The 71,673-nt window shown below is 40.2% G+C and overlaps 4 protein-coding genes across 10 annotated transcripts in view; 3 read left to right on the top strand and 1 right to left on the bottom strand.

Moving 5' to 3' along the window:
• Positions 1-17,769, top strand: part of LOC115378795 (transmembrane protein 56-B) — an 18,952-nt gene extending 1,183 nt beyond the window's left edge. The window contains exons 1-7 of one of the 2 annotated variants that reach the window (XM_030079305.1): positions 1,949-2,055; positions 3,957-4,126; positions 7,113-7,202; positions 8,069-8,127; positions 9,007-9,101; positions 14,151-14,224; positions 16,183-17,769. In XM_030079305.1, the coding sequence (XP_029935165.1) occupies positions 3,972-4,126; positions 7,113-7,202; positions 8,069-8,127; positions 9,007-9,101; positions 14,151-14,224; positions 16,183-16,501 (792 nt within the window). In that variant the 5' untranslated portion in view covers positions 1,949-2,055; positions 3,957-3,971 and the 3' untranslated portion in view covers positions 16,502-17,769. Of the gene's footprint in view, positions 1-1,948; positions 2,056-3,956; positions 4,127-7,112; positions 7,203-8,068; positions 8,128-9,006; positions 9,102-14,150; positions 14,225-16,182 lie in introns of those variants that run through there. The other variant, XM_030079304.1, reaches the window with a different exon arrangement.
• A 7,729-nt stretch (positions 17,770-25,498) lies between these two features.
• bco1 (beta-carotene oxygenase 1) lies at positions 25,499-36,451 on the top strand. Its single transcript, XM_030079424.1, has 11 exons — positions 25,499-25,562; positions 25,719-25,847; positions 26,039-26,168; positions 27,389-27,536; positions 27,803-27,953; positions 28,964-29,190; positions 29,998-30,255; positions 30,358-30,463; positions 30,567-30,661; positions 34,980-35,091; positions 35,941-36,451. The coding sequence occupies exons 1-11, from the start codon at positions 25,499-25,501 to the stop codon at positions 36,093-36,095; spliced, it is 1,575 nt and encodes a 524-aa protein (XP_029935284.1). The 3' UTR covers positions 36,096-36,451.
• Positions 36,452-40,324: 3,873 nt separating this feature from the next.
• pkia (cAMP-dependent protein kinase inhibitor alpha) lies at positions 40,325-48,394 on the bottom strand. Of its 6 annotated transcripts, none has more exons than XM_030079044.1 (3): positions 48,298-48,394; positions 44,873-45,072; positions 40,325-42,888 (listed from the first exon to the last, which is right to left on the bottom strand). In XM_030079044.1, the coding sequence occupies exons 2-3, from the start codon at positions 45,021-45,023 to the stop codon at positions 42,812-42,814; spliced, it is 228 nt and encodes a 75-aa protein (XP_029934904.1). In that variant the 5' UTR covers positions 45,024-45,072; positions 48,298-48,394; the 3' UTR covers positions 40,325-42,811. The 6 variants fall into 6 exon arrangements, with proteins under 6 accessions (XP_029934904.1, XP_029934909.1, XP_029934907.1 ...); XM_030079049.1 differs by having other exon boundaries at positions 44,873-45,050; positions 48,298-48,371; XM_030079047.1 differs by lacking the exon at positions 48,298-48,394 and adding an exon at positions 47,820-48,256.
• Positions 48,395-51,785: 3,391 nt separating this feature from the next.
• zc2hc1a (zinc finger, C2HC-type containing 1A) lies at positions 51,786-67,437 on the top strand. The gene is made up of 10 exons (XM_030079042.1): positions 51,786-51,915; positions 52,936-53,009; positions 54,296-54,412; positions 55,040-55,066; positions 58,916-59,057; positions 59,910-60,052; positions 61,092-61,194; positions 63,079-63,154; positions 63,937-64,041; positions 65,409-67,437. The coding sequence occupies exons 1-10, from the start codon at positions 51,897-51,899 to the stop codon at positions 65,536-65,538; spliced, it is 936 nt and encodes a 311-aa protein (XP_029934902.1). The 5' UTR covers positions 51,786-51,896; the 3' UTR covers positions 65,539-67,437.
• Positions 67,438-71,673: the final 4,236 nt, after the last annotated feature.

Genomic DNA, 71,673 nt, shown 5'->3' with positions numbered 1-71,673 from the left:
CCTGTGTGGGCCATAAAAATGCTGTTTGGTGTCACCTGAACAGGAAACACCGCCTTTTCCTTGTTCGGGCAGCTTTGTTTCTTCTACCTGCACAAAGCTCGTTTTGCAATCACAGCCTTGTTGATGTAACCACAACAATTTTGCTTTCATTTTAATATCACAAATATGTATGTCAGATCGACTTCTTCACCTCCACAGAGCCTCAGCAGATGCACTGACTGTTATTCTGTGGACTTTAGAATCAATTGTTTACCATAGAGGAACACTGTAGACTCAGCAGAAACGGGCTGGTATTAAGCTGAAATTGGAAGTAAGGCCCTATACCACACCGGCAGCACTCTGTCCCCCATAGTGCCTCAGCTGTTTGCTTTCCATAGGGTTGAGTCGACCTCGGTGGCTGTTTGCCCTTGGCAACAGGCTCCTGCATGGAACATACAGGACACACACACACATTTGTGTGTAATAAAAACAATGTGTTTGAGGAATGTCTCCACTCACCCTGGCCCTTTTTTGTAAGTATGGCTGAAAGTCTTACACTCACTTGCCTCTTCAGATATCCATTCAGTCTACATCCCCCGTGTTCACTCTCTTCTTGAGGTGGCCTTCTTGTAAACAAAAGAGTCTTTTGGCCCTGCAGTCATGCTACATAAAACTACTGATGCCCACAAATGCATTATAGGTAGCGCCAAAGGATATGGCTCTGGTGAATGGCCTATTCAGTTCACTGGCATCTCTTCCTTGGCACACTCTCTGTCCTCAAGCATTTCTTTGGACTAGTGCAGGAGCCAAGACAAATATAAATTCATATCGCAAAGACCACTTTTCTCATGAAGCTTGGCCCATAAAAAGACCTGCATCCACAATATCTGAAATTATGACATTATATCAGTCTTAAGAAGGGGTGCAAGGTGTATGTGTGTGTGTGTGTGTATGTCTTTGCATCTGGGCCGGAGGATAATGCTGCATTTTTTGCTTGGGAGATGTAAATAGGTGCCTTAAAGTTAACTGTTGGCCTGACTTGCTCTTACACCAACTGCTGGCACCCTCACATCCACCCATATTTAAATAGCTCAATGCAACAAATACACACACACACACACACACACACACACACACACACACACACACTCACAGAGCAGTGCAGTGGTCTGGACTCCCACACAGGCTGCAGCAGACCGCTGCCACTGACATACATTGGCTGGCTGCAAGCAAGCGTGCATGGAGAGCTGCTAATTTTGGATCTTTGTTGTTTTATGGGGAACACTCACTTTTTGGTCCAAATATAGATAGACCTAATAGCTTTTTGCGGCTAACTGTAGCTTCCGGCCATGGATATAAAACCTGTACATGATATTATGTTGAGGCTTAGGTTAGTCTCAAGCTATTCTTGTCTCACGTCACACAGCCTCGTTTGTGACTTAGCCCACGTTACTAATCAGTAATTCTTGATCTTCCATGACCTGTAAACATGCATTCCTCATTTCAATAGTTGGGCGTACCATATGTTTTTATCAGATTAGCAGTTTTATCACCATCTCCATACAGGCGGTTGGCTGTACAGTATGCCAAATATGTAAGAAATGACAAGGCTGACACTAGAACATGCTAGCAAAATAATAATTCTCCTTCTCTTGTTTGATTGTAAACCACATTGATTGAACTAGCTCATTAAGATAGTAATTACATGTTACAGGACTATGTGTGTTAATGAATGTGTGTGCGTGAGCTTGTAGGTGTGTGCACACAGGCGCATCGCTCCCTCGCTTTTGTGTGTGCATGCTGTATGTCAGTGTGTGTGCCTTCTGCAGTGCATTGCTAAGTCCTGTCGTGAGTGGCATCATGGGTAATGTAGGTGTGGAGACAGAGGAGTTCGGGGTTGGAGCCCTAGCAAGCAGCTCTATTACTCTCCCCCAGTCCAGAGCGGGTGTACACACTTGAAAAGGATTTTGAAGGCATAACTCAGTTGTTTTTGTGTGTATTGGATTTTAAGCCCTATCGAAGACACGTGCCGTGCTTTAACCGGCAACTGACAGGAAACAAAACCAGATTCAGGAGGTGAGTGTTCACAGCATTTCTAACTGCAGCTTTCAGAAGAGTGTGCTGGTAATTTCACAGCAATACCAAAACTTTGGAGGCTCTTGTTTTGAACAATTTTAACTGTTGCTTCAGTCAACACTGTGGGTAGTTTTATTGTATTTTGCCACTGCCTTTTCAGTCTTACTTAAAAATTGTATAGCACACAAACTGCGCACACATACTATTTAAAATAGGTTTTACCATGCAAGCCCTGCTCTTAAGACCCACTGATGAGCATATATAACATGCAGTTCAATGATAAGCACGTCCCGTCCTGGTCTGACCGACTTTCTGGTTGATTCTATATCAGGCACAACCAACAATTTCCTGAAAAGTAGTTAAAGTGTGATCACATTCAAGTCTACCCATGAACCGCCTGCCTGAGGTTTCCATTGCATTGAATTTAGTAAATTTTCAGACCAGGTGCTAGTGAACAAAATCAGAAAAAACAGCTCAGCTTATTATTATAGTTTATAGCCTGAGAAAAGTTATTGCAATGCCAAAAATAAAGAAGTTAGAAAGTATGTGTATATGTGTATGTGTAGGGTTTTTCATTTTACAAAAACCAGAGGCTCTAGGCTGTCTTGGTAATGTGAGATACTCTGTGACCTACTGTGCACAAAGGGTATCCTCTAAGACCAGCAAACCAGGCCAGCTATATGTTCATTTTACAACAGACCTTTCCTGTTAGACAGTGTGATTTGGTAACATCTGGGCGGTGACTTGGATAAAGGTTGTGGTAAAGGACACTGGGACCCAATCCAGACGGCCTGTGCAGTGATGCAGTATGAAGAGTTCTCATATCGTTTGGTCATCTGCCACAGTGGAGGTATATACACAGTGCCACAAAGGCCTTTGCTTACACCTGGCATTGAAATGTGTCTTGGGTAATCAAATTACCAGTGGACAGCTCTAAGTACAGGTGTGAATGCATGAGGATGCATTGAGGATGCGCTGAGATTCGATTCCTCAGATTACATCCAGAGGTGGTTTGGACCGTGTGCACGCGACACTTGCAAATTGAAACAAGTGGAGTTCATTGTATTTGCAAAAGCATGCAGAATGTAGGTAAAATCCACTTCTGCTGTGTTTTCAGGCAGTTAGATACTGAGTACAGAATAGAGGCTGTGAACAGTGTTTGAGGTACTGACCTGTTACTGTCAAAATATGTCTGCTAGATGTTTGTAACAAGTGCAGTGGCCATTCAAAACGTGTCTGTTCAGAATGGGACAATTACTTGGCCTCTGGTATTGCTGCTTGCAGATTTATGGAGAACAGGTCATCCAAACAACTTCACACTCAACACTGCACTTCCTTGGGTCCTCAGCAATACACCCGCCAGGTGTGTAGTCGATCACATGCATGGTTGTCGAGATAATCAAAGGGCTGATGTACAAACAGAGATTCCTTCCGTTTGAGGTAGTTGGTTAGATTAGATTTGCCACCCGGTGCCTCAGCTAGTAGCAGTTTACCAGAACTTGGTTAAACATTGACGTGTCCACTATCAGCAGGTATAACCTTTTCTTGTACAGTGCTAATTATTGCCATTGGTTGCCAGATACCAGCAGTAGCTACAGTATCTGTCCGGCTTGTGCAGGAGTATTTTGTGATTCTGTGGATAAGCATGCACACTGATAACTTCTAATATTAGGTGTTTGTGGGGTAAGTAGATTTCTTAAAAGAATGTCTGTTGTGGAAGCATGGCGTTGTGTTTGGTGCTAAATGTGGACTAAGTCTGATAGTAAACCTTCTCTGGATTCTGCCTGACTTCAGTACAGGTCATTATGCACTTTTAAAATATTTGAAAGAACAGCAGAGCATGTCTGACTAGCTCCCTCTTCTGTCTTTCTCTCTCCCTCTTCACCTCTGTCCTCCCACAGTGGGGTTGGGTGGCCATGGACCCATTCAGCCAGCTGATCCTCACCATCTCAGTGACCAGTTTCCTCACCTTCCAGTGGCTCTTCCACAGAGTCAGCCCCTGGATGTCGGCACGCATCAGCCCCAGCTTCCTCAACCTCAGCGACAAGCAGAAGGTGGAGTGGAACTCAAGGTGACCTGACATTAAATAATAATGATGATGAAGTGGCAAGGAGAGGCAGTGAGTGAATGTGAGCAGGACAACAAGCTTTATTTGTATAGCCCTCTTCGAAATGCAGCTACAAAGTGCATTGTGGTCAAAATAAAAGAGAGTCTAAAGACAGCAATAATGACTAAAAGAACATGAGACGACAGTAAGATGGACAATAAAAAAGCAGAGCTAGAATTAAAAACAATACAAAGAAGAAAAGCACATCTTACAGGCTCAAAAAGATGGGAAAGAAAATGGTGACATAAAAGCAGTGCAGATTACAAAAAGTCTCGCAGCCATTTCAAAAGAAGGCACTGAATCTGCAGGTCTGAGCTCCTGAGGCAAGGCGTCCACAGCTAATGCATGATGCACATTGTATTGTATGACCCTAAACAGAATAATGATCACTCAAGAAGCCGCAGTATTCATTTTTTGTGAGTGAACAGCTGCTGAATGAGATTTCTCATGATCTCAGTCTGGACTCAGTTTTATTACTCTCTCAGTACTGCTTGTCACTACCCGGGGTGCCGCAAGCATGATCAAAATGAATCAAAATCAAAAGGGTGTTTTTTTTTTTAATATGTGCCTGAATGTCTGTGTCATCCACCATGCGTCAACAGTTCAAAAACATGAAATCAGGACTTATCAAATAAAACTCTGCTTAAATCATGAGACAGCAGACATTACAAAACAAAATTTAACTCACTTTGACTTTTTTGAAGATCACATAACTGACTGACTCGATGATGTTCATCAGGACCAAAACAATGTCCAGTCTCCAGATGCTAAGACAACATACTGCACCTGGACAGGGCCAAAATAGATCTTCACTTCATATCTTTCAGAGCCGTGGTTCTACCTGTAATTCTTCCCAAAGCCCTACCAGCTGATTCAGCAAGTAACGTCATCCCTTTAGCAGAGTTCATATGTTCATCTGGATAAAAGCCAAGATATTTACATGAACTTGTGTAGTCTAGATGCTTAAGCCCAAAACAAAAACTCACTTACTGGGCTGTGATGGACTCCTAAAATGTATAATTTCCCTGCTTAACCCCTAGTGTTGTTGGAAACCGGTCAGCAGTGAAGTTATTTACCCTAACGCAGGACTCTGAACCCTTGTAAAGTGATTATACAGCCTGATAAATGTTTGCACCTCGCATCAATTTTAAATAATTTGGACTATAAAAAGTTTCTATCAACTGGATCAAAGGCCTTTTGAGGTGTACTTTGCACTGTTGCATTAGTGTTTTTTTTTTTTTTTTTTTTTTTATATCATAATTGCACAGTTCCCAGTCTAGTTTTCCTTGGCTCCTTTGTTTTGTTTACATTCACAATGCATACTCACTGAGGGGGGATTCATTTATTCATAATTTTGCATTAAAAGCTAAGATCATAATTCCTTCTCTACTATCTATTTTATATTGCTGTGAAAACGTCAACACATTTCTCCTTTGAACAACTGTATTTATTCAGATTTCTTGCCAAAAAGCAAAATTTTACAAGATTGCATTTGAACACGTCATAACATAATAATTTGCTTTCGCGATTTTTGTCTGTCCCAAACACATTTTTTTTTCCGTCCCTGGGCCATTGGGACATGGGACACGCTTAGTCATGAGCACTGACTGTACTGTCTCCCGATGATAAATGAAGATCATTCTGCATTTCAACATGACCCCCGGGGAAATTCCCACAAATAAGTGATACATAAGTATAAATACATTTTTGATATGGCATAGCAGCGGCGCTGGAATTATAACATTTTTTTTTGTCTGGAGCAGGGATTTTTAAATCACAAAGTTGCCATGGTAGAAGATGATCTCGTCCATCAGCCCTGCCCCTGTGTCACAGTGTGCGTCATAGCCAGCCAAACGTCATCTATTAGCTGTTGGTATTTTGTCTACCAGTTTGTTATGGGAACACTGCAGATTCTGGCTTGGAACGAAAGAGGACAGTACATGCCTGTGCGAGCCCGAGTGACAGAGAGACGGGCTGCTGTGATCTGTCAGCTTCATAAACACTGAAAGCCATATCACAGAAGTTGGGTTATCATTCAGAAATTTCTGCTACGGATGTGGATACCAGTATCTTGACTTCCATACCGGATCTTAAACCTTAAATCTTAAAAAATCTCATTCTAAAATCAATTCTGTAACATCTCTGGGTGTACCATGGTGTTTTGTCAGCATGCAATGTTAGACAGCCAATCACCAGCAGTATTAGGTCTTGGTACAAGCATACTGCACACTTATTGGCTGTTCGGTGCCATAAAAGTGTCTGAGTTCGGTACCCAGCCCAAAATGTGTGGTGGAGAAATCCAGCCATACTCACTCTCTCCCATGTTCACTCATTACTCATGATCGCATTTGTGGCATTGAAACGGTCACATGGTTTATGAGTAAATACAAATGCATGTGAGTGGTTGATGGGGATGGATCCAAGCTCTGGATGGCCGCAGGACTTCGGAGATTGTATTTAAACAGGCTGCTAGTCTGACTAACAAACTGACTGCCAGTTGGACTTACTGAATGCCAAGTCCTGTCTGCGTGTCATTCTGTCTTACTGACTGACTGCCAAGAAGTGCCTGACTCAACTGTCTAACTGTTTGAATGACTGCCTGTCTTCCTGCCTGACCCTTCAGCGGTGTTTAATCTCTTAGTCTAATTGGTCTGAATCTGCGTGCAGCCCTGACAGGCAATCAGCTGATTCACTCCGGGCACTAAAAACCCAGCGCTCTGTATCTTTTATTGAAGAGGTGATGTTTATGTTCCATTAGGGGGAAAAAGCGAAGGAGCTCCAAGGCTCTCTTCATGAATAAAGATAAATATGCGCTATTCCTTTGGCATGCTCATTGAACAGAATAACACGGACAGGTTTCAGCATCTGCTCTTGCCAGAAAAGAGTAGATCATCACTGCTGTGTGTGTGTGTGTGTGTGTGTGTGTGTGTCTGTGTGTTTTTGGTTTCAGGACGGTGTCGACGTTTCACGCACTGCTGGTTGGAATCTTTTGTCTCTACATCTTGTTCTTTGACACCGCCGTCAATGAAGACCCAGTCTGGTGAGAGCTCGACTGTGAAACACATTTTTATTTTTAAAGCTTTATTTTCCGCATCTAGGCTGGCTGGAAGGTGCCTGCTTTCTTCAAAAACAGGCTCCGTCACACTCTCGCACATTACTAGCCACTCTGGGAGTTTAAGCACCGTAGCCGAGGTCTTAATGTTTTTTGGAGGTGCTATTAGTTTGATTTCCATGGTGATGTTAACCGCCTTTGCCTCAAGGAAATGGGAAATCCAGCACATATTTTGCAGTGCTTTCATTTTCCGAATTACGACACCAATAAAAAACTTAATGAATGAAATAAAATTTGATTTGGATTCGACACGAGACGCACAAATTAGTAGAGATACGAGCATCATAACATCCAGATCAGGAGGCATGTCACATTCAGTCTGTAAAAACTAAAATGCAGAGGCTGTTGGGTAACTCTCAGCTCAGTGTGTTCACTATGCAATACTTAGCACTTCAGATGGCTGCCACGGACCATCTGACAGAGCTCTCGTAATGCTGTGGTGATAATTCACAAGTGGTCTGTTATTTGTCAGTTTTAATCATTTTGTTTTCAGATGTACTCAGGGTAAGGATCACCTTCTGTTTGGTGGCTTGCAAATTACTATAGTTTAGTTAAAGTGTCTATTGAATGAACTTTAAGTTTAAGCTGGCCCAGTTCTGGATCCTTATTGGCTGAGAACAGCGGCCCCTGTAGTTTAAATGGGGTAAACCTGATGTGTTCAAAATCTGCAAACTGGTCCAACAGGAAGGATTCCAGTAACTGTTGAGTGAAGCAAGACAAATGAAAGTGAAAGAACTTCAAACATGTCACCGTTCAAAAAAAAATCAAACATTAATGTGCCTTTATGTCAACAGGGGAGATCCTACACTGGTGAAGATCAATGTTGCCATCACAACAGGCTACCTCATATCTGGTGAGAAACCTAAAGTTTACCCATGTTCTCCTGCCAAGGTGAGACAAGAAAAAAAATAGCCACAAGTCATTAGTAAGAAGTATGATTAGAACAAGAGGAAGACTGGGGGAAATAAAATGCTGAGTGAACCCAGACACAGAAGTGCTTACCGAAGGGAATCAGCGAGCGTGGCATGCTGAAGTCACTTTGTCTCTTTGTCAGATTAGCCTTGAAGGCAGTCAAGGCTGCTTCAACGTTGTATGTCATACAGCGTTTCTTAGCAACAAAATGTGCGGCATTGACCAGCAGCTCCAAATGTTAAATCACAATCAGTGTAAGTGTTTTGTACCAAAGTTGCTATGCAGTGCAGAAACATGAACAGTGATGGAAACCATGTTTGGACTGTAATTATGGCAAAAACACAGTTAAATCATTAACCTTGATTGAAATTGCCTTTCATTTCTTTCAAAAATATATGTAAAAAAAAAAAATCACTACTATACCCTGTGAAGATGTACATTTTTCCCCTTTTGTTAACATTTTATATGGTTTTTCTGCTTTTTACTTCACTTTTTTTTACTCTTCTAATTTTCTAATTCTATTTTTTTTTCACTCTCCCACAAAAATGTTGCATCTACAAAGGCTAAAGCAGCCAGTTTTTTAGATTTTTTTGAAAGAAATAAAGTTGTGCAGTGTGTTTAGGTTTTAGAGGGTTAAATAAAACACGTCTCAAAAAAAAAAAAAAAAGATTCAGTTTTGCACTCAGTTGTACTCAGTTTTGGAGGATTGAATTCATCTACAAATCGTATGTGTAAATTTGTATTTTGTGAATTCACAGAGAAGTCCGCCTTTTAACATAGTGTCTCTCTCTCTTTCTCTTTCCCTGTTTTTTTCTTCCAGATCTGCTGCTAATATTTTACTATTGGAAGGCGATAGGCGACAAGTTTTTTGTAGTTCACCATCTGGCAGCGTTGTATGCTTACTACTATGTACTGGTGAGTTCCCTATTGTCCAATAGCAGAACGTGCAGGCAAGATGGGAAAGAGACAACCAAGGGTGAACAGCTGTGTCCTGTGAAGCTCGGTGTTTCATCAGCCGTTACGAAGGTGTCCTCAGTGTCCCCGCCACCCACTGTTGCTGCTATGACACCCCAATGATAAAAAGGCTCACAGGTGCTCAGAGAGGTCACTTTAATCTGCAGCTGCACACAGTACATAACAGGAGAGGTCTGAGGGGGAAACCATATGGATGGGAAAAGTGTCATCCATGTAGATTTTTTTTTTTTTTTAATATAACTTAGTTTTCCTGGACATTTTCATAGCATATAGTTTGCTGCACATTTGGTTGTGTGTGTAGATGATAGTGTTATTTGGATTGCTGGTGCAGAATTGATGAGTCTCAGCAGGGACGGTTTTGAGTTGGGTTGGGTTTTTCAGTATGGCAGATATGATCCAAGCAGGTCATTTACCTGGCTCTTGGTGCTGATCCGGGTTGTTTTGTGGAGTTGAGCCCTCTCACGCCAGATGGTGGACCCAGGTTATTCCCCAGGTCAGTAGTCTGGTGTAAAAGCAGTACACTGTCACTGGATGTCATTAGTATAAGGCCAGAATCAAGACCTATCGCACTAGTGGCTATCCAACCAGCTATTAACATGTAGCAGGAGCCTGATGCTGATTTGCCAGTAGTGAATAGCGACTCACTTGCTGTTGCTGCACTGCTAGTGCATTGTTGGCTCCCATCTGCGTATGGAAATAGATGCATAAACCCAGCATTAAAGGGCAGTGCTGTTCACTCTTGGTTTGAAGCATCTGAAACCCTCTAGGTCGTCAGGTTCTGTCGCAGAATCATTATGAAAATGAATGACTATGGTATTTTTTGCATGGAATGCTCAATGATGGTAATGGCCGATACCCCATCCCTCCCCTTCCTCCCCCCTTAATCTTTCCCTTACAATTTTTGTGCTTTTCGTTTGTTTTACTGACCCCCTTCAGTGTTGTGTGAATCTGAACTAAGCTGAACTTCTCTGAGCTTAGCCGAGCTGAATGCGAAGCTGTAACCACTTGTGTGCATGCTTACATTTCTGAAATTTCTGACAAGCTCTAGAGTTGGTATGGAGAGGAGGAGGGGTCTGTCTCTCTTGTTACTGTGCATGCCAACAAACAACTTCTAACCCTCCTAACTGCCTACCTGTCTATCTACCTTCCGCCTATCTGTTTTGTGCCAGAGCCTAGTTCTGCCTCCTCTCTCTATTTTATGTCTTACACTTTCTCTGCTGTGGGAACACAGTTAGGGCCCCGTGGGCTCAGACAGAGCCATTCAAATACTGTCATCCACATGATCCCGAGATGCTTAAGTGCATTACAAAATGGATAGGCCCTCATTCTAATGCTGCATCAAGTGCACTGTGTCTAGTGTATCTTCAGACGTTATCACTTCAAGACAAGTAAAGAATGACTCACTACTTTTCTTAAAAGCCAGACTCCTACACTCCATAATCATTTTATTTTAGTTAGGCTTTCCTGAGAAGAACTGACTTTGCCCCTCTACTATAAATACTTGAGTATCTATTTTCTATGTAGAAAACATAACAAGGCATACAGTGTGCATTGCTTAACTCTCCATTTGAGCTCTAGCATACTTCCTAAACTATTTTTGGATAAAATAAAAACATTCATTGCACCCCACGCAGCTCTTTAGTAAAATGGCAAACGAATAAAAATCTGTGTTTAAAAAGCACTGTGGATGTTTGTTCAGAGCAGGCTCAACCACATGCTTAGTGTATTTAAGATAATCCCTGTGATGCAGTCCAGATTCACATCTCTTCCCTGTCTTACCACCACCTTCTCTCCAGTCACAGGCTGGATTTACATATCTTTTTTTCCTCCCTAATGTGACATACATCATTTCATCTTTATTGTCTGTCTTCATTGGAGTCTTAAGAAAGAAAATCACATCCCACAGGTTTTTCTTATTTTCTGTTTGCACAGTAATCATAAGATCAAATCAGTGTCACTTAGGTGGAATCAAAATGGGATTTGAACTGACAGTGTAAATCCAGCCTTTCAATTGGAGAAACAGAGCAAGCACCTGTATCTAAAACCCTCAAAGTCAAAGTAGGCCATACTGTTACTGGACACTCATGACTGTTTCTTCAGACCAGGCCTGAAATAGGCCTGTGGGTTAACAGACCTAATGTTCCACATTAGTCAAATACCACAGGGAAACCATCTGGCTCGCCATGTTGCCCATTTGCTCTCAAAGAAACTAAATTGGCTAACTTTCTGAATGATGATTTGGTACTGCTTAAAGATGGCATTTGTATTTTATTTGATTATGTATCCAGTCAATTTGTCATATGTTGTCAAAGTCTTATTAGTTAATGTGTTGAGCGTGTTCATGTGGAAGTGTTCATGGCCAAACAGGCCATCAACTGCACCAACTTCTCGAGACTGTGAGTATGTTTTAGACTGTGAGAAGAGCATGAGCCAGCAGCAAGAGCAAGAGGAAGGCCTAGTTATCTCCCTTTATTTACATCAGCTTTACTTTTTGAGCCTCTTGGCATGTTTAGTATTGAAGTTTACGTCAGTGCAGCAGTGTCTTGGTCACTGCAGTCTTCAAGTCATTTTATGGATGTGCTTTGCACCAACATTATACATTTTATAGCTATTTAATTTTAACGATCAAATACGGGCTAGTCAAAGGGAAGAAGACATAATATTTGACTGCTGTGTGAATATGGGATGCATGCTCTACTGTCAGTGTTGTCAGTGTTGCTTCTTATTTGCTTCCAACTGGGGTGGCATCTTTTTTTGTTTCTTCTAATATTATCTGTCTGTGTGTCTCTGTGTCGTCCGCTAATACGACTTTAACATAAATAGTCCCTCTTAAATTCCCTCATGCAAAAATTACCAAAACCAAGTTGGGTTGTGTCATCCCCGTTCATGCAAAAACTACCAAAAAAAGGTTGTGTCATTTAAAAAAACAGCGCAGGTCTTGATCTAGATGGGGACTCCGTTCATTCCTGTCTTGTCTGCTGTTATTGCTGTTGCGCTGCACTGAGCAGATATGATGCCCAGTCACAGTATGGACTTACCAGTTCCTAGAGGTACTAGCATGCTCATGCTAGGTGGAAAGTTCATATCAAATGGTAAATAAACTCCAATCCAGATGTATCCTGTCTGTATCGCATAGTAAGTATGTTTCAATGACCAGCTTTCGTTTCAGCTCAGAAGGGTAAGTCTCCTTTTTGTGTGTGTGTGAGTGTGTGATGTTTCAGAAATGTTAAAATGGTTTTTGGCAAGGTAAGCCATGTCAACACTGTGATCGTGGCTGTTTAGTGCAAGGCTGCGTTTCCCAGAAGCATCCTGGGGTTATAATCATCTTAATTCTGGAGAACAATGGTTCCTAACCTTTAAGCCACAATTGACACCACAGATATTGTCCATCCACATCAGTCACATTTACTGTGCAAAAAGCAAAAGTCTAACTTTGCAAGGGGTGATGGACTATAAACCTGCTGCCAATAGCCTCTTCATTTTAGGATAGTGATCAGATATCACTGTAGAGTCTTCTCCAGAAATTCATGATACAAAGATGATTTCTTACCTATGAAACTGGAGAAACCGGGCCTTGCTCTTCTAAGCGATGACATGTATGTAAGTTGTACTCAAAGCTTTTTTTACTCTGCATGGCTATTAATCGCTCCCTCAGCTAGTGGCTGGCTGGTTGTATGTGTATCAGGCTGTGCTATGTTGATATCTGCTCAATAACCCTAACTATGAAGCACTCCGATGTATTGCCTTGCCATGTGATATTGATGTATTACTGCTGTCTTGGTGAGAATATAAAAATTTGAGGTGTCATAAAATTCCTTTCTAGAAAATAAGTAGCTCTTTATTAAAGCACAAAAGCTTCAGTGTTTATGAACAATGTAGCTTTGTTGTCACATGTTTGGGAGTGTCTTTAGGACAGAGGGGGCAAATTGGGTCCCTCTGCCACTATAGCTGGAGCCTTTAAACTTACTGCTAGACTTAAATAATTAACCAATATTACAATTTCTTTTCTGAGAAATCTTTTTGGGTAAATTTGACCTTTTTTTAAATCCATGTTTAAATTTTGTGTGCAGCAACTATATATAATATATGCATAAAAATGTCTAAATCAATAGAGAAAGCCGGCCTTCCAAAAATGGATGATACCCTCGAGTGTCCATTCTGCAGGTTTTTTATTGCAATACAACTTTAAACCTTGTCGTAGCCAACACATGCTGATCCGTTTGGACTATCAGCCTTCAGAGAGCAGATTTAGACTGTTTAGCACTTTAGGATGACCACCTGCCCCTAAAAACACTGAGAAAAGCACTTGCCTCCTGTTTGTTTGATATACATAAATGCGCTGGTGTCTACAAGCCTTTAATGCAAACACAAGGGTAATCTGAAACTCTGCAGCTGTGTCACTGCTATTTTGTACACAAGAATAATCCGAAAATCTAAATGTCACCAAATCTTTTTATACTCTCTCAGTGATTTCAGTATGTCTGATCTCAATAAATGACATATGAGTGGATCATTAGGAAATGAAATAAGAGGGTGCAGTCTAAATTTGGCCTGCCAAACTTGAAGGAATAATTTTATGCCCTGAAGGAGAAGGCTCTTTTGGTAGATCTACAAAATAGCCGGCCTATATTCGGTGAGGGCTTCATCTAATTTTAGTCTCGAGTCCCCCCCGCACCCCAAAAGTCTCCTTAATCTTTTGAACTGCATGATAAAATATGAAATAGCAGAAGGTTACGTCCCCAGCAGCACTGGAATTGCAGACAAATCTCCATCGCCTGTGATGATTTTCAAATTTCATACATGGGCTGATGTGCGAAACTGTTCTTCCTGAGATATTGATTTGGTATTTGTGTTCATGTTTCTCCCCGGGGCAGAGACGCTACAACAACGTCATGCTCATCCTACCCACTTCTGACCCAAGTGACTCAGTGCTTTGTTCTTGTCCCTTTCCCGTTTTGTTGTCTTCCTGTTCTCACCTTGTTCTTCCAGGGCCAAGGAATGTTGCCTTATTTTGCTAACTTCCGCCTGCTCGCTGAGTTTTCCACCCCATGTGTGAATCAGCGGTAGGTATCTCCACGGCACAACCTGGGCACTGGGCTCCTCATGTGCAGGGTTGGGGTCAGATCACACAGTTTCAAGAAGTCATATTATTATATGATTATAGGAGTACCATTAATAGTCATTAAATATTAAGTATTTTAAATGTGTCTAATTTGAATGTTGTCTCTTTTAAGTTCAAGTAAATAATTACAGTATAGAAGACTGTAACAAATGTTAAGTGAACAACAGTTGCATGGTTTGAAAGACTTGAGTTACAGTGACATGTATGGCCAAAAAACATAAGCTTCTGATCCAAAGATACCTTTTATTTTAGAGCAGCAAACAGCCTTTGTCAGTGTCTGTAGACTCAATACCGAATACAGACTTTGAATCAATGAATAATACTGATATAAAGAAGGCAGCAGCTGACCGTTGACAATACAACAATGTAGAAGGGATATATGTTAAGCCTAGTCAGCTGATTGACTTATGATAGCATGTGATTGACATCTTAAATTACTTGGTGGTGAACATAAGAATATAATCTGTAGAACGTACAATTTGTAGAAAAATGCATTATGTGGTTAAAATCCTACATATCCTGCCAAAAAAGTTCATGTTTAGCCATAAAAAATACAATGCAATCCAACATTAATAGTATATAAGCAAATGTTATACCACTTTACAGATAGAATGCATTCAAAACATAACCCGTCTATGTCATGATTTTTTTTTAATGAAATCAAATGAAAATGAAATAAGTTGAAATGATTTTTTTTGTTTGTTTTACAACAGATAGGTATTTTCTAAATTCATTTGAATAATACAGTATTAACCCTTAATAACAGAATTCATCAACTCATAGTATTATAGAAAGTGGTGTATACTATAATGATTTACTAACTTAAGTATGGCTGCAGAACATACCATTTTTTGAAGGTGACACGTAATGATTATACAATGGACAAATGACAGCAAGGTCAGGTCAGTGTGAGTATTTAATCCAGTTGATATCAGAAGTCTCATTTCTGAGATCCACCAACCCTCTCCAAGGTCTCCGCTTCTCCTTAGTAGAAATATTTTCTCTCCTGCCTGAGCGATGCAATGGGGGTGATTTTATGTTCACATGTCCCTTGTTGGAGAAGACCGGTGGTTCCGCAACATTTGTTTTTGAACACATCACTGGAACAGATATTCGTCTCGTGTTGTGCTATTGGAGATGATGCCTGGAGGCTTTTTCCCTCCATCGTCCCCTGTATGGCAAAATGTGTTTACTATAACGTAACATATCTTTCTACAAATTATTTTTGTATTCCAATATTGTTGGTCACCATTTGCATGAATGAATGACTTTTACATTTTTTCAAAACCTTTTACAATTCTTAGATGTGACAGTTAAAGAACAAGTTACTTGAGGTTGTGGATATGTAGGAGTATTTACATTGAATGGGTAGAATATAAGAGAAAACAATCCGAGCAGGCAAACAGAAAATTATGGGTTTCCTTGGCTACAGGATATTTTAAAGCCAGTTCTTACAAATGATTGGCTTCTACCAAGTTTAAAGAGTAACTAAACCCCAAACCCTAATCTTTGTGAAGCCTGACTTTTAGTGGTGGAAAGTAGGGTGCCTGGTCTTTTCTACTAGGTGATGTCAGTGTTCTTAGAGTACAACAGGTGGAGGCATCGCTTGCCATCAAAGATCAGGCACCCAACCTTCCACCACTAGATGTCAGGCTTCACAAAAATTTGAATTTGGGGTTTAGCTGCTCTCAAGTCAACTGCCATGCATCTGAGGCAGCATTTGTCCAAAGGAATCTCAGTTGCTATAATGGCTTGTTGGCATTCATATTTACTGCTTTCTATGTCAGTGCAACTCTGGCTGATTTTGTGTAAATTTATTAGGAAAAGAAAAAGGGCAACCAAAGAAAAAAACATTTGGCTTTGTCCTGAACTCAACTTGACTCTTGTGTTGTATTTCAGCTGGTTCTTTGAGGTACTCGGTTACCCCAAGTCCTCCAAGCCCAACATGGCCAATGGTGTTGCTATGGCGGCAGTCTTTTTCCTGGTTCGCATCGCCGTCATGCCGGTCTACTACAGTCGTATGTATGCTGTGTATGGCACTGAGGCCTTCTACCTGGTCCCCTGGGGTGGCCGTGTAGCCTGGATCTGCTCCAGTATCTGCTTGGACATCATGAACGTTATGTGGATGCACAAGATTGCCCGCGGCTGCTACAAGGTGCTGCGCTCGGGACGACAGAGCAAATCCGATACACCTCAGGAGAATGGCAAGACGGATTAAGAGAGCCAGGGAGCCAAGTGGTGAGGAAACCCCTCAAACAGAGCCAAGAAGACGTCACTCTCAGTGCACCAGTCAGCATCAGTTTGGACCCTTGCCTGCCAGGCTGTGTTCCTGGTCAGCAAACTTGGGAAATGCTACCTTACAGGACAGAGGACAACAAGGGAAAATGTGTTGTTTCTGAAAAGCAGGAGCAGTGCACTGGGATGTGAACCGATGGACCGTCCACCCGGCCATCTCTAAGCCATGAAACGGCCTCTTAGCAATACTCTGTGTGCATGGCCAATTTTTTTTTTTCTCTTTAACAGTGTACCACTCAAAATAAGAGTCCGGCCCGGGACAGTGGACTGTTATCCCAAACACAAATTGTCAAGAAGTTTACTGTTCTTTATGATATTTTAGACAGCATATTGTTCCTTGAGAAACATCATGGACCGCTCGCGTTTAAGTTTTCTTTTAGTGTCATTGCTGCCTGTGTCCCAGCGTTTTAAATGATGAAACACAAGTTCACGTTGATGACAATGCAAAGATTTGAGGGGACCTCAAACGTAGAGTGAGTCCTCACTATCGGTCAGTGCCATAAAATTCTTGTCAAATGCCTATAGATGGAGAAGGCTCCAGCACCCCATTTTCCTCAGTAATCATGAGCTAATTGCCAGGGACTGGAGAGGATTGGATTTCGACACAGCGACGAGCAAGTATGACTGAAATAAATCAGTTCATCACCCACCCACTGTCATTCACTGAAGGGGTTCGTACAGACAGCCATTTTAAAGAAGTTCGTCGAACAAAACATGTCCCAGCCTTTGTTTGTTGCGTTTAAATGGTAAACTTGAATGACGTAGGGCTGAACGGGCATTGACACACTGTATGTACAGGTTATTTTGGTTTCCTTTTCCTTTGTCTTGCTGGGGTCCAGGGAAATGGGTTTTTAAAGATTCAAGCAATTAAAGGTATGTTTTTAGTTGATCAAAAGTAAACCAGTGGCTAGCATGCTGAGGCTGGCCCAGCGGTCTGCCCGTGTGTTAGAGAGAATGCTCGAAGGGAAAGTGAATGTCACCGCTTTGTTTGTACACCAAGAAAAGCAATGCAAAGACAAGCACTCGTTTTACTAAGAGAAACAGTTTACATCAGTTTTGTAAAATCCACATGATATAACACATACACAATCTGATATTTCATGTGACAACCTTAAAACCTTAAAAAAAAAAAAAAAAAAATACCACACTGCATACAAAAGATTAATTGTTGACTCAATGTTTTAATGGGAGCTGACATTACATTTTTTTTCACATTGTGCAATGCATGTTCTGGGATGAAACTGATCTGCAGCACCATATACCCCAAATTGTAATGATTTGTGGGAAAACAGCAAAAAAAATTGAACATGGATCAGCAACTGGTTTACATCCTACATCCATGCCAAGAGATTATAGTGGGAGGAGTTAGCAAGACTCTTCTATTCTATCAGTAGCTGTTATTAGGTCCGAATGAGAGCGTGTATTAACTTGAGGTTTATATCAAATACATACATACTATTTATGATACCTTTTGGGCACACAATGATAATTTTGCCCCCTGCGTGACACTTGCCAACATGCTGCATGCTGCTATTTTCTTCAGACATTTGCATTTTCCGTGAAGGGATTGGAAATGTTAGCCAGCAATTAAACTCACTACTTGCTAGAAATCTATTTGATATCAAAGAGTCTTTCATATTCTCAGTCTTTGAAGAACATGTTTTGTAGCAGAGTAATGCAAAGAGACCCTGCATCCTGTAATATATTCTTATCCCTCTACTTTTCAATCAAGACATGATGTGTTATTCCATGTTTATTCATTTGATTGATTCATAAAACACGACTTGTGGGGCGTGTGCAGATTTCAGTGGCTGAATATAAATATGTAGAAAGGTTTCAAGATGACATTGATTTTTATGCGTCATTTTGTGTGAGCAGTTTTACATTGTAACATAACTGAGCACAGGAACAATTCATTTTGTTAGTTTTTAAGACAAAAATAAACTTCAAATGTCAAAGTTAAATTTTCATAATTTAATTCCAAAACATGTACTTGAATTTTCATTGAAGTTTTACCTACTTCTTTCGAATGGTTTGTGAAACAGAAGCAGGGAACTCCAGCCTTTACGGTAGACCTTGCTATGCTAAGCATTTCATTTTGTGCTATGTTGCCTTTTTAAAATGAGTTTTGATTGCACAGTAAATATTTTTGTTACGTCAAACTCCTCACCGTACTGAAACAATGTGCCGTTTTCGGTGTGTTTTTGTTGTGTTTTTTCCATTTTCTTAATGCCTGTCAAATGTGATAGTGAGGCCTTTGTAACAGACAAGTCTCCAAAGGATGTAATTACTAAAATGGACGGGTGTTTTAGCACTTCCTGTTTTCTTAGGGATATCGTTTTAACATTTCAAAGGTCAATGTGCATAAAAGTTGTGCCATTATCTAGGCTATTACTACACAGTGATGTTTGACATGTCAGCTCGGTGTCATCATGGGATGACACTGCCCTGATGCTTTTCTTTGTCAAGGTCATAATTTTTCATCCAGCAGGGCCAACCTGCAGCCATGATCAGGCCTTTCCGTTCAGTTCTGTTTCAACAAGCTGTGGCCAACTAAACATGCACAGTATGACTCCTATTAGTTCAGTTTGGCTTGGTACAACAGTGTGAAAGGCTCTTAAGTTATGCTCACTGATTACAATGTGTTTGGAACAGGATGGACATGACAACAGATTACGGGTGGATGTTATCTCCAAGTGCATATCACTTACAGTTCTGTATCTTAGATAAAAGGGTCAGGACATGATGTCTGCCAGTTGGATGTGATGTCCGTCAATATATCATAGAAACCAAAAGCAAATCATTAAAGGCTTTCAGGACAGCAGCAGGACACTTCTGGTAGAAATAGATGTGGCTCTGTATGCAAGGTCATGCATGGAATATGGTCTTCATGCACCCTCTATAACTGCATGTGGTATTGCATGGGGATTGCACTGTAAACAAACTAGCATATACATTTTTGCAAGATGTATTTTGTTTGTTGTTTTTATTTCCTTTTTTCTGGATACATGTACATAATGTTTACTTAAGCGTATTCTTGTACTGTGCCACCTAATGTAATCCACAGATGACAACTGATATTCTGGGAACGAGGTGAAGCGGAGATCTGTAGTGGAATGCCCTGCACAGAAATGTCCAGTTAAGGGAATACTTGAATACTAATCAGCACAGTTTATAACAATCTGGGCAGTGCAAATAAACATTAATATCTTATGTGCATCTTGCATTATATGCGTACCATTGTCTTTGATTTATTAAGCCAGGAGAACTACACAGAATACAAAGGAGGTGCCTTGGTCATAGAAGTTGGTTCAAATTATTTGCCAGTCATTCTTTCGTACATGGAGGAGAGAAAATGGCCCTGCCATTTTATGAATCTATCCGGAAAATTATGGTCATTTACAGTTTCTTCTGTTCTTTACAATAAATGCCAAAATAAATGAGGCGTATCACCATTTTGATATGATATGATATTTTTTGGCACACACGCAGAGAAGTCAGAACCGTGGGGTTAAAGCAGAAAAAGATGCCATTTTTTCCCCCCTAATTTTTACTAATGATACCATTTGCCTCAGTAAAGCAATAATCAGACTATTTTCAACATGAATAAACATTTAGAGTGAAATTTGCTTCAATACTTGAGCTGAATTTTGCTACTTGCGTCCACTGAAGTCTGCAGATTGATAAAAACAAGAAACAAAAAACAAGTTAAGATCTGGCTTTCTGGTGATCTAAGAACAAGTTTGCATCCAAATTGTGTGTTTTCCACCTATTCTATATCACAAATTCTGCATTCACTCCAGAACCTGCCTGATTCAGATTTATGCTTAAAATATTAAAGAAAAACATGATGCATTCTTGATTTTCTTTACCTAACTTGCTTTTTGTTTTTACTGTGATCTTGCCGGTACAAAATGAAATGAAAACACACTTAATAGGCTGCTATTTGTAAGTGAGAAAAACACAAAGGGTGGATTGGCAGCTCTATCAAAGCCATACTATTTATTTTTAGTCGTTATTCCTCATTGTCATTTACAACACCACAATAACAACATTTTATCGCAGGTTAATTAAATCCAGGACGGTCAGTGTCTCTTGCCTGGTGCTCAGAGGTAGAAGTCACTAATCACATTTAATCATGTCACTGTAACTGAGTGGTTTTTTGTGAGTGTATTTTTCAGTAATTTTAATTTTACTTAAGCACATTTTGCTTGCGTATCGTCCTTCACTACATTTTAAATCATATCCATTACAGAGAACAAATGATCAATGGCACATTGCAGAAGCTTTCAGAGGAATCTGCGTCTGCTTTGTTGGTCCTACTTTTTGTCTTGTCATAATTTCCAGTAAAAGGTGCAGATGAAAAACTACAGATGGTTGATAGAGTTGAGGACCATTGAGAGTGGTGAAAAAAGAGGAAAAATATCGATGAGCTGGTCTGACGATAAAAACCACTTCTTATCCACACCTTCTATCCACTGCTTTTCTTAAGCAAATTTTTACTGCAGTACTTCTTCTTGAGTAAAATCTCAGCACAGTAGCAGTACTTCCACTTGATTTGTACTGCTCCTTCCACCACTGCCTGTACTTAAACTGGCTGAAGTTTTCCTTTGTTTCAAAGGAAAACAGCAGTATCATTTTATTGTTTTTCCTATCTATTTTCCACAGTCTAATCTCCTCCTACTGCCTAAAACTCAGCTTTTCACCTGACTTAAGTACAGTATGTTTTCCTCTGTTAAGCTCTTTGCATGTTTTTTGTCCACTACCACGTTCACAGAACTGATAGCAGTAAAGACTTTGGCTCCACCACCAAGGTCACAGAGACACAAACATAGGCTAAAAAAAAAAAAAAAAAATCACCTTTGACTTATTTTAGCAAACTGTTGTCTAATGGTTTTGATGAATGGCTTTAATTAACAATTAAATAATTAAATAATTAATGGCTAACTAATGGCTCTCATTTAGGCTGATTTTAGTCACTTTCTCATATATTATCTTTGAAAATATAGGCCAGTCAGTTAGTTTGACTTTAGTTTTGTTTGCACAAGTAAAATGTGACAGCTTCAGTTTTTAAAATCCAACCAACATGTGCAGCAGGAAGGAAGCCCAGCAAGAGGGCTTGTTCAAAGGGCACTAATAAACAGATGCATTTTTACACAAACAGCAAGCGGGATTCAAAAGGAGAGAACTTTTACCTTTTGCATGTAAAGTAAAAAAAAAGTAAAGTAAAATTTTTATTTATATAGCACCCTTCGCAGTACGAATACACAGAGTGCTGTACAGTAAAAAACAGATAAAACAAAAAACAGTCAGTTGACCGTCGCATCATTATTACATAGACATCACCAACAACAAAAACATCATCAACAATAATGCCATAGCTATGCATAAGAGGCAGTGCAACATAAAGTGCAAGTGCATTATCTCACCAGCAAACGAAGCAGACCATACACTGTACAAATGAAATAAAAGAACCCGGAGAAGGCGTAACCTCAGGCCTATGTTAAGAAGGCTAACCGGAAAATATGTGTTTTAAGCTGCTTTCTAAAGCTATCCACCGTCTGGGCAGCTCTCAGAGCCTGAGGAAGCGAGTTCCAGAGGCGTGGTGCCATTGCTGCAAAGGCCCGATCACCTTTAGTTTTTAATTTGGTGCGGGGCACTACCAGGAGCCCCTGGTCAGCTGACCGCAGAGAGCGACTGGGGGTGTGATGGTGGATGAGGTCACAGATGTAGCTGGGAGCAGAGCCGTGGATAGCTTTAAAAGTAAACAGAAGTACCTTGTATTGGATTCTGAAGTGAACCGGTAACCAGTGTAGGGCGGCAAGTATTGGTGTAATATGACATGATTTCTTTGACCTGGTGAGTAGTCTGGCAGCTGCATTTTGGACCAGTTGGAGACGGTTTACAGATGCTTGGTTTAAACAAGTGAAAAGTGCGTTACAATAATCGAGCCTGGAGGAGATAAAAGCATGTATGGCCATCTCCAGCTCTGAGTGCGAGATGACAAGACGCAGTTTGGCAATGTTTCTTAAATGAAAGAAAAATGTGATTTTAAAAAAACGACATCGCCTGATTGTAATTGTGTGTGAAGTCCAGTCAATTTTACCTGCAGGCTATGGCCCTGAAGGGCCTTTACAACAGCACAGCATCCTCTGCCCTTAAGAGTGCGCTAGAGGGCGCTGCTTTCACATTCATCCAGTCTGTGCCTGAAACAGATCACACAAACATGCTGAGGCAGAAAAGAATGTAGATGTCACACAAGAGAACGTGCTGGATGTTAAGATATCCCTGAGGCAGGATGGAGGTTTCTGAAGACTGCTGGTATTTATACCCACACAGCAGGCTCCACCACTGCTGCTGGACTCTCTTGTCTAGCAGGAGGCCTGGGTAGCGCCTCCGCCCTGGACCAGTTCCGTTACATTAGTTTCACTTCATACTTACAGTTGGCAGCTTTATTGCCTTCATTGCCTTGCCTACATGTGCTCATTCAAATTAAAATAATATAAAACAAAATTAAATATTGCCCTTTCCACTTAGTCCATGTTCCTTATCTGGAAAGCAACAGTCTTCTCCTCTGTATTCTGCTTCATGTTATTTGTTAAAAGAGCTAAGATCAAGTTGATTTTATTTGTACAGCCCAATATCACAAATTACAAATTTGCTTCAGGGGGCTTTTTAGCTATACAACATCCTCTGTCCTTAGAGAGAAACTACTCCCTTTAAAAATACGGTTAACAGGGAGAAAAGATATTTGTGCAAGTTTGTTGTCTGTGGTATGTTCTTCTATATCTGTATCTATCTGGGTAGGAAGTTGTGTGTGCACACTGGTGTTCTTATCTGTGTATCCAGATGAAATCAGGTGAGTGGTTTTCAGTGGACATTTCTGAAGGCTCATTGGGCAAGGCTCGCCATCAAATTTAAGTCTGACACTGCAGATTTGTGTGGACGCATCAAAAAGCCAATGTGCACACAGAGCAGAACACTGAGTCATGGGGAAGGAGTGTTATCACTGTTTTCCCCACTTTTCACACTGAGAGACCATGAAACCATGAACCCCAAACCAATAAACTTATGTCAGCAGGTGCATATTCCTGGAAAGAAATTAAACCGTTGTCATAAAAAAAAATCAAGATACTGTCCCTTCAATGTAATATGGATTTGGCCTTTATTGCATTAGATTTGATGCAATATAACACTGAGGTCAATCAGATAAATATCTTTCCTGTTGACACAATTTTAAAGGACAGCACTGGGCACTGTAATGGTGTACTCTAGGCTGCGACAATAGATTTATATGGACAGATTCCAAATCAAGCAGATAACACTTGACACTTTATTGTCCAAGTGAATTCAAGTGGGTAATAAAGTAATGTTAGACATAAGTAACACTACTTGCAGGTCTCTCTTCTCACCACAAATAGATCACCAAAAATAGGCACTTTCTCTGAGCAGATTTATAACCTCAGTGACCCCCAACCTCTCCTTCTGGATTGAAATGAAGCAAATGCAGACATCTTTTCTGTATGTCACATGTAAAAACACTGTAAGGGGCATCTTGATTTAGGATGCACGGCTCCCACACTGCAAAACATTTAGTGTGACTCTGGGTATCATCTTTGTTGTCATGTACAGGTCAAATGTGGAATTTTTACAACTGGCCCCGTGGAGAGGTTACTAGGGTAGAGTACCTTACATCAAGCCACAGGCAGATCACTGGAGATAAACGGGGCACCTTGAATGTTTTCCTAGGAAGTGCAGTTCTGGGAGCCAAAACGGAGGAACTGTTGGTCCTTCCAGGAAAAATTATGCCACAGCTTGAAGGAAAAAAAAAAAAAAAAAAAAAAAACATGCCTCACGCCCTACAACAAAGGAGATAACACATACAGATAAAGTTACCATGCAAGGTCGAGCTCAGTGATATGAAAGAAGATGAGAAAAAAAGAAAAAAAATACCAAGAAGGGCATGAAGTTCATTCTAATCTAAAAGAAACTAAAGAAGGTATTCAAGCGACTTTTCGCGAAGTCTGTTTTTTTTTTTTTTTACTTAACCCTATAAAGCCTGAACTATGAAAGAATTGGCAGAAAATTCCATTTTTTTTTATGACAAAATATATAAAAATAAATAAATAAATAAATATGTTATTACACGACCTTTCTGGTGTTTGATATATGATATGTACTTGAAGTGCCAACGGTATGGTCCAGGGTGAACAGGGGAAGTGTTCAAAGGTATACAACAGTATTTTGGTCAAGTATTGAATAAACTGAAAACAAAAAACGAAATTGAAAATGTGTATCATATATGATACGAATAGCTTTATAGGGTTAATTCTAGGCTTACAAGGAAATATGAAATGCCCAGTGTCTAAAGGATAAATCGCAGGCGTAAACAAAGGAGCGCCCTGACTGATCCTGCGCACCAGATGAACAAAAAAAGAAAGAAAAAACCCAAAAACAAAACACAGGCCACCATAACGTCTGTTTCTAATATGGATTAAGACATCAGTCCAGTCCAGTGCAGCTGTATTTGGGACAGTGTGAGAAAAATCACACAATTTGCTTTTCTATCAGACTAATAAAAGTCTTATTCTTGGTTTAAAATAAAAACCTTATCTTAAGTATCATATCATAAAGATCACTTAACACAATTAAAACGTAGATACTGGTGTTTATGCAGCAAATGGTCACTTTAACCATTGTGGTATGGAGTGTCGGGCAGTTTGCTCGAACAGAGTTTAATTGTCCTGGAAGATTTCCACACCCACACGTAATAGATAAGATAGGGGGGTGGGGGGGGGGGGGGGGGATGGGGTTGGCCAACCAAAAGACAATTATATAAATAGGAGTGGTCTGCTCACCCCCGGGGCTCGCAGCACTATAAAGGCAGAGCCACACCTGAGTACGTTACAGCGTTGTAAACATGGCCCCAGACTACAGCAAGAACGTGCCGGAGAGACCGGAGCCTCACAAAGCAGATGTGAAAGGTAGGATCATGGAAACAAATTAAAGGCTTGCAGGAGGTTTAAAGAAAATGGAGATCTGTGAGTGTCTAACGGGACTATTTGTGCGGCAATGAGAGGGAAAAGATTGGTGCGCTCCTGTTTTGAAATGATGTTTTGTGTCATTTGTCGGTTCCTCAGGGAGCCTCCCCAGCTGGCTGCAGGGCACCCTGCTGCGCAATGGCCCCGGCATTTTCTCTGTGGGGGAAACCACCTACAGCCACTGGTTTGACGGAATGGCAATCATGCACAGCTTCACTTTTAAAGATGGTTAGTGTGCATGGTGAATTCCATTCTAATCCAGAATGAAAAAAGCTTAATATAGCCTAAGTATTTTCCTCTATAGAGCAGCGTATCTCTTTTTGTCTCTCTCGTGTAATTTTGATGATTAAAGGAGAGCACCACCTAAAGGCCTGAGGTGTAGAGTATCTTTGTAAATCAGCAGGCTCTTTCTGTTGCAGGTGAGGTGACCTACAGGAGCAAATACCTGAGAGGTGACACCTATCAAGCTAACATAGCTGCAAAACGAATCGTAGTGTCTGAGATGGGGACAATGGCATATCCAGATCCAAGCAAGAACTTCATTGTCAAGCAAGTATATTCTCAGTTTTACACTCTTTTTTGATCTTCTCAGCGTGAATTAAATCTTAGGGTGCTTCACAGCACCCTAAAATGCCATTTCATTTAATCTTATATTAGTAGGCTATTATATTATAGCCTAGCTTTAATAAATCACTTCTTCGTTTTATGCCCATGTTAATGAAATCATATACACCTTAAATCCTTTATAATTGACAAGATAGGTGCATTTAGGAGTTAACAGGCTCGTTTCCCCCTTTCAAAGCAAACAGATGCAGGCTAGCCTTTCATATTAGATTCAATGTTATCAGCACAATTGTCGGAGCAACGCGAACATGATAAGCACTATCAAAACCATGCTTGCTATTGAAATGTTTCTTTACTTATTATCAAAAGAGAGCTCAGTTAACAATCAGCAATCACGCTCGTTAACCACACCAGGATTAATCTCATTCATTCTCATTTATTATTTACGCCAAGGATCTTTTTGTCGCAGCTGACCGCACAATGTTTTGGTGATCACGGCGGAAACCGTGAGCGTGTTAGAAACGCCAAGGAGCGCCTCCATACGGCTCAAAGGTGTACTGCAGATTTAAATCTGATGACACTGTTCAAGAGACTTTTTTTTTTTTTTTTTTTAAATGTCCTGCCACCCACGTGTCTTTGGGAACGACTGGTGTGTAGGATCACGACCGTTATTTTATCTTAATGGTGCAGACATTTAGTTGTGTGATTCTTTGGTGCTTCGAAAAACATTAAATGAATGACTGAATTTTATTTATTTTTTGTGTCTTGTCTTGCGACCCATCCCTTATGGGATTATAATACACCAAAAACATAATTTATCGACAAATCATTACAATCACTTCCAATAACTGCTATCTGCCAGGTAAACACAGTTTACACATGAGCCTAAAACAAAGGAAGCATTTAAGCAACATTTGTATCACTTAAGCCAGGAGAAATATTTCATGTAAATGTTCTTGTTGTTCGCAGATCCCATATATTGAATTCAAAGAGCCATTTAAGTCACTTAACCCACAGTAGATTTGAGTTCTGACACATATTAAATAACTTTTATAACGTTTTATTTTTGTTCATATTGAATTATAATTTAGATGCAACCCCAAATATGAGTGAGATCTATGATATGGGTATAATCAGCACTTTGTGTTGGATAGTCCTTCCTGTTTCCAATCGTGATTTTAACAAAATGTCCCCGTAATTTTCAGGGCAATCACCTTTCTTAACCACACGGTGCCTGACTTTACTGACAACGGTGCAAGCAACATCATCAAATATGGGAACGACTACTACGCCACCTCTGAAACAAACTACATCCGCAAGATTGACCCTGTGACCCTGGAAACTCAGGAGAAGGTAACAGTCTTCCGGTCTCTGCTGTTACACCACACATCCAAATCGCACAGATGTTTGGATAACACTTTACAAGACTGCTGCACTAATATGCATTCATTAGTGCTTAATGAATGCATAAAGCATCATGAGTTCACATATGACTCGTGAAGAACTAAGACATGCATTAATGTTTACCACATCAGCAATGAGGAGCTGTTCATCAGCTCATTGTTATGTGATACTGATGTTTGTTTGGAGCTGATGAGCTCACGTTCTGTTTGAACTAGGTGGATTACCTGAAGTACCTGGCGGTGAACGTGGTGACGTCCCATCCACACTACGACAAGGAGGGCAATGCCTTCAATATAGGGACTTCCATAGCTGAGAAGGGCAAGACCAAATACACACTGTTCAAAGTCCCTGCTCACTCAAAGAAAGGTATGCTGTCCTGACACCCCAGGGTTTACCCTTCCAATCAGCATTATTACTTTATGTGAAAGTCAAAACACAACACTCAGGGCAGGAGCACCGGATGACACTGATGGACAGAGCGAACAATGTCTGCCATTCTTTGTTCCTTCCTTCCTTTGTTTGTTTGCTCCTTCCTTCCTTGGATTTGAGGGCAATGCAGGACAGTGTCAAGTATCGCTCTTTATTTATCCAAAGAGTGACACATGGTGGACACACCTATTTTGTACTATGTGCACATTCCAGCATTTTTCTTTTTACTGTTAATTATTACAAAATAACATAAGTTTACTTACACACGATAATACCAAAGGCTTGAAATTTGTATTAATACTCCAGCATCTGATTAATACATCATTCATTCATCATATATCATCAGGATTAATACCTAAAGATTCCCTATAGTGCTTAATCAAAGAAAGCAACAATGCTACTGTTGCATTACTAGATGACAAGTTGTCTTTTAATTGCATGTGTATAACAGTTGGAATTCAGATACATGCTTGTCTCTCAGAGACCGAGGACTTGGTGAGATTTGATGGTTGCTGTCAAAGTCAAACCCTTCAAAGGTCTTTGCTGTGAAAAAGCAGTATTTTCCATACAACCATTAACCAAACAGCTGACATTTATACCAGAGGTCTTGCACAAAGTTCATAGAAGCTTGCATGTCCAAACAATAAATACAAGGTGTTGGACAGATAAACGTGATAAATAGAAAACTAGACAAAACGTCACCCGGCGGCACATAAGTAAGTGGTGTTGGGAGCATGTCATCTGGTGTCTGTTACTGTCAGATGTGCCACTAGAATACATTCCCAGGTGTGTCAGTGTATTGCAGGATAGCCCATGCAATATGTGTCTTTGCCAAATATATTCCTACTATTAGTTAAGAGATTTGCTTTATTTACCACTCACACATCAACAAGTGATAATGAACATCTTTAAAAACCTAGTTTAAACTTTATTTTGCTCATTCCCAGGATCAGACAAAGACAAAAAGACTTCAGCACTGAAGAATGTGGAGGTCATTTGCACGGTGCCCTGCCGTTCGCTCCTGACCCCCAGCTACTACCACAGCTTCGGCATGACAGAAAACTATTTCATCTTCATCGAGCAGCCTTTCAAACTGGACATCGTAAAGATGGCCACAGCCTACATGAGGGGGGTCAACTGGGCAAGTTGCCTGAAATACCATCCTGAGGACAACGTAAGAAAGACACTGATACTCACTCTTGTATTCTTGCTTTTCTGATGTTTCATTCACTCTTCATTCATAGGGCTACAAAAGCCACATAATGCTACTTATAGATGTTTTTTTTTTTTTTAACTTTAGTTCCTGGATCTGTTTTTTCTCCTGTTTTCCTTCCTTCTCTCTTTTCTTTAGTGATAACACCAAGCTTGTGCTCACATGTGATTACATTATAAGTGGATCCATATAAGTAAAGTAATGTTCACATTTAGCAAGTTAAATGACAAGGCAGAGTGCAAATGTACTCCAATTCTGAACTGTTCTCCAACTTGCAAAGCTGCAACCTGAACTTAAAAATCTACTGCCATAATGGTTTATACTTATCATCAGGGTTTGATTGAAAATAGCAACTGAACGCAACACTGTTCAGCAACCGACTTGGAAGTCTTAGATGTCACACTTTGCCACCTTTCCAGTACTTCCAGGGAGACTTTGAGCTGTGGCAAAAGTGCCAGATATGTGAAACACTTCCTCTTGTCTTAAGGTGAAGTGCTTGGTGTTTCCAGTGTGTCTTTGCATCTGTGAAACTCCATACATTGCATCTAATTAGCATATCTTCTTGTTAATTGCTGTCTCACTCCTGTGAAGGGTGACTGGTCTTTGTATCAGTCACCCTTCACTGATACACTGATACATTTGTATGTGATTGGCCCAGATACAAATGGAAAAAAAGCCACTTATGAGCATGTGAGTGTTATAGTAGTAGAAAGGGAGCACAATGCCAAACACATGATGTGTTTCTATCTGTTTCTACTTTTTGAACAGACTCTGATTCACCTGATAGACAGGAAGACGGGCAAAGAGATTGAGACAAAATACTACACAGGGGCAATGATCGTCTACCATCACGTGAACGCTTTCGAGGATGATGGCCATGTGGTCTTTGATGCCATCGCCTACGATGATAATAGCCTTTATGAAATGTTCTACCTGAACAAGCTGAAAGAAGGTGCTGACTTAAAAGATGATAGCTACTCTATACCAACCTACAGAAGATTTGCTCTGCCGTTGCACCCTGACAAGGTAGGTTTCAAGCATTGCAAATGACAGCCAGCCTAAATCAAAACAAAGTAATTCCTCTAACAGTTGTGTTTAACCTTGTGTTTAATCTGCCTTGGTCTGCAGGGCACCAAGGCAGGAGACAACCTGGTGAAGCTCAAGTACACGACAGCCAGTGCTGTGAAAGAGAAGGATGACAAGCTCATCTGCCAGGCAGAGGTGCTCTGTCAAGGTAAAACTGAAGCTTGTCCAGTAGATGTTTGCAGCGATCAGAGTTATGCTCAACTTGTGTCTTGATGAGATTACGATTTGATATGTTGCATTATTTCCAACAGGTCTTGAATTACCCAGAATTAATTATGACGTCAATGGCAAGAGGCACCGTTTTGTCTATGGGTGCTGTGTGGAGAGATCTGCACTGGCCACAGAGGTAAAATTCAACATTTTTGTAAAGCTATTGCTGCAGAATATTGGTGGGAACATCCGGGTGTGTGATCCCTGGCAGTCTCATAACTGTTATGTGCCAGAGGAGACCCGACACTGGCAGACTCGTAAAGATTATTCCCTCTAAATATAGGACAAAATGGGAAACAGATTGTTCCTGTCAGCATTGTTTTTGCAGAGGTAGGAAGCAATTTGCAGAACCAAGACTCGCCAGTTGACGTAACTGAGGATAGGAAGCAATTTACTGAAGTGTAAATTACCAATTGTTGCAACAGAGACAAATACGCAGAATGAGTGGCTGCAATGCCCAGGCGTCCTGTCCTTAAAGTTCCTGTCCATTTGCACGTGACCTCGCCAGACACGCAGGAAACTGTTGATTAGCTTCAAAGCGTTGAATTACTTTTCTTCTCACAGAAAGTAAGGGGAAAAGAAAAAGTCTTGGAGTGTGTCTCGCTCATTTGAAATGCAGAGTTCAGAGGCTAATCTTCTGCAAAGAGGAAGGCACCGGAGGAAACATCTTGGCATTACTCAGACTAATAGATATTTTTATTCTTTGCCACATGACACACACGGGATGGGCTGCAAAAAAATGCAGACCCCACAGTTTTCTTCTCTTGAATTCCAGAAGTATTTGGAAAATTTAAAATATATAAAGGCAATGTGCAAGGCAAAATTTCACAGTACCATGGCACAGTGGGCTCCCTGAATTGAAGCATTTCAATCAGTCTGTTATTAGTTTTCATATCATTATAACGTTTACTGAAATTAGAAACCCCACACAGCAAGTGTGGGGTGAGCTAAGGGAACTATTTCATAAATGAAATGTGACAAATTGATTATTAACATTATTACACATGCTGTATATTGTAATCCATATTGTTGGATTTTCTTTACATTTTGTATCAGGTGCCTATGAAAAACACACACACACACACACACACACACACACACACACATAAAAAAAACAATATATATACTTAATTTCCCAGCGATCCCAGCGATGAAATAAATCTTTGACTTCTACTCAACCTAACCTACCGTGACCTAATTCTACCCCCAATCCCAGGAAAGTCCATGTACTTTCTCTGATGTAGTGTGCAGACAGTACTGAGAAATTCTTTTTACAATTTATTTTACAGCTCAATTCCAAGTTTATGATGTATTAGAAAGGCAAAGTAGCTGGTACAAAGTACTGCACGGGCGCAACACTTGGCATGATCTTTGGTGTCAAGATACCACACTTTATAACTCTGTGACTGGAAGATAAACTAGAGAAACATTCATGGAAATGAAAAGGGAAGAACTGGACTAAGAGGCTTTGGGCCCTGTTATTGTGAATGAGGGTGCAAACCCACAGCACCCACCCATTTGGGCATGACCCACAGATTTTTGCTCAAACCATGACTAGGATCCTGGCACAGCTGTGGCACAATGGAAAAAGGCTTGTGTTACAAATTGTTAATCATGGCTAATCAAATCAGTCCCTCTTACACCCTTTAAATGCAGTGCTCTCCCTGCTGTGGCATAAGGACAGTTTCTCAATGGAGGTGAGAGTCCAGACCAGCTTTCCTCAAGAGGAAATTGCCTGTTTAAGCCCTTTACATGGTGACTTCCACTGACATCCTGTTTACATGACCGAGGCACTTATTTTGATAACCTGTGTGAGTTGTGTAAATATTATGAGGTTTTTTTGCATACAAACAAAAAAACTGTCATGCCACAGTTATGGTTTACTCAAAAATTACAGCCATTATTGTGTTTTATTACAGTATTTCACAGCCATACGCCTGATCTCCACTTAAAATAACTGATAGGTGATAAATGGAGCTAGTTGCACTTGGTAATTGGAAGGAGCTTTGATAATATGCTTGATATTCCTCAAATTATAGGCTGCAGATAGAATGCAAATAATGATCCTGTTGCCTTCAGAGGACTGTAGGGATGTAATCAACCTAGTGAAGGCCCTCACACAGATGACAAACAGCTACAGTTGACTGGGATCCAGTACCAGAGGAGAGCTCACACCCGTTTACACTTGGCATCAGAATGCGTCTCCACAGGGTCTCCGGCCCACTTTATATGCAAATAAACCCAAACATAATTTCCATTTGCAAAGACCAAATCCGTTGTTGTTGTAACCGGTGGGAGGCAGCAATGCATTTGCTGTGCCTAGTTTGCTTGTTGTTACTTCTTCTTGTTTCACGCTTGAATGTGACGCAGTTGGCACATGACTGAGTATATACTTCCACTAATGAGGAAGACAAGTTGAGTGAAGCGGCGTTTCAGTGTGGCCCAGGACACATTTGTGTACGCACTGCTAAAAGACCGAAGCCGTATGCGGCAAAGACCACGTCCAAATGTGATGTGCGCGACTGGATCTCAGGCACTGTCCCCACCAAAATGCGTCTTTGGTGGTCTGAACACTAGTGGACAGCTGTGAGTTTGTGCGTACACACTTGGCATTAACATGAGTCTCCAAATGTGTCTCGGCTGCCTACCTGCGTTCGGAACTCACTTTCCCGCTCCATATGCAAATACACATGTAGCCTATGATTTCTACCACGCAAAAATAAATATAAAACGGCATTTAACAGGCAGCAGGTACTGAACAAAAGGAGACATCTTTGCTCACTCCAGCTTCATTTTAATGCGCTGTCAATCACTGAAGACACATTTCACATGTTACAGGCTCACATTATTTCGTCGTCTTCTCCGCTTAAGTGGATAGATAAATCCGCCTGTAGTATTTCTGTGGTATTCCTGCAGTAACTGCAACGCGCAATGCTCAGCTGCCCATAATCTTTGGGTATAGTAACTCTATCGCGTCTAGTAAAAATGTGTCTAATTGCGCCAGGGCATGAAATTTAAGAAAGGCTGTCGCCTCTGAAGTTTATATGTAACAGAATCCCCGCATATTGTAAATACATACTTTAGAGACTCCCAGAATTTCTTGCGTCATATTTTAGGGGAACTTATGTCTTGTCAACTGTGTTAAATTAAACCAAGTTCTGCTGTGCTGGCCAGAGTCAAACAAGATATTTTCTCTATTATAAAAGTGACGGTCTGGCTGATGTCGGGGTGTTGAGCTGGACAAGACAGAGCACGTCAAGTTATAGTAGGTGGTCCTTCAGTGCGTCCTGGGACATACGTCTGTTTACACCTCTAATGCGCTGGGGACACAAGCGTCCCAGACTGCCTCCAAATGCGTCCTGAAATCCGATCACTCAGGACGCATTGCAGCTGTTTACACCTGTACTTAGAGGTGTCAGCCTGTATTTGGCTTTCTCGGGACAGATGTTAATACCAGGTGGGAACAAGGTCTCAGTGCATCCTCAGTGCTTCTTGGAGGCATTTACAACTGTACTTAGAGCTGTCCACCTGTTATCAGATCAGCCAAGACACATTTTAAGGTCAGGCTTGAACAGAGCCTATATAGAGTCCAGACCTGCTAATTTCCCCATCCCCAACGCCTTAAAGTAATGTTGTTGTCATAGATCACACTTCATGCAGCCAGTCTGCTGGGAAGGTTGGTCAGTGACATCTTGATCCATGACTAACCTCTCCAGTGGGATTGTTGCGTCATTGTGAAATTATGGCCTGTTTGTGCCAATCTCAGGCCATTGTCATGCCCCCTGGAGGGACGACAATGGCCTGAGATTGAGCCTCAAAAAGTTAATCACTTCTTCGTTGGCCTATGACCAACCTAAGCACCAAGTTTTGTGCACATCTGTCAGTTATGCAGCTGGACAGTCATACAGGGGTGATCACACAACCCCGGCCAGAGATTCCACCTCCATGACAGAGGTAGTTTATACAAACATGCTAGCATAACAATACATCGGAGGTGTTTATGTGACACTGGGGTATATCTGATTGTGCTTTTGCCAGTTAAAACTATGAAAACGGCACAAATGGGTGGGCTGCTCTAAGATGTGATGTGAGCAGCTGTAGGAGTAAGTGGAAATATTTACACCAGAATTGTACTGTGCACGCAAGTTTGCAGTTTGTATGAACTCATTCCTCTAGTGTACCGCCATGCCCATTTCTGAGGAAGCAAGGCTATGGCAAGCCACAAATTATGTAATTATATGAAAAACCCACTAGCACACAATGAAACTACCACCTCATCAGCTCACCAGCTCTGCCTGCTCTGGCCTGTTAATAGGGCCCTTGTTGTTCAGTTGATCCATGCCTCTCAGGCAACCATTGCAACTTATTGTAGGACTCTGCTTCTCCTGCTTGGCTATAAAATCCTGTGCTAAATCCAGTGTTGTTTTACACTGGCTCTTCATCTGTTTCTTTAGATCGGGAAGTTTGACACAGAAACCAAGACAATGGTTAGGTGGAGTGAGGAGAACTGCTTGCCTTCAGAGCCTTTGTTCATCCCCAGGCCCAACGGAGAGGCAGAGGATGATGGTGAGAACCCTGCATGCTGTTCACACATCATGTGTAATTTGACATAAGAATAACACATCAGAATTTCTTGAATTATACAACGAAAGTACAAAACAGCAAAGGATGCCTGGTCTTTTAATGAAGTCAGATGACCAGGTAAATCCACCTAAAATCAGAATCTGTTTTTGAATTTGTTCACCAAAAGGAAAGGTTTGTTATTCTTCAACCCATGCCATATTAAATTATTCATTCCTATCTTTTATATCAGTACATACATGACTTCACCTTTAGCTTTGGTAAAGAGGTACATGCCACTGTGCTGCAGCTTCTTCTTATTTTTCAGCACAATCCAACACGCCATTTGTTCTTGTCCTCAAAAAACTTTAAAATGACAGGAAACAGGAAAGCAGGAAACTCACAGGACCATCAAATATGTCCATGAATGTATCCAGGCAAAAAACGGTGCAAACGGTGCTTTCTAGTAAGTTTTCAGTGAGCATTTATGATAATAAACAGCCTTGTGTACATTCACGCGTTACGCTGCATTCACTAGAACCCTGAGTTTTATGTAACTTTAAATGACGATTATTGATATTTTTGACATGGCCTGGGTCGAAGAACACCAAACCTATCCTTTTAATCCACTTCAGCCATGATAAAGCAATGTAAATGAAGGAGAGGACACAGATTACTGATTGAACTTTAGACCTCCATAGATTGAGACATGAAGTGGACTAAGGACTGATGATTTTTTTGTGTCTCTTGGTATATGTTTTAGAAATTGTGTCTTGCAGAGAGATGATGTTTACAGTATTTGGGACTTTATCAGTTCATGAATTCTCACAAAAGCTTATCTCCTTCCATTTGCAGGGGTGGTTTTGACATCGGTTATCAACTCCAACCAAGGACAGAGTGGTTTCATCCTTGTGCTTGATGCCAAGACATTCAAGGAAGTCGCTCGAGCATATGTGAACAATGAGCTCCACAAGGACATGCATGGATTTTTCATCCCACATGGAAATTAGTCAGAGATTTAAAAAAAAAAAAAAAAAAAAAAAAAAAAGCCTTTGCAGACTTGCAGCTTCAGTTCCCAAATAGTATTTCATGGAACCTGAGTTGTATATTCTTAATTACTTTCTGAATAGAAAAGTCCTGATGGGATCCTGTGTGGATCCACTTACTACAGTATTAGATGGTGCCCTGTCTGCGGGAAATATCAAGAATTGTCTTTGAAAAATTCTTTTTATGTGTTTTTATTAATTAGAAGAGCAACGCCACTGATTTTGTATGTCTTTACATGTAGCTTAAGCACGTTAACTCATTACTGTTTGTTATTTAGTCTACATTACACTACTGTACTGCGACTGTTATTTTACTTGTATTCAACCTTTTCATTCAAAAAATAAAAGATTTAAGACAAAGACCTTTTTTTGGTATTCTTCAGTTTTAAACAATTATGGGGATAAGTTCAGATCACATACTGTAGTTAGGGTGTGGACAGATGAGGCTGCAGCAGCTCTGCAGGACTGTTTTGAATGCACAGACTGGCAGATGTTCAATAATGCTGCTACCCAGGAGAACCATACTGACCTTGAAGAATACACTTCATCAGTGACATCAGAAAATGTGCTGATGATGTGAGAAATGCCATGTTTAATAAATCAATCAAGAGGGAACCACATTTTAATTTCATTATACAACCTGCTGTATAATGACCAATAAACTTCCTTGTATCCTTGTATCCTCAGTGCACAATAGTAACAAAAGGTGAGCAATTATATTTGTGTTTTATTTCCGTGGGGAAGTACATTGAGACATCTGATGACAAAGCTCCCCAAGCATGTCTCGAATTTAATATTGAAGAGTTCAGATTGCACAGCAGTGAGATCCTTTTTACAACTTAATAGCTGTGTGACTGCACGAGGGGACTGATTGTGTTTCAACATAAGTTGTATACCATAGATTAAAAAGTTGCCATTTTGCCTTGAGGTCATCGAGTTCAAAGCTGAGTGAGAAAGTTTGACTTCTTCCCAGCTAATTTTAAATCATATCATACTGAAGACTTTGAATTAAACCACCTTCTTTTATTGGGGAACTGACTGTTTTTGTGTGCTGTTAAAGCCAAAACTATTCCAGTGTTTTATCGCAATGAAATAAATGTAAAATACAGGTTACATCTTGTGTGTCTTCTGTTAAAAATGGCACTTTGTGGTTAAGTTTATGCAGCAAACTATTATGACATCATTTGGTAGCTGTCAATGGAAAAGGAATGGGTTTTTTTGGCATTGATAAAACACAACCATTAAACAGCTGATTTTAGTTCCTGCAGGGGTCACGAGACAAACTGACTGCATTAATCAGGTGTGATTGACGTTTGACCAAGGATATGTATCCATATCCAAGTCATCAGGCCTCCATATCGTCGTGTTTTGTCTTGTTGTAATTTAACACAACCTTTGTCTTAGTCAAACATGCCGTGCCGTCTGTGGCCCGAGCAATATCCAACAGCAAGACGAAAAGAGACTACCTGAGACGTTACTGTCTTCTGTTCAAGCTTTACATCACAATTCAAACGTTATCAGGTTATAATCAACAGCCTTAAATCACCAGTCGAGAAGTTATGAACAAATTCTAGTATGAACAATCAAACAAACACACATAATGTAACATTTTCAGCTGTGGCTCCTGGACTGTGCCTGACAACATCATAAAATTTAGTTTACAAATGCTTTACAGCAATGTATAGAACACAGGAACAAATATATATATTGGAGAAATAAAATAAGAACCAAGATAGAACAGTATGAATTAAATTAAATTAGTATGTAAAATAAAATGAAAAAAAAAAAAATGCAAACATCACAAGTCTGTGACAAAAGCAATTAACATAACACTAACTCTTGTAATTGAAAAGTTGATGGTGAATTTGCTACCCTGGGTTCCTCAAGCAGCATTTTAAATGTGGTGCTGAAAAAAGAAAACACTGAAAGAAGTGAGTCAGTTCCTGCCCAGGAACTCTGTGTAAATGACTCTGTGCATTTGCATAATTGTAAAAAAAAAAAAAAAAAAAAAAAAATCCAGATGCTCCTCAAGACAATATGATGTGAAAACGTATGTTTCCAAATATGGAACAAAATCTTGCCAACTCCATAAATGTTTCCTTAAGAAAAATGTGGGCAAGATAAAAGCTGACTAATGGAACAAGGGACACATTACACATGACAGGCCGCAAACTGATCTAACCCTTATTGTTTGATGATCTTTATGATGAGGTTGGATTTTCCTGACTGGCGGCAGCAGTCTGTCCAAGTTACAGCAGCTCCCTCTAGCAGACATGAGTGGGATAGCAAGATCACTTCACAGCAGGGGAGATAAATGGTGAAGATGATGATGATACATACAGAGCCAATCAGTATACATGCACTTTGAGAGAAAGGCTGTTGTTTAAAAATCTAAGTTCATGTCTGTTGGCATTGCTATATGAATGTTTTCTGTATCTAGCATAAATCCACGCTCTTGTTAGAATGTAAACAAAAAAAGACCAGGATCATGAGGATAGAATAGCAAAAATACTGTTAATCCTTGTTGTGGACATTTGATTTTGATGCTGTTTGAGATTCTTCAATGGCAGTTGTTGAATCACAGATATAAGTTTGTGTTATATGGTATGATTTTTTTTCCATGGGAACTGGCCACGATAAATCTTCCTCCTTGTGTAGTGCTGGGTATCAACTCTAGTGGAAAAGGGCTGATGAGTTATGTATCACAGTCGTGGAAAATTAAAGATCAGTGGGCACAGTTTCATTTTCAGTGTCATTTTGTTGTTGAAAGCTGTTGTGAAATCAAACAGTCTCAGCTTTTCCAGGAGCCTTAACTGACCAGAGCAGAGTTCATGGTGTTGTTGCAGCGTCTTGTGAGGTTACTGGGTCGGGTCAGGGTCGTCTGTCAGGCATTCACAGCAGGTACCTTGTGAGGAATGTCAGTAATACTCTGGACGGGGCTGACTTCACACTTGACCTGCGCTATTCACTGCATGAGCAACCGCAAGATGGTTAGTCTGAAAGATGCAGAGTTTTCCCACATGTCAGCTGCTTTACCAATTCACTGAACGTTGAACTGTGTCTGTTTGTTTTTGCTTTTTTTTTTTTTTTAAACCCTGGCTTTCACCAAAGTTTACCTTGTCGGGACAATAAAAATTAATGGGAGGCAATCTGGACACCCAGCATGTTGGTTATCCATCAAGGGTGACAGGTTGACCTAAATTTAAAAACCAGCTGCAGTTACGGGTTTGACCTTCAGCATGGTCCTAAAGTAAGGCAATTCAACTCCCAACTATCCCATGAGTGCTGTGACCTTTCTGGTGAAAATGGGTGCACGTAAAACATTATGCATGTATTTTAAAGGGAATTTGTCAACTACATAATCCTCATTTGCTTGCAGCTGTTGTTTCTTTATGCCACTCTTGGGTTAATGTGGCACTGTGGCAATATTGTGAATGATGTAGCAATTAAGACACAGAATGTGTTTAATTGGCCAGATTTTGATTTCACAAGATTGCATGAATCTGTCTAGTAATATTGTGGAAGTACTGTTCATGTCCATACAGTTGATTGTATAGTAAATTAATTTCAACATGCAGTGATTTTATGACTCTGCTATGCAGGTGCGCCTGCTGCATCACATAGGCATATAATCACAGAGCCTATTGCATCATTTAGGCCATTAGTCAGAGCACCGATTATATCACATAGGCCTGTAATTACAATACCTATTGCATTACAAAAGCCAATAGTTACAGCATGTATTGCATCACATATAATCACAAAAAAATAAATGCCCTCTGGGGTGATATAAATAAACTATTAATAAACAACTAAAATTGGTGCATTATTATGTTATTTTGCATTGTTACATTATTATCATTGATTTTTAATTTTCCTGGGGCTGAGTGCAGGATCTCAGTTTCCCCACTAGAGGGACTTAAAGACTCTCTTTATTCCTCAGTCACTATAGTGGCTCTAAACCCTTTTCTCAGACAGACAGACCCTGTGATAGGTCACTATCACACTAACAAACATGCACACACACCAAGTAAAAGTCAGTGATTAAGTAACATGATGGCTGGGTCCCTGCACTACCTTTACAGGAATGTGTGCTTTGTCTCACACTCTTTTGTGTGATTTATCGCACACCCTCTGCCTCACTTGCCTATGGTGGGAAACACTAACAGTGCCAATATCACTTGATGTGGTCATTTCATTTGTCAGTGGTGAAGTTTAATTGCACATCAAAATTAACAATGTCAACAACAAAGTCAACTATAAGGTCAATAACAAATTGTCATGGAAGACACAGTGAAGGGACTTGTGAAGCAGTGGCAGAAATATGCAGGAAATAAAAATATAGAACACATAAAACTATTATGGGTGTTCTAGGTCATCCACAGAGCAATAGGACTGGTCATCAAATCACACAACGGCCAGAAAAATGTATAAGTTATTCTTGACCCATAAATACACTGCAAAAAAATGCCCACCTTAACAAATGATTTAATTATATTCAGTCTTAAGATCTGATGTTTATTTAAAACAAATGAGGTGAAACAAGGGGAGTGATCAGATAATGTCACTGGACTGTTTTAAGCAAAAGAACATTTCAAAACTGCATACGACATGAAAGATTGATGCTTTTGGAGTTTGTGTACCACATATTTAACTGGTGCAATAAGTTTGTAGGAATTTTGGAGTAGAGTTCAGCACGAGGCAGTGTACTGTAGCTAACATGGAGAAGTTTGAGGGTGTTCTTCTTTTCTCTGAGGTTGACAACAGGTTGAAAAATGGGAAAATGCAAAATTCAAAGGTAGTCTTTACAATAACAACTGCAATCAGCAAATCATTCCAACAGAAAGCTAACACAGGTGTGTATTATGGGATATGGCAGTATGATGATTTGGCTAACTAGAATTCGACAACAGTAAAGACCCTGTTTTTAACCTGCAAAATCTTTCACCGTTCTACTTCAGTAGCAAATGGCAAACTCCATCCATAACCTGCATGTTACACAGTACAAGACACAAGACATTCTCCACAGATAATGAATTGAAATTTTGAATATGATGAACTGCACGCATTAACTAAACAGGGTTGAGCTTGAAATGTGAAACCAATAAAACTAGAATTGATTTGATTTTCATTTCAAAATGATACAATGACCTTTTGTACAACTGCTGGCATAAAAGTAAGACTCACAATATCAGGTAGTATTTTTCCCCAAATGGATACATTGAAATTTGGAACGAAACCCTTGATATTTTCCTTTGTTCCAACATGTAAAATAACTTTTTCAGTCAAAAATGACTTACAACCTTTGAACTTGAACATAGAACTTGATGCAGGATCATTTGTATTTTTAAAAAAAATGTAATCATGAAGATCAGAAAACAGGTTTGTCTCAAACTGAATATATTGTGATTGGAGATGAAACTCCTCAAATGCTAGGACATTAACTAAAAAAATCATTCAGCAGAAACTAGACTACAGCTAACAAATCACCTATTTTGGCAAAAAAAAAAAAAAAAAAAAAAAAAAAAAAAACAATATATAAAAGATAATTTAAAAAAAATATTGCACTCAGGAAGGAAATGTGTGCATCATACGTAATGACCAAGCCCTGGCCATGTCTGTGAGACCCTACAATTGACACCAGGCTAGTGTATACTTTCTTTCACCCAGATTATGTGCCAGTAAGTGAGAGTAAACCTGGGATTAAAGCCCATCATTTAAACAGAGTAACTGCATCAGATGGACAAAGGGCGCACCAACACAGTTCCACAGCCCCAGCAATAAAAACAAGGCAACAGTAAACATGACATACCCCTCAAATGATGCAGCCCCACTCTGGGCCAATTATTACCAAATTTGACACGTTGTTATGACTTGTAATTTTATCACCGCTCCTGGGCCAATCACCACCATGCTGAAAATGCTGGGGTGCATAAATCCTCCTAAACTCTGATGTTTGAGATGGATGGGCAGACAAAAAAAGGGGTGGATGGGTGGATGGATGGATAGATGGCATCCATTGTGAGGGGGCAGGGCGCAAAAACAGTCCATCCTGGGCAGTGGTTAACAGTGAGCACTTATAGGGCAAGTACATCTGAAGAACAGAGCAGCTGTTAGTGTTCAATCACTGTCCTCGGTTCCCTAGATATGTTCCCTAGGAGTGTAGCTGTATCCATGATGATGAGATCTTAAGGCGTTGGGGTGTGTGTGGGTGAGGGGGCAGGGTTCATTTGTTCTGTGGAAGCACTTAAGCTCGCCCCAAAACAGCCTGCTTTCCAGTCTGTCCTTTCCTCTGCGGCCCCCTGATGGGTGAACAGGGCTGGTACTGGCCGTTGACACCCCGCTGCCTCCACCTAGCACACCTTCACATTCAGTCTGACTATCAGTAGCCGTGAGGGAAAGGCGGTGAAGAGAGGAGGCTTTTTATGGAAACGGGAACACACCCAAGTACACAGGGCAGACAGCACTGTGGGTGCAAGAGTGATGCTGTGGGCTTCCTGTCTTTGGGCTGATGACTGTAGAGGATCCTGCCGAGTCAGCTCCTGTCATTGGCTTGGAGTACAGATGTGGGATGGGATAAGGAGATGCTATCAGCCAATTAGAGGCCGAGCATTCAAAGATCAGGTAGACAAGTAGGATCGGCTCCCTTTAGTCCATAAATGACTGCTGCCCTTAACCAGTTAGCTGCCCCCAGCTTGACTCTCCTGCTCTTTAGATGGAGAATCCTGGCTTTTCTCAGAGTCGTCACCCTCATCACCTAACAGAGGGAGAGGGAGAGAGTGAGAGAGAGAGAGAGAAAGAGAGAGAGAGGGGGAGAGAGAGAGAGAGAGAGAGAGAGAGAGAGAGAGAGGAAGGGCAGGAAGTCAAGTTTAATGCATGAGCCTGCTGGTAAAGTCATTTGACTTTTATATAATGAGCGATGTAAATGAGGTCAGTTGAATCATCTGTCCAAGTGGCCAAGAAAAGACCAGGAACAAAAGTCAGCAATGATTCAACTCATCAGCTGCAGAGAGCACTTTCTATTCACATCAACACAAACCCTTTTCCATTGTATGGAGCTTTAGGAACATGAATACTGAACGCAGTTACTGATGACATTAGTCTCATTAACATGTGATTTGTGACATTCACTCAGGAATTTGATTTGTTTTTTTGTTTGTTTGTTTTTTTTTTGGAATCTACAGTGAATAATAAATTAAATTGCATGCAGCCTATGCTTACTGAGTACTATCATGACAGGACTATCTAGGTGGTTCAACGGTGTAAGCCACATACCCTATACATCACTATAACATCAGAGGGTTCAACCTGACCTGTCTCTCTCTGTTATCAAGAGCAAAAATAAGTTATCACTGTAGTGAATTTGTTACAGTAATTATACAACAGCAGAACACTCCACTGATCATATCCCTGTGGTGAATTCCAATCAGTCATTTTTACACTTTTGTACACTCTAACTGGCAAATGGTAAAAGTGGGCTGCATCTCTAAAGTGCTTTTCTAGTCTACCGACCACTCAGAGCGCTTAACGGTGTCTGCTACACATTAACGCACACACACACTCACACACTAATGGCAGAGGTGCCAAGCTGCCCATCAGGAACAATTAGGGGCCCTATGTCTTGCTCAAGGACTAGGAACCTTCTGATTACCAGACAACCACTGCACCTTCCTGAGTACCCTTGGGAAGCTGGTGCCACAAAGCTTGACTAGATAAAATTCTGTATCAGGAACACCTTTATTTTCACCTCCGCAGTCCCCTGCATAGCTCAATGTTAGTCACACTGAGTTCTTTCACACAGGATAAACATGTTAAATCATCAGTATTAGAGCTCATATACATGACTAAGGTCTAAGACAATCCAATTAGACGATGAATAACAGAAGGCAATGGATTAGGAAAGATGATAAAGAACAGCACTCATGGGGAATTCTTTGGGGACAGACAAGTATTTCTATTTTAGATCTGACATCACATAAAACTCATTTAGATTTAAAAACAATCTCTCCAAGAATTCACAAAATCAGTCTCCTTTTCAACAGTGTTCCCCTCTCTAACATGTCCTCACACATGATATAGGGACCACTATACAGTAGATGGCAACGTTGCCACCTATTAGGATCATCAACTGTCATTATACTTATAGCGCAAGCTGGATAATGTGACTAGGTTTTGTACTCGTACCCTATCAGTTCTTCCTTTAATCACCAATGGAATGAAAAAATAGTAAAAAATAAAATGGATCCAGTGGGATGTCATTTCTTGCACTGTTATTTTACTGAAGATGGTATTTTTTAAACAACTATGCATAGCCTGTTTATAGTAAAGTAACAAAAGAGGAAGTTTCCCTATCACACAGTGAGACATCTGCCTTTCTACAAAAGAAAAGGCACAAAAGCACAAAATGTTCTGGAAACGGTGCTAAATTTGAAGTACTGAGAGCTTGTATCCACCCATCCATCCATCCATCCATCCATCCATCCATCCATTTACTGTATTTGCTTAATTTAATCAGGGTCACCAGCAGGCTGGGGCCTATCCCAGCATGCATTGGGTAGAAGGCAGGGATGCACCCTGGGCATGTCGCCAGTCTGAAAGCTTGTATGAGTATTAAAATGTTTCAAATGATACCCAGCTGTAGTAAGCACCCCAGTTAATTACAGTGAATTTCTCCTCTGTTTTCTCATGTGTTGTAGCTACAGGGAAAATAGTGTGTCCTTGTGATAATTTTTGTTTCTCACCTGACTTGTTGATGTTGAGCTGAGCCAAACCCTGCGACAGATCAGTGGGTCCCTGCACCCCGGGGGCTGCTGCGATGTCATGGATAGCGTTCCTGCGGCCGGACCGTCGGGAGGCGATGAAGTCCTCATAGGTCGCCTCCACATCCGTCATAGCTGACACACCTCACCATATCAGGGCCTGGCACACACAGCAACACACACTTAACATACACACACATGCGTACATGGACACAGACATGCAAGTGAGCGTATGCTATGCCTTTCATTAACCTGACTGAGACACGGAGAGTTTGTGCAACTCGCAGCTCCGAGCAGGTTCACCCACTGAATACACAGCCAGTTTGTGTTGGCATGAAGAAAATGGCACAATGGTTTCCCCATCCGTCTCTCCGTCCTTTTATCTTATGACATAATCCCTGACTAATCCATTTTAATCTCAGCCTAGGGTATGGGCTACACCAGTGACACAGGGAAGACAAATCCTTGACAAAGAATATTGGGGGAACAAAGAGGGCAGTGTAGATGAATTGAGGCACAGCAGTAAACCAACCAAAAACAAAAACAGGACAAATGGGGAACCTAGTAGGGTGGCACTGTTTTCAAATTCCAACCCACTTCTAACTGCAAAGCATGATGGGAGCTCTGTTTCCATGGAGATATAGGTTAAGCCTTTCTGTTATGTTAAAGCTTTATATCATTGTGCATGGGTGAGGCTGACCTTGTGCACCAATCTTAGCTTTGCTGCCCTGTTTTTGGAGAATTAAGGTTGAGTCTGAGGTTTCTTTGATTTTGGTTATCGATACACACACATAAACTGTCTTGGCCTTTGGTTGTCAGGAGAAGAACAAGAAACTTCCTGTAACCATCCGAACCCACAATATAGGTTAGTTAAACTTCACTCCAAAGTTTACACATAGTCACAGCTTCGAAATACAATGGACACTCAATATTGTGATGTATCAAAGGTGTATCCAAAACTTTTTCACTTTTCTTCTTCTTGAAGATTTTTTTTTAAAAATCCAGTATTTTGATTATCTGTGGCAGGCCAACCGTTTTGTATACTTTTGGATTAAGGATTGAGCTTTTAACTGATGAGGAAATTGCAAAAAGAGACTTCAGCCCCCACCTCCATTTGTGACTATATCCAGTGCTGAGCAAGCTGTGATAGGCTGTGGCTATTTTTGGACCACCCCTCTGTCATCATCTGAGCACGATCCCACTCAGCTGTCACTCTCAAAATGGTGTCAGGATGGGTGAGACCCGACAGATGTTACTCCATGTACAATTATCAGGCTCAACTTAGGGAAGCGAGACAGGCATAAAAAAGAGGCAATCTCCATGAAGATTAAGGCTTACTGTGTCTACTCAGACTTATACTCTGATGTAGAGTCAGGGATGATAATGCATGTTTTGATTTTTCGAAAGGTTGAAGATTTGATCAGAAAATGAAGAAGTATTCAAAAATGTTCAAGGCCAAACCAAGATCCAAATGGAAAAACTAAATGCAGCCCTGGCACAGTATGGCAAAGCACTGGGTTCTCCATTGTCTAAATGATAAATAGATTCACTTGGAGAAAATAATGCATTTTTGCAATTTCATTTGCATTTGTAAACATCTCAGTAAATCATGCCTTAATCCTGAGTTGCAGTCAAATGAGACAGCAACGAAATGCATCTGGCTATGGGTCCTACTCTTTAAGCATCTCTACTGTACCAGTAATAAATTGGCCTACATTAAAAAAAAAATATGTCTAAGAGAGAATTTCATAGTAGGTAAGTATATGTTAACAGACAAACACTGTAAATCTTTCAGCTAGCTGGTGAAAAATCACATTCTATTTATGATAGATTATTTATCATTGTAATTAATTCATTCAGCATCATTTGTCTTTGCACGTGAATGCAGATATTTTACACTGTGGAGGTGGTTTCACTGAGAGCCAAATGTGATGGAACAGGCTTTGCAAACGTGTCATATCCTCCTATTCTATGAAATATTAATTGGCAGTTTTACATAATTTAATCACACTGTTACACCCATAGCGTCCCCATCGTGTCCTGCTCTTTCAGAAACGACTCTTGTTTTAACCAGCCAGCGGAGGCACGCTGCAGCTTGTCCTTATGCCATTGCTCCCAAGTGCCCGCTAGAGCTCAGCTGGTCAGGACAACAATATTCCTAAAATAGACTCCAAACAAATGATGATCACTGAATAATACAACAGGCCAACATGGTATGCCCTCTCTGTCACCGACTTTAAACTGAGAAAAAGTTGGGAGCTGCTCTGCGACCATTTGTTGTGCTGTCAAACAGAAGATGCGTACTGACACTGGTGAAAGTGTCAATGATCAGGACAGTGATGAAGGAATGGAGTCTCCTTTAGGCAGCAGCAGTGTATCTTGGTGTTACATGAGGTAGCCTAGGTTATAACTGAGACTGATCACCATCTCACACAAGCACACACACATTATTGTTGGATAGGCCATCTGAAAAGGCTGTAAAAAGGTCCAGTTTTAAAGAACACGCAAGAAGTTAGATTAGACATGAACTTTCAGCCAAACTGCTGATTTTCTGCACAGGTCTCTGGGTGAACCCCGAACTGCAGGTTCAAATATAGGCAGCAAAACCTATTTTTGCCATTTAAACAGATTTCACTAGTTTCTAGCTATGCAAATAAACAATACTGAAATGCTAAATCAGAATTATGACAGACAAAAACCCACACTACCCTTAAAAACAAACAATAAAAAGCACAGATACTCAACAGTAAGTTCATAATGCCCTTTTTGAACATTCTTGTATTTATCTCAAATGTCATTATTAATATGTCCATACAACAGGAGTTCATTATAACCTTACAAAACAAAAGGTGATGTTTTTTTATTATTATGTCCAGTAGTATCACTATATTATTCCTCGAATTTTCTCAAATTGTAGTTTTTCTGTTACCTTTGTGCAGCATCCCTCCTCGGTTTGTTCAACTGATGGCGTTTACACAAAAGGGTGTGCCTACCCACGAGTATGTTTCTCATACCAAGCAGGCGGTTCAAAAGATTGGGATAGGTTATGGCCTAAATAATTGGTGTCTTCAAGCGTTTATCCTCCTGTTAGTAATGAACGGAGGCGCTGCGGTGCACCTCATCTGAATAGGCGTGCGTAATGCCGTCCTAATAATCACAGTTTCAGTGTTATCACAGACAAAGCGCTATGCCTGGTATACAGACATGCCAGCTATGATCCAGGGTTTGTTTGAGTCGATTTCAATAATAAATCAAAAGCCAGCCTGGGTCTTTTTCTGTTCACAAAGACCCCCATGAAGCTCAGTCTATGTCAACAGCCTAAACGCAGCCCTGCTTATTACAGGGGGTAAGCCGGATGAAAGAAATGTATTCTGTTAAATATTTTTCTGTAATCATCATTAGGGTACCTGTTTGGTGAGAGCTTCTCGTTATTCCGCGGGTCAATCACATCAGCACGAAAGCCACCTCGGTTTTCCCGTTGCGCTCATGGAGGGTTCACCACGAGTGTGAAGCTCGTCGGAATGAAGACACTTCCGCTTATTATTTTCAAAATTAAATCGCTATGGGTAACCATTCTACAACATGTAAGGTGCCAAAGTAAAAGAAATAATGTTTTTACGGAGAATTTGTCGTAAGTGTAAACGCAATTGGCATTTTCCCCAAAAATGTTGCATCAAAACTCATTTTTATTTCTAAAATGGACCAAATTTACGTTTTTATTCCGAAGGCAGAATAGTCCGGCTATGTCTACTCTTGCTGTCTCTGGTTAACTTGACACAGATGGCAGCCAACTAACGGGACGCAAAAAACGCAAGGTGCGTAAAATGCGTCGCGCTCCTATCCATGACGAGACCTCATGTTTTGCACCCCAGGGCGCACCGAGGCTACTGTAACTAGTGAGGACTCTTGTAAGGACTTACGGTGTCTGTAGTGGACTATAGGACCCACTTTACGGTGCTTCTTAATCTCCATGTTTATCACCACAATATTCATATACTGTAAGTCACTGGATTTGATTAGCCTTTAATTTATTGAAATGAAACAGCAGCAATAGCAGTTGACATCAAAGTGGACATCAAAGCAAGAGGTACAAAAATGTGGAATCAGGTAAAATAAAAATAAACACAATAGATCTGTGTGTGTGTGTGTGTGTGTGTGTGTGTGTGTGTGTGTGTGTGTGTGTGTGTGTGTGTGTGTGTGCGTGTGTACATATGTGCAGTGTCTGTACTGGAAACACACCCCTGTCACCTTTGTCCTTTGCGTGGCGCCTCAGACAGGGACACTGATGCTGCTTCTAAAAATATGCATACAGGACATACACCCATACATAATCTTTATGTATGTATGTGTAAAAGCTGTGCTGGAGGCAGTTTGGCCAGTGTATGATTGTGGGTCTCAGTCAGTGGAGGCAGGACTTACTGCTGCAAAAGAGCCCCTCAGGTGCTCTGAGGCACCTGGCTGGATGAGTCTGTGGCTGGTTGCCTCTGTACAGCATAGAGAGGATGAAACTGGTTGTCTATGACAGTTTTCAGCTTCATCCTCCTCTCCATCACTGCCTCCACACTGTCCAGCTCCATCCTCACCACAGAGCTGGCCTTCAGCCTGCCCATTTTGTTGGCACCACAAGTCCCCATGCCACCTCCTCAGCACGCCAGCAAAGAAGATAACACTGGTAGGTGTAGGTGCCTTTTAGTTAACAGAGTCATACAAAAACAATACACAGAGGAACTACACACTTGCACCACAGCTTCACACAGAAGAGTGATGATTTGATTGCATTTTGGAGCAGCTACATACACTAAATTTGCATATTAATAAGGAAAACCTAATTTCTGAAAAACCACTCTCAGATGTGTAAAATCATACTAATATCACCCATGTATCACATGGAGACAGGTACATAGAAAAATTAGATAATTACTGCACAAATTAGTGTAATCTTATTAGCATAACTGGTTATGTTATGGTGATTATAACAGGACATTAGGCGACTAAAGCACCTCTTGATTAAGCTGGTAAGACTCTAGTATAAATCAGGATACACTATAACATGATGTGGTACATACTTACATGGTACAAACAAAACATGTTTGAGCACTAGGCAATTTTCAGTGCCAAGTGATTTCTAAGTGAAAGCACTAAGGAACACGCTTTGCAAGTATGAGCACATAAAAAGGTTAACTACACAACTGTCCACTTGTGTGTGTGTGTGTGTGTGTGTGTGTGTGTGTGTGTGTGTAAGTATCCATCACTAATTGAGACCTTGCATCCTTGAAATAAACCTATAAAATCTAAACAATCTTCAGGGGATCCTGATATCGGTTTGCAATGCTAAATGGTCAGAAGAGAGAGAGAGAGAGAGAGAGAGAGGGATATCCGAGTTCTGAGCTGTCTGTGGGTCAGTCTGAACAGTGATCTTGTTGTGGCGTTGGCTGAGGGCCATTCAGCAACACGTTTTTTGTCATCTCATGGGATCCGGCTGTGAATTGCCTCATTCAGCTGACACATGTGCTCAATATTGCCAGCCTTGCCAGCTTCAGTGTCTGTCTTTGAGCTAACAAAGGCAGGGGCATTCAGTCGTTTCAGTGTTTGCCATCTTTAGACCTCTCATTTAAGGGAGATACATATCAAATAAGGGACATACTCACTGTTTCCCCCATATTTCGTAATTTATATACATCATTCCGGCAGCATCATGGGCTATGTAGTGTCAGTCTACCATGTGGATATGTGGAGAGGAAAAACATAAATCAACCTTCTCCTAATAATTGATTTCAGTGCATAACTGTGGTTGTTTGTCCTCACTTACAAGATGACATTGATTTCTCATGTTTCTGCTGTATCACTGCATTATTATTAGGCCCTTGAAACACTTAAATGAAACAAGCCACATGTCTAATGTCTAACTGATATCTAAACTGCTGCGAAATGGTCAGAGCTAATTCCTGCATTTTATTCCCATATTTGGGAATAATATTGGACTCTACGGAGGGCGCAGGGTTGCCTCCCACGCCCCACCTGCTGTTCAAAATGAACAATGCACTCACTCCCTCCGTGCAAGCGGCGCAATAACAGCCAATGAAATATTCGCATGTTGGTGTGTGAGGTGGCTTCCAAATACAGCCAGTTGCTATTGGAAGCCAAAGATCGTGTATGTCAAGATCATTCACGACCAATGTTAACATAATCTACAGAAACCGGAAATTGCCCCACACACGGAGCCAAGGCAGCTAATGCGCTCGGTCAGTTTACGCAATAACCTTTGTGGGAAAATCATAACTAAAGCAGGACACCTGTGGAACAACATCCAACGTTAGGTCTTATGCCTTGACTACCTTTCAGCGTGCAGTACTCACAAGGAATTCAGCGTACGAACATTATGTGAACATTGATTTCATGGTAAACGTATTGATCCTATACGGTAAATTTTATATTGATAAAAGCAGAATTACAAAGCGTATCCCCAGTTTAATCGCTTCTTATGTGAATTTAAAGAATATATAAAGACTACCAAACTTATAAACACTAAAAAGGTAATAAAACTGTCGATCTGTGCTGTGAACTCTAAGGAATAAATAATTTGTTGTATTGTTCTCTAATTATTTGATATTAATGATCTATTTTTTCTATTTTTAACAGAAGTTTCATTTTTTTAAATTCATACTCCAGTTTCTTTGTGCAACATTATTTCGAGCACATATTTAAAATGTTTAGAATGTATTTTCAATAAAGACTGAAAAAGAAAACACTAAACATGTATTTGGCAAATAAGAGTACGCCTCCTACAGAGGAAAGAGAAAGAGAGATAATAGGTTGAACTGAGCATGTAAATTAAAAAAAAAAAAAAAAATCATATCTTGTCAAAAATGAAAAACTAACCTACTTTTAACTTAAGTACGTTTACTAACGGCCGGACTACTTAAACGATGGGCGGAAGTACACAGACGTGACACCTCTCTTGTCGCGAGGCTATTTTGTGGTTGCTAGTGGCAGCAGACAAGAGCGGATGATGGAAGAATTCGCAGGTGAGATATGTTGTGGATTCACGGGCATATTCTGACTATTTTTTTTGTAAAGCCAAGCTCTCAAATGATTCGTTTTTTATCCGCCATTCGTTTCGGGAGCTGTATTTGTGCTTGAAGCGACCTTCTTTGTTGTTTGGTGCCCAGCCTTAGTGAGCAGTGAGGTACGTTAGGGCCGAGGATGAAGCTAGCTCCGGTGTCTCTGACTGGGTGTGATCCCTACATCAGTGCTAGCCGCTGTTAGCCCGCTGCTAACGACTCGGCTCGTAGCTGGGTTGGTAATTGGCACCAGTAGAGAATTGTGGCTAGCTACAGACACAGTTTTATGTCCTTGAATTTAGCTAACTACCAAACCTTATGTTACTGCATGAGCCCACTCCCATTTCTCTCATGACATGCACTGTGTTGAGGCACTCTGGCTGGGTCATTGTGTCAAAACCTGTGACCAAAACGGCAGCCTTGAAGACAAAACTAACCATTGACTTTCTCTTAAAATATTGCCTGTGTCGTGCCCCCTCTCTTCCCTTTCCACCCTTATCATTAGTAACCTTATCTGTGGGTTCAGTTTGACTCCATTCAGTGTTAACGCTTTTAAATACATGATTAACATCGTTTTTTTTTTTGTTGTTTTTTTTTTGCCTCATATTTAGTTATTTTCCCCTTAGTGCCCTCACCTAATATAACCACACCTGTAGTGGTGCGAGAACCAGTCCAGTTCATATGACATTTGAGAGGGGCAAACATGATTCCTCTGTGTATTTTTTTTTTTTTTTTTTTTTTGAGGTAGACAACAAGAAACCTAATGTACCTGACACATAAACTTTAATAGTTATTATTGTTGTAATATTTTTTCTGGAAGTTTAAATTGCTGGGATAAAATGGACCCAAATTGATTAAAAGTGTTATTAAATTTGGAGATAACAGGAGGGTTAAAGACTGTTATTGACCATCATTATTTATCATTACATTTACTCTGGCCCCTGCATTGACTATATTCTCTGCCCCTCACTGCGGTTGTTACAGATGGTGAAGCTCCTCCTGCTGAGGACCTGATACCATGCAAAATCTGTGGAAGAAGATTTTTCCCCAAAGTTCTGGTAAAAAAGAAGAACCTCTTGGTTTGGGGTCATTTTCTGATATGCCTTGTTTTCCATTCATAAACAGCACTCTCATCAACAACAAAGAAGAGAATAAGATACAATATGATACAGATCAGAGTAAAATGGACAGGATTGGTAAAGAGGAGATGAATCATATGATGCACTGGATTTAGCTCAAATGGGGAAAAAAGCAGCTTTTATGGTTGTTATATTGTAATGCGAGGATAAATTTGGCATGTGGAAGAAGCTGCTGGTCATGTTAAAAGGCCTGTGTGTTGGTGGTATTTTCCACAGTGATCATCAGCTGACAGCATATCAGCTCTTTGGATAATATTGTGTCTCTGGCTGCGCTCCAGTCAGCCAGTAGGGACTTGTAAAGTTCATTTTGTAAGGAAGGTTAGAAATCTTACCAAGTTTGAATCAGAGTGTATATGATTAAAAATACCGACAACTGAAGACTGTGTGCTGAAAGTTGTTTTGCCAAGTTGTGGCTTAGGGGTGATTGCTGTCGTGTTATGTATTTCATATGTTTGGCAGGGCATCCAGTCACAGAACCCAGGCCATATTGATATGCTTGTAGGCTTTATATGTGCAGCTTTTCACTAGGAGATTAACTTACTCCAGAGAGGGTTTTACAGTGCCCATTATAGCAGTGTTACAATATTTAGTAAAAACTGTATAAATAGATATCAATATAATTGCTTTTACTCCACTGTCATTGTTATCACTGTCACTGTTACTTCATCTTGTAATACATGGTGATATTTTTGTGATGATGCTGCTTATCTGCTCATGCTAGATGTGCTCATCTGTTCAGAGGAATACAGCCTCAGGGTTGGAGCTCACCAGAGCTAATGTAACACAGCAGTGAAGTTAGAGGAACATTTTTCCTTGTAATACACACATACCTACAAATACATAAAGAATTAATGCATCAAGCATTAGCATTAACGACTAATGTGTATGGGTGTGTCTTGGGATATGCGCATGATAATGTGTCTATACAGGGGAGTTAGAGGCTTCGATGAATTTAGATGCATCATGTATTGGTACTGAAGCCACTTACTGAATGAGTAACTTACTGAATGAGTTGTATTCACAAATAATGCCTGGTTAGCTTTACAAGGAAATTGTCTCCTGTACACAGACACAGAGATTTTGAACATGTGTTTCAAGCTTGTAGATAGCTAGCGTAATAGAAAGCCACTAAACTGTGCCTCAAATGTATGTGTATGTGGAAACTGATGAATTTTCACTGTATTTAACTTCTTTTCCACCTGCAGAAGAAGCATATTCCCATCTGCCAGAAGGCATCAACCAAAAAGAGGAAGGTTTTTGACTCCAGTAGACAGAGAGCCGAGGGCACAGACATCCCTGCTGTCAAACCCATCAAACCAAAGGTAAGGCTACATCTAATGAAGGCATGCCATGACGAATTAGAAAGGAGAAAGGAGTGAGTCAAACAGTCGTGAAACATGAAGAATTTCAGTAATATTGTACAAGCTGTCCTCAGTATGTGTGTGTTTTGTGACACTTGTATTCTGTAACCTACAAATTACAGTGATATAGTTGTCTGTATTTCACTTAAAATACTGTAGTCTATGTTAGGCAAATGTTTTTGACAGTTTTAGTTGAAGTAATTGCTGCTAGGTAAGATGTGCTCTACAGCTTCCAGGCGAGATCATGAGTCAAGAGGCTTTAGATTTTTTTAGCTTCGTTCGCTAAGCATAACACAGGCCAAAGGGCTCAAAACAGCGGAGCTATTGTCATGCATTAACTTTGTGTGTTTTGGTCTGTCTGAGAGGAAGAATTCTTATTTTGTTCAACTGTTGTCCTGGAAGCCAGAAGAGGCGTAACTGATAAAATGTTTCAAACTGCAATGTACAACCTGTTGTTCAAAGGGAACATAGTATGATCCCTGTGATTAACAACCCACATTTTGCAGCTTTGCCATTCTAATCATGACATTCAGAAATTTGTGTTGCCAAATTATTATAAAGTTTAAACCACTTTCAATTGTATTTCAGTCTCAAAGTTCATCCTTCACTGAGAAAGTAAGTTTTTTCATTTATCTTTATTTTCTGTATCCATGCAGTCTAGTGGCACAGCTCTTCTGTATGCCTTGGCCTGATAGTGAATCTGTTGAAGGCCAAAAGGCATTCACCCACACTGTTTCTTTCTTTCTTTCTCAATACTGCTTTCCTTCATTTCCTCTGACTTGAGTAGTCTTGAACTACTTGTGGACTTACACCGCTGTTCTTAATGAAAAATAAATCACTTGATTATACTGCTCTTTGCCAAATGGCTGTAGAGAATTTTAAAGTGTATACAGTTGTTGTTATTGTTGTATTTTCTTAACACTCTGTTGACAATATTTCTTTCAATTTGCGTATTTAGGCTAATTCGTACCCATGTCTCAGATTACTTTCTAACAACCCACTATTAAACTACAGAGTGTAGTGTATTACACTACCTCTGGAGTTGCCATGTAGTTCCAATGTAGGTCACCTAGGCTGAGTCACATAGCGTCTCAGTCCTTCTCTGCCCAGTTTAAACTTCACTACCTGACAGGTGTTTGGATGGCAGGTCAAACAATGAAATGATGCTTTCTGTTGTCTTGGTTGCAACTGGCAGCTGTCAACTCACTCATCACTTCACTGCTAGAATAACAATAGCTTCAGATTGGTAGCCTGAGTAGGTCAGGTCAGCTTTACGTCACATAGGACTGTCTCACTATCAGATTGCTTGGCAGAATGGTTAATAATTTTCTGTAAGTGATCATTTTTAATCAAAAGTGATGACATATCATACAATCAGACTCTTGGATATAATCGCTTCAGTTCTTTTGATATCATGTTGCAGTTGTGTTTGGCAGGCAGACAGGCTTACTGAACTTGAGGACTGTAACCAAATAGGAGGAAGCAGGAAGTCAGTGCGGCTATCGTGTTGCCACAGAAGCATTTCTGATGACAGTGGACTACTTCTGTCAGGAGTCATCAGCTTTAGATACGATTCAGACTGGGAAGACAATGGGAAGACAGAGCTATATGCCGTTACTGTAATTTTTACATTTAAATGTTGGGAAGAAACAAAGTGCGCGTGTGTGTGTGAGAGAGAGAGATTGTAAGAAGTTGACCTCTAATCCATGAAAACAAAAATACAGCACTGATAAAAAAAATAATAGACTGCAGTTATCACAATATCCTGGCCAAAATAGTGTAGAGCATCGACAGATTTTAATCAGATATGGGATGGCAGCTATGATAATGTGCTGTCCTGTCTATGTTAATGTTGTCTGGTGGCTCAGACAGCAACTGTCTTTTGATTGACCAAAGCACAGTTAAGTCAGTAGCTGTATCAGTATCAGTAACAGTCATTGAATCAATACAGCAGAAGTTGGCAAAGGCTTTTTTTTTGCTACTGTTGTTTTTCTTTAAGATTATGCTTTCAGTATTTTTGCCTTTTATTAGACTACTTTGTGTAGAGAGAGACAGGAAAGAAGAGAGAAGTCATACAACAAAGATCTTAAGCCATATTTAAACCCTAACCCATTGCAACAACGTGGTATGTACCCCAGCTAGCTGTCTGTCAGGACACCATATACAGTACAGGCCAAAAGTTTGGACACACCTTCTCATTCAATGTGCTTTCTTTATTTTCATGACTATTTACATTGCAGATTCTCACTGAAGGAATCAAAACTATGAATGAACACATGTGGAGTTATGTACTTAACAAAAAAAGGTGAAATAACTGAAAACATGTTTTATATTCTAGTTTCTTCAAAATAGCCACCCTTTGCTCTGATTACTGCTTTGCACACTCTTGGCATTCTCTCTCTCTCTCTCTCTCTTGAGCTTCAAGAGGTAGTCACCTGAAATGGTTTTCACTTCACAGGTGTGCCTTATCAGGGTTAATTAGTGGAATTTCTTGCTTTATCAATGGGGTTGGGACCATCAGTTGTGTTGTGCAGAAGTCAGGTTACTACACAGCCGACAGCCCTGTTGGACAACTGTTAAAATTCATATTATGGCAAGAACCAATCAGCTAACTAAAGAAAAACGAGTGGCCATCATTACTTTAAGAAATGAAGGTCAGTCAGTCCGGAAAATTGCAAAAACTTTAAATGTGTCCCCAAGTGGAGTCGCAACAACCATCAAGCGCTACAACGAAACTGGCACACATGAGGACCGACCCAGGAAAGGAAGACCAAGAGTCACCTCTGCTTCTGAGGACAAGTTCATCCGAGTCACCAGCCTCAGAAATCGCAAGTTAACAGCAGCTCAGATCAGAGACCAGATAAATGCCACACAGAGTTCTAGCAGCAGACCCATCTCTAGTACAACTGTTAAGAGGAGACTGTGCGAATCAGGCATTCATGGTCAAATAGCTGCTAGGAAACCACTGCTAAGGAGAGGCAACAAGCAGAAGAGATTTGTTTGGGCCAAGAAACACAAGGAATGGACATTAGACCAGTGGAAATCTGTGCTTTGGTCTGATGAGTCCAAATTTGAGATCTTTGGTTCCAACCGCCGTGTCTTTGTGAGGCGCAGAAAAGGTGAACGGATGGATTCCACATGCCTGGTTCCCACTGTGAAGCATGGAGGAGGAGGTGTGATGGTGTGGGGGTGTTTTGCTGGTGACACTGTTGGGGATTTATTCAAAATTGAAGGCACACTGAACCAGCATGGCTACCACAGCATCCTGCAGCGACATGCCATCCCATCTGGTTTGCGTTTAGTTGGACGATCATTTATTTTTCAACAGGACAATGACCCCAAACACACCTCCAGGCTGTGTAAGGGCTATTTGACCAAGAAGGAGAGTGATGGAGTGCTGCGGCAGATGACCTGGCCGGTCACCGGACCTGAACCCAATCGAGATGGTTTGGGGTGAGCTGGACCGCAGAGTGAAGGCAAAGGGGCCAACAAGTGCTAAACACCTCTGGGAATTCCTTCAAGACTGTTGGAAAACCATTTCAGGTGACTACCTCTTGAAGCTCATGGAGAGAATGCCAAGAGTGTGCAAAGCAGTAATCAGAGCAAAGGGTGGCTATTTTGAAGAATCTAGAATATAAAACATGTTTTCAGTTATTTCACCTTTTTTTGTTAAGTATATAACTCCACATGTATTCATTCATAGTTTTGATTCCTTCAGTGAGAATCTACAATGTAAATAGTCATGAAAATAAAGAAAGCGCATTGAATGAGAAGGTGTGTCCAAACTTTTGGCCTGTACTGTAATTTCATGACTTCAGTCATTTTCAGATTTAACTGGGGTAGATGCTAATCTACCCCAATTACTTAAACTGAATCTGAAATAAATGGTGGACGTTGACACAAACAAGTAAATGTTCAGAGACTTAAATACACATATTTCTGGAAAAAAGTAAAATTAAAGTAACAGTATCTTACATTTACGCACACTCTGCAGGTGTATGACAGTTTGGGTTTAATCATCTGTGGAACATGAAATATTTGGGGATATCCTGTCTAAAGTAGGATACATCCATGCTGCCTTCAGAAACCAGCCAAATGGAGGCAGCTCAGCAGGCAGCATTTTATGTAAAAACTTGATTGGGACAGGACATTGATTGGTTGCATCGCTTTCTGGCAAACTTTTCCCGGAAGAGATTTGAAATTAGTAAACAGTGAAAACATTTTAATCAGCCAGATCCCTGAGTTATAGAATACAGTAATGATGTTAGATAGAAAACACTTCAGATTGTCTCAAGTGTTCAGTGGTCACTCAACATGGATGTAAACCTTTAATTCAAGTAAAGAAAAAATGTCACAATTGCAGTCAAAAGGTTCACCATGTCAGCAATAGCAGCTTTCTGATGTAGATTGCAGGCCAAGAAGGTTGCCTGGTGTAACAGTGCATCTCCTGTTGCCTCTTCCCAGGCAGAGCCGCCCAAGAAGCCATCCAGCTGGCGCAGAAAACATGAGGAGTTCATTGCCACTATCAGGGCTGCCAAGGGCCTCACCCAGACCATGAAGGAGGGAGGGCCCTTACCCCCACCGCCCCCTCCCTCTTATGACCCAGGTATCACTTCATCAAAAAACTAACTTTACTTAAAAAACAAACAAACAAACAAACTCAAAACTGTGAGGGGAAAAATAATCACTGAAATTACTGTAATGTTTTAGAATTACTAAAAGTACAGTCTGTTTGTTTTGTTTACCAAAGGCTGACTACTGTCCTGACTATTCATATGGCACCATGTGTATTGTCGATTTAGCACACCGCAGCCAGGTTGACTGCTTTTAGATGGCAATTGTGCTTCCAGGGGCAGGAGACTTAAACATTTAATTAAATTTTTGATTTTACTAATTTGCCACATTTTCAATTAAGAAGGAAATATGGAACAGGAAATGACTTTGCCTAAATTTGTGGGGGCAATCCCTTAACTGGCACAAGCATAGATAGATAGATAGATAGATAGATAGATCTTTATTGTCATTGCACAATCATATACGGTATAATAATGCAACAAAATTAGGGCTCAGTACTTTCGGTGCAGGGCAGAATAGAAAGCATCGTGCAACCTGCTAGTTGAATAGCCGAGTCTGGTGTAGATGGCTGCAGCCATGTCTCTGATATCAGAAAAATGCAGCAGTCACGGCAAAACTTGTTGGATGTGATGTGCAGGCACAGTTTGTCGATTTTGTTAGTTATGGACCTGGCATTGGAAAATGCTGGGAGGCTAAAAGGGTTGTCTTTTCAGCTGTGCTTTTGTTTTGTTACAAGGAAGTGGAAAAAAAGATCTGTTTAAATTAAATGTCTCACATTACAGGTGTTGTAATTGTTTGGTCAGTAAAACACAGGATTTATGGCATTGTAGAACATTAATATCAAGTTTCAAGTGTAGTTTCTCTTTACCTTTTCTGTGTTTAGACTATATCCAGTGTCCATATTGTCAGAGGAGGTTCAACGAGAATGCAGCAGACAGACACATTAAGTTCTGCAAGGAGCAGGCCGCCCGCATGCCCAACAAGGGCAAGTTGGGAGATGCTAAGAAAACTCCTGCACGTACACAGGTAGGAAGTGGCATGCACAGACTGCACTGGTGACCACACACACACACAGGGAGGACCTGAGTTTTGTTGTAAAAAATATTCTGCATGTTATGCAAGTGCAAAGCCACTATTATATCCATACTCTCTAGGTTGGGAGGATACTTTTTTAAAACATACAGCCTCATAACACAGCAAAATCCACTTGCATGAAAACAACACATTATAACATTTAAACACATAACTATACCCTGCTAAATTCTGTATTGTGCAACACGTAGACCACAAGTGTTCAAGCTGTATTCTTGCACTCTAGAGGGAGTGCTTGGTCAGGCTATTCTCAGTGCAAATGTTGTTACTCCTGCTGTATAATTTCAGAAATGCTGTTTAATAAACCTGCAACAATTTCTTCAGTATTGTTGTCATGGTGAGATGCCCACTGTGTAGCAGGCATAAAAATTAATAGTTACTTAGCAACAGCTATGGAGTAGAACTGGGGAGTTAAAATGGCCACCAGTAAAAATGGCGGGGTCCAAATGATTTTGGTTAAGAGCTCTGAATATGCCTGCCTTCACATTAAACTGATGAAACCTTGGGCAGTCATCATTTTAGTTAGGTTTTCCCATTTTTACCATAATGGTATAAAATTACAACTTGATGTTTGCTACACTATCTCCTCAAATCAGTAAATTTTTCACTTATTCTGTTTGTTGTAGCCCTGTGGCTGGGACAGTTTACAGTATTTACTTTTGACTTTGGGATTTTGAATGTATTTTTATTTTTATTGGTTTCATCACTTTGTTTTATTGATATATTAGTTCAGTGTTTTATTTTTGTCTTGATTGTGCAGCAGATTTTAATTGTTTTTTCTGTTTTTTCCCCTTTTTATTAATTTGTTATGTAATCTTAAAACATCATTTATTTCCTATCATCCAATCACTTTCTGTCTTCCTTTGAGCCAGTGACGGTGAATAAAGGCTCTAAATATACTGCTTCCTGTTTGTGTTTCGTCCTCCTGGCACCTGTAATTCATCTGACAGTGGTTGTTGCTCTCATTGTCCAGTATAAGCCTCCTGCCGCGAAGAAGGCCAACTCCCCTGCTGTGTCCTCCATCCCCTCAGCCTCCTCTCGTTTACCCCAGAGGTCAAGCCCTGGACAGTCCACTGGTGAGATCACAGCTGGATCAGAACAAATGACTGCTCCAAAGCCTTCTAGAAAAATGGGTTTGAAATGGTTTTGATTTTGCAGTGATTCATCTGCTTGCTATTAAGAATTTTGTCATGGCAACATGAACCTGTTGTAAAATTTAGCACAGGTAGAAACTAATACTACTGCTGAGCTCAGTGACACAATTTTAACATTGATTGCACTTATCCTCAAGCGCACTCATACTCAAACAAACATGTGCCATTGAGATATATTGGTCACCCCTGCTGTGGGATCAGCTCCTATGCTGTCGGTGCTCTTTTTTCATTTTGCTGTCGGATTTTACCAGGACAGTATGATTTCCAGTATTAGCACGAGTCCACATTTTGGATACTAAAGCATCCTCAAAATTGTATACATCACCAGCAAACTAAAAACAGTCAAGTAATTTTTATAGTCAACTGGCAGTCCAACATGTTGACATGTCTGTTCAGTTTTTGGACAACTCAATCAGACACACTCATCCACTCAACCATGGTGACAGTCTCTCCCTGTCTCTCTCTCATTCTCATTCTCACACACGTACACACTCAAACTCAGTCCCATTCTCTCCCTCTCATTCTTCATTAAAGTCAGCTGACAATGAAGCTAGCTTAGGTGAGCCTGGCCTGAGGGCTACGTGTGTGTGTGTGTGTGTGTGTGTGTGTGTGTGTGTGTGTGTTTTGTTTGCTTGTGTTTTTTTTTTTTTTTTTACATGGTCTATTTTTCAGATTCTGCTGTTTGTGTGAAGCAACTTCAGACAGACTGTGAAAGAGCAGAAGTTGTTCTCCATCGTATTATTTACTTTCCCAGTTACTTTATTTTAAAAACGTCTTACATTTTTTAAGATATAGTACACACCATGTCTTTATCAGATAGCTGTTTTAGGGAAACAGTCCAATCCCACCATGCCAATAATTCCCATCAGTAAAAGTATACTACAATAGTGGAATATGTTGTACAGATACAAGTAACAGGTATGGGAGTCATGAATTTGAGTCGGGGTTAGGATTAGTGCATTAACCACAACTGATTTACAATTCAGCAAGATTTTAGCTAATTTACAGTATTAGTCAATTTTTCTATTATATTGTTTATAAGAAATCAAACATACAGACATTAATAAATAAACAAAGACACTGAGAGATAATGGCGATATGCTTTTTTTCCCCCCAATTCACTTATCCTAATTAGGTTGCTGGGGTGGTGGAGCCTACCCCAGCGTTCACTGAGCAGAAAGTGGGGACAGGTCGTCAGTCGATGACAGGGCAGGGAAGACACTGATGGAAAAATAAATACATATAAATTTAAACAGGTGTTTTTCCTGTGCTGTACCTCCTTTTAATTAGTTTTTTGAAATTGCACTTTGGCCTTTACCTCTAAGTAGGTGTTCTAAACAAAAGTCATTATTACACAGCAACATGCCTCCATTGTGGGTTAATTTTATTCATTTATGTATTTTTACCCAAAAAAGAAAGAGATAGTGGTCTTTGGAGAAGGAGAAAGTCTCACTCAAAAATATCGAAACATTCAAGACAGCTGTACCCACAAATGGTTAAAAAGCCTTTATTTTGATGGCTAATTGTTAACTGAGCAATATAACAATGTTTCTGACTGCATGCCCTCATCAGGGCAAAGGTCCTTTTAATATTGTTAATGTTAAATGATTTTCTGTTCAAATCCATTGCTTTATTTGCAATGGAATGTCTCGTGAAAAGACTTCCAAATCAACTTTCCAACATCAACCGGGGCAGGAACAGCTATTTTAGTCTCTGTGGTTGATGACTAGGATTATTTCACATTGAATATGTGTTGTGCTGTTTCACTCCATTTTTCTCTCTTTCTCTTTGTCTCCATCTCTCTAGGAATCCCTGCTAGTAAAGTCTCCTCTGCAGGTTCAGTGAGGAGTATTCCCTCTGGCCTCACAAGCCCTCCATCAGGGTGAGTATATATACACGCACACACAAAGCATATTAAAAACTGTAAGCCTGCCAAGCAAACAAGAGGGAAAGGCATTTTCTGACTAGAGGTAAATGGGAATAACTTCGAAGGCGTGTTTGAAATTACTGGAAGGGATTTGGTTACACTTGTTGCACAGGTTAGATTTGTCATTGCTGGAGCTAGATAATTTTATCAGTGATCTGTTTAAGGAAGAGTTTTGAAAATGACTGAGGTCAGAGACACTATGGAACCAAGGTGGTTCACTCACTGGCTACTTCCATCATTATTCTGGAGAAAAATAAGCAGACCTTGGTGCTGAAACATAATTGGGTTGGACATGTTTGTTTTTATACCAGTGGAAGTGCTGTCATATCAAATGTGTATGACCTCAGCAGCATGCCATGATTAACTCCACTGTTATGCTGTAGAACTTTTTTTTAAAAACTATTATGTCTTCTGGGTGCAATTTGATGATGTAGACCTGTTGTTTTTAAACGTCCAAGTTAACATGCATCTGTATATAGCATTGCCTGTTATTGAATTTATGTAAAGCAACAGACTAATGGCCACAGCATGAATAGCTAACATTAGGACTGATTAGGACCTCGTCTCTCATTCATTTGGACCTGAGTTGCACCTCCTCCCTCCCCTTCAGTTATGTTTGCTGAGGTCATGAGGGGGATGTGCTTAGAAACTTGATTCATCTTTACAAGCCCAGCCCTCCTATTAACTCTACTTTTAACACATTCTCTTCTTCTCTTTTTCTCTCCTCCATCTGTCAGTGTGGGGAATAGGACTCAAGCAGTGAGCTCTGGCTATGGGTCTGTTAGAAACACTCAGTCTGGAGTTGGACTCAACAAGAAGAAAATAGACAACTACAACTATAGGTGAGCCAACATTCACTTTTGATTTTTGATATCTGCAAGTGAGGTCAAGAGAAAGTCACAAGAATGAATAATGAATGAGTTATAATAGTGTTCATTCATATAGTAATTTATAATAATGAACATTGAATATTTAAAAAAAAAAAAAAAAAAAAAGATGAACAACAGAATTTCAGAATTTGGTTGGGATCAATAAAGTATATCTATCTATCTATCTATCTATCTATAGGTCCCATGAAGGGGTAAAATTGTTCTAGTGTCCTGACCTCTTGTTGCTAGTTGCTGTATTGCATGCAGCTCTTCTGTTCATATTTAGTCACAAAAACACTATTTAACAATTATGTTGAAAAATGGAGAATTTATTTTAAAGTTTCCCCCCCTTTGAAGTTGGACAGGTACCTTTTCTGACTTTATGGTATATACCAATGGGTATATTGAGTAGAATGGTGCCCAAAACAAGGAAAATGTAAATATGATTATAATTTAGAATCTTCCCTAAATAATGTATTTATAATAATATATTAAATACATCATAATAATAATGTGTTTAAATAATGCAGCAAGGAGCAAATGAAAATTGTATATTCCTGAATAACCTGAACATTCAAAAAAGCAATTTTTTCGGCAATTGTTTGATCTCTAGCACTGAGCCAGTATGGATAGCCCTGTAAATATAATTTAATCACAAATTAACTTAATTGTTACAAGTACTTTTCCCAGTTCCCTGCAGTTGCACACATTTTGAAGGTTAGCTTAAGGACTTAATACGCCTGCCATCTGAATACTTGCCTCTTATGCATTGCGCGACTTGTGGTGGTATAGTATTTGCACACCATATCACAATGTGTACAATGTGCCTTATACTATTTCAAGTGAGATACATAATCAGTGTTGGAATTTCTGTGCCAGGCTATGTGAAATTACTTAACTCAGAAGCTAATCTGTATGGCTCACTATTGTGTGCAATATACATAGTGCACTATTATTAGTTAAATATTGACTTACATGACACACTGCATGGCACCACACAAGTCAGTTGGAAATATGGACTAAACACAAGCTGTTAGTGAACATTGCAGTAGCTCAAAATTAAGTGTTAGTAATGAGACTGTAAAGCAGTCTCAATTTTTTTTTTTTTTTTTTTTTCTGGAGATGTCTTTGAGTAGCTCGAAAAATCAAGATCCTTTATTGCCATTTGCGGACAGTGCATTGTTGGCAAATGACAATCATTAAAACCACCATCAATAAAACTTTTCATGTTCAGTTTACATTGCTGGTGTTAACACCAATTTGACACTGCTTTATTATTAATGACAAAACAGTGTGGGTTTGTAACGTTGATGCTTTCCTTTCTCTCTTGAACCTCTCAGGAATGATGCCAACAGTGAAGTGGACAATGGTGGAATGAAGAGCAAGTTCTGTCACGCGTGTGGGACCAAGTACCCTGTAGAGTCTGCCAAATTTTGCTGCGAGTGCGGGGTCAGGAGGATGTGTATCTGAAAGAGGACAGAATTGAAAAAACAGACAGTAGGGATGCGCCGATACTGACACGGGTGTCAGAAAATTGCCCAAAAATGAATACCCAATAAACAGGATCAGGAATGATAGCAAAGCCTGACCCTCTTCTTTTTCACACACAGGACGCACCATTTGTAATGGATAAAACTCAAAAGATGGATGTTTGTTTTTTGCTAATTTGGCTTTTTTTTTTGTCCAGTGAACACAAACTAATCTGGTCCAAGTTTGTACCATTACATCAAGAATGGATCAGACACTGGCAATAATTCATAGTTTAATACTCAAGAGTCACTATCAGCAGTTAAAAACTAGTATTGGTGCATCCTTAGATGAAAGAATAAGAGTAGAGGAGGTGGAGAGAAGGGGAGGAAAGTACATTTAAAAAAAAAAAAAAAAAGCTAGGAACTCAGTTTAAATGTGAAAAAGGACATAAAGGAAAGGTGTGTGGGGATGTGGTAGAGGTGGAGAGTGCTTGTTTTTGCCCTTTTATACCAATCCTTAACCAACCATAATCTGCAGTCCATTCCTTTCTCCCATCTCCCTCTGTTCCCTCACATACAAAACATATTAACGTGCAATATGATTGACTACTGAAAAGACAATGTATTATCGTAAAGATAAAGATTTTGGAATTTGGAAAAGGTTTAATATCATTTTGACAGGGACCAGTCCAAGATGAAAGAGCTGTTAAATATCAGTGCTACCTTTTGGGTGATTGCACGTTACTTCACTGTTTTTGTCCAACTCACTCAATACTGTCACCATTGGCCTAACATTTCTTGACCAGGATTTTTAAATGTAGCATTACTCAAACACTTTAATTCCCTCTCATTTTATACAATGAAATGGGTTATTTATTTTCTTATTCTTTTGCATTTGATTTTTATTGAATGAACAGTGACTCGGGATCATTTTTAGTGTGTGATCTACAGAAATGCAATGTGTTTTTATTTGGATTTGTATGAAATCTTAATGCACCTGAATATGGTCCATGTGTTTTATTCCCTTACAGTGTTTCTCTAAGTCAGTGTTCAGTTGGACATGGCAGGTATCCAGAATCATTAGTACTGTTCTGCCACAGGCCTTTCAACTGTTATGGGCACAGTTCAGTATGTGCTACAAAGGTATGTGTTAGAGAGAGATGAATATTTGATCTGTGGCCATTCAGACTTATTTGATGTGCATACTAATGATTTTAGGCATTCCTTCTTTGTCCTTTCAGATTTTTTGAAATCTAAATTCTTTCAGTGACTTCTTTAGGCGCCCCTATGTGGTGCTAGATTCAATGTCAACATTGGGCTCTATCTACTGGTACTACACTAAGTGAATACAGTCTGAGGCACATGAAACTTAAAGGGTGGTCAAGCCAGCTAAGCTTCCACATCCACAGAGATACTTGAAGATAGGTACTCCAGTCCAAGTGGAGCCGATTAGTACTAACATTTTTAGCATCAAAGCAGATTTATCACATTTATCTAGCAAAGGAGGCAATCTTTCTAATGAACATGCCTCCTTGGAGCAACACTATTTTCCATTCCAGCAACAAATACTTAGTCCCACACATTACATTTAGACCAGAAAAAGTGAGAGGGGACATGCCTCTACTTGAGGTGCATGAATATTGATCCTGTATCACTCTACTCTTTCTGTCATATCACTATGATTCGTTATTGTATTACTTGAATACTTTGAGGAGTTTGTGTGAGCTTCCCTCTCCCAGCAACACCAGAACCAAACACTATTTACTGTACATGACAAACAGTGCTTTAAATGGATTGGCTAGGTGTGTTTGCCTATACTGGACACAGTGGTTGTTAGCCCAGATACAGCTGTGCACTTATTACCATGTATATCCACCATCAATAAACTAATATGAAGAGAGCTGTGATGAATTTGTGTGTCAGAGAGAGAGAGAGAGAGAGATATTATGGCATGATTTTTCAAAAACGTCCTAATTGCCTGGAGAACAAACACCAGTTTACCATGAACAACCACATCATTAAGCATTAGGGATTTCCAGCATGGCAGTGAATGCACTTAATTGCATTTAGAGCTCTTAGAGCTTTTTCTTTAAGAGAAAATTTTATAATGTCCAAATCACAATTTAAATCTGGCTTTATATATTTGATAGCGTCATCCAGCCCACTGTGCTGTATGGTAGTGAGGTTTGGGGTCCACTCAGTCATCATAGCTATACCCACGGGGACAAACACCCGATTGCATCTCTACATGCAGAATTCTGCAGACACATTTAACATGTACATAGAAAAACACCCACAGATGCATGTAGGGCAGAATTAGACAGATACCCACTGATAATAAACTTTCAGAAGAGAGCACTAAAATTTTTTAATGACCTTAAATCCAGCTCCCAAGACACCCTTCACTCAAAAGCCCTCTAAACCTAAGAGCTGAGCCCAGAGTGAGCTGAGACAGTCCCGTGTCAGCTGGTGCTGAGACTGACTGTCCCCTCTCACACACACTCCAAGCTCACACTGCTCTCCCAAAACCAATCAGAATAAATCAAATAGCACAATGTACAGAAAACCATATGGAACACTGGGAAGAAGAAACTAAAAGCCAAAGTAGATAAGAATGCTACCTCGCCCTAAAAAGAGATTATGAATTGGCAGAATCTCTCTGTACTGTCAGAGACAGAAAGCAGAGACAGATCCAAGTCCAGGCTCAGTGGCCACCAACTGGCAATCGAAAAAGGATGACACGAAAAAATCATGGGTTGATCAGGGCTAATCTTGCTGCCCAATATATATCAACATGCCACAACCTGAGAGACAGTGAACAACCTGGACACACACACACAGGATATACTCTATGTATATCTAATTAATAATTGACAAATCTTAATTTTTATGTTTGCTGAAATGTTTTATATATTGTTTAATGTTTAAATGTTTGGTTATTATGTCCAAATTTTTGAAGAAATTGTACTTTGTTGCTTTGGCAAAATTGTTCCTGTAGAGAGAGAGAGACAGGGAGTTGTCTATACTGTTGTAGCCGGTAAACAGGTGTAATGGGAAATTACAAGGCAGTGCCCACACAAGCTATGTGTTGCATAACACGATATAATGTTTTCTGTAGAAAAGAGAACGTTACAATACATGCTTCACATACAGAAAATTGGCTACATGGCTATGTATTGTGCATAGTCTCTGAAGGAAAGGGAAAATAGTTGCTACACTAAACATGATCACTGAAACTGGAGCAAAGGCAGCATGCTTATCCATTCTTTGCTACATAAACCAAGAAATGGCATGCTTAAAAAGTGATGTAACAAATATGGCAGCGGAGTGTTTCAGCTCCCAAAGCTATACCCCTGATAAGGTTTTCTTTGAAAATACAACAGGTACTTTTTCATCAAGGCACCAAATATAAGGAGGAAGGAAGTGTCATGCATGTATCACAAAGCAGAGCCAGATCTGATAGCTGAAATCAGCCAACTGTGGAGGAATGTGCTTTTAAAATGTCAATCACACTCAATGGTTAATCAACATAAAAAACAGAGGAGCTTTAAAACCAAGATAAACATTTCCCAGGCCTAGTCAGTCTTCTCCAAAGCAAAAGCAAAACTGAATTTGAGCACCTTGATACGTAGTCATGGGTGTACAGTCAACAACAAGAGCAAGGAATAGTCATAGTATATCTCCTAAAATCCAATGTCTTAAAAACATCCCTTTTAGATGCACATGCTAACTCTAAAACCATAGTTTAAAATTGTTAACACCTGACAGCTTTGCATGGTTTGCTGCTCATGAGTTCATTATACATTCCTGTGAGCCGAGCATGGCCATGGCTGGAGTATGTTACATGTTAGGTCCTGTGCACATGGTGGAATACGATGTGTAGGAGCTCCTGGACCTTTTTTTCTCCCAGTTGGCTTAGTAGCTGGTTTATATGTAGCTTGGAAACTCACCAGAGTTAAGGGTCACAGAACACTTGACAGTTGAAAGAAAGATAAACAACATTGACAGGGTAGCTTGAATGAAGTGGTGACTTCCTCTTGTGCATCAAACCAATGCACAAGTCAGAAAGTTGGGCAGGACGAGCTTCAGCAAGTTCTATTTCTTTTCCCTTAGTTGTTTCACAGTCTTCACTAGTTAGTCTCAGTTGTCCCCAGCTGGGACTTTGAACTCAGCACATGGTAGCACTCAGTCAACCAAACCAGGATCATCTTGATTTTCTTGATTTTGCACGTTTTTTTCTTCTCCCCTCTTGTGGGGTGTCCAGTTGCTGTTGTCCTCCCCGAGTGCTCATTGGCTTTTTTCTCCTGGTCATTAGAAATCCACAAAGATAAGGAGCTGGTTATTTAGTGTATGGAGTCCTTTTACAAGCCTAGTTTTTCATATTCCAATTTCTGTCAATTAGAATTATCAGCAAAGAAGCAGCCTCGTCATATCTATGAATTTGGACAAGTGTCAAAGATGTGAATTAATGCATTTATGTATATTATCAGTCCATTTCTGAAACTGGCCCATATCTCCTTTGTACAAATGTAACTGGCTGATGAAGTCCGTTGGCTGACTTGTGATATTTTCACATACTGTATTTGGTTAATCCACATCATCCATCAATGCACTGGTCTCTTTGAACCCTACAAGATACAGTGCTTTTTGAAGCGTCACAAATGCTCATGTGAACACTTAATTTGTTACAGCTAGTTGTAATGACAGTGCCATTCTGCTACTATATGAGTAGTGCTCTGTCTGGTCAGCAGTAAGACATCTCCATAACAAATGCAAAAGCAAACCATGTCACAGCGTGCACCAACATCTTAAACCTGTGCTTCTGTGGTGAGAAGTTGAGCACTATAATAGCCTATGTCTTGTTCTGCTTTGTGACTCAAACGTTAACCATGCACCTGGTGTTACCTGAATTTCAGATGCACCAGGGAGTGGAAACAAGGTCCCCCATTGTTGAAAATGAATTGCCGAGTTCCATAAATTTTTTGGAAATCGCCAATCACATTCCAGCTTGTTTTGGTAAGGCAAACACAATTTTCAAAGGCACCACATTCCTGGCTTCATACCTCTTTGGTGGACTGCGTGACTCAGAAAAATCAATTGAAAATGAATTCCAAGTAACCGAAACTCTGCCAAACACTTTCCCACTTCCTGCTTCCACACCTCCTAGCATGGTAATGACATGGCTTCCTCAAGTATGGTGCAACACACAAACTCAGTGGCATCTTTTGCAGGATCTCATTTCTTTCCGGCACAAAATTGGGTGGTACTGACAAGCAGCTAGGCTTGTGTTTGGTTATACTTGGGTGGCTGTGTAATGCATCGATGAGTCACACGTTATTTGGAAAAAAGGAAACACTAAATAGCCGTGCCTGCCAAGATTCTGCCATTTTAGTCTTACGGTGAAGAGAAACTGAAGAGAAACTAAAGTTGTGCTATGTGCAAGTTGTACTATGCCCCCTTTGTTACTGCCCTTTCTCTAAAGCTAAGAGGAGCAACTTATGTACTTGGTCTCACCAGGCTTTTAGGACAATGGGTATGTAGTGAACTCAGGATGCTGTTGACCAGGTTAGCTGTCTCACTAAGCTTCAGATTCTTCATTTTGTCGGTCAACCGAGAGATGTGATGGACCTCGTCCTGCAGAGCAGAGGGCACATGAATCCCTTTGCAACTCCAACCCTCCTTTTGTATAAATGTTTGGTTTTACATCAAGCATTGAAGACACACTTAAGTAATTATATACAGAGCAGAGCACTAAACAACATCGGCAAGCAGGAAATGGTCAGGGTTGATATGCTGTATGGCAAATGCACTGCGGCAAAAATAGTAATGTAGCTTATCATAAATGCCAAAATAATTTCAAGTATAGAAAAAGAGGTATAAAGCAGATTTACTTTCACTATTTCAGCATTTCACTTCCATTGCTCCAGTCCAAATTGGGCAAAGGATATTGCACTTGAAACCACAAATTCAATATTTTATTGCTGGTATTCCCTCCCTCCCCTCTCACTGTGTTAAGTGGTAAACTATTAAGAGTATGTCTGCAGAGCTTTCCTGTTCTTTTATGATTGCTTTTGAGAGCTTTATCACAGAAACCTTTCCCAGCATGGAAAACTCAGCATGACTAACATGATGTGAG

Source organism: Myripristis murdjan, chromosome 20 (genome assembly GCF_902150065.1).
Source record: "Myripristis murdjan chromosome 20, fMyrMur1.1, whole genome shotgun sequence".
In the NCBI taxonomy this organism is placed as follows: Eukaryota; Metazoa; Chordata; class Actinopteri; order Holocentriformes; family Holocentridae; genus Myripristis; species Myripristis murdjan.
This window is presented reverse-complemented; position numbering and strand designations above follow the sequence as displayed.

Excerpts from the sequence above, each read along its gene's own strand:
- bco1 (XM_030079424.1), top strand. The coding sequence starts at position 25,499 with ATGGCCCCAGACTACAGCAAGAACGTGCCGGAGAGACCGGAGCCTCAC. Across the intron at positions 27,537-27,802 it reads CCCTGGAAACTCAGGAGAAG|GTGGATTACCTGAAGTACCT; the intron begins GTAACAGTCTTC and ends TGTTTGAACTAG. Across the intron at positions 30,256-30,357 it reads TGCCGTTGCACCCTGACAAG|GGCACCAAGGCAGGAGACAA; the intron begins GTAGGTTTCAAG and ends CTTGGTCTGCAG.
- pkia (XM_030079044.1), bottom strand. The coding sequence starts at position 45,023 with ATGACGGATGTGGAGGCGACCTATGAGGACTTCATCGCCTCCCGACGG. Across the intron at positions 42,889-44,872 it reads GCTCAACATCAACAAGTCAG|GTGATGAGGGTGACGACTCT; the intron begins GTGAGAAACAAA and ends TCCCTCTGTTAG.
- zc2hc1a (XM_030079042.1), top strand. Across the intron at positions 54,413-55,039 it reads TCAAACCCATCAAACCAAAG|TCTCAAAGTTCATCCTTCAC; the intron begins GTAAGGCTACAT and ends ATTGTATTTCAG. Across the intron at positions 61,195-63,078 it reads AAGCCCTGGACAGTCCACTG|GAATCCCTGCTAGTAAAGTC; the intron begins GTGAGATCACAG and ends CCATCTCTCTAG.